General features: G+C 46.8%; 12 non-coding genes across 12 annotated transcripts; 5 read left to right on the plus strand and 7 right to left on the minus strand.

The window, feature by feature from the left end:
- Nucleotides 1–28,099: 28,099 nt before the first annotated feature.
- On the plus strand, nucleotides 28,100–28,263 carry LOC134899144 (U1 spliceosomal RNA). Its single transcript, XR_010172826.1, has one exon. It is a non-coding gene; the product is annotated as a U1 spliceosomal RNA (small nuclear RNA).
- Nucleotides 28,264–28,415: 152 nt separating this feature from the next.
- Nucleotides 28,416–28,578, plus strand: LOC134899484 (U1 spliceosomal RNA). The gene has a single exon (XR_010173156.1). It is a non-coding gene; the product is annotated as a U1 spliceosomal RNA (small nuclear RNA).
- A 671-nt stretch (nucleotides 28,579–29,249) lies between these two features.
- LOC134899032 (U1 spliceosomal RNA) lies at nucleotides 29,250–29,413 on the plus strand. The gene has a single exon (XR_010172718.1). It is a non-coding gene; the product is annotated as a U1 spliceosomal RNA (small nuclear RNA).
- A 152-nt stretch (nucleotides 29,414–29,565) lies between these two features.
- LOC134899612 (U1 spliceosomal RNA) lies at nucleotides 29,566–29,728 on the plus strand. Its single transcript, XR_010173265.1, has one exon. It is a non-coding gene; the product is annotated as a U1 spliceosomal RNA (small nuclear RNA).
- A 357-nt stretch (nucleotides 29,729–30,085) lies between these two features.
- On the minus strand, nucleotides 30,086–30,249 carry LOC134898943 (U1 spliceosomal RNA). Its single transcript, XR_010172631.1, has one exon. It is a non-coding gene; the product is annotated as a U1 spliceosomal RNA (small nuclear RNA).
- Nucleotides 30,250–30,924: 675 nt separating this feature from the next.
- LOC134899335 (U1 spliceosomal RNA) lies at nucleotides 30,925–31,087 on the minus strand. The gene has a single exon (XR_010173014.1). It is a non-coding gene; the product is annotated as a U1 spliceosomal RNA (small nuclear RNA).
- Nucleotides 31,088–31,239: 152 nt separating this feature from the next.
- LOC134899127 (U1 spliceosomal RNA) lies at nucleotides 31,240–31,403 on the minus strand. The gene has a single exon (XR_010172810.1). It is a non-coding gene; the product is annotated as a U1 spliceosomal RNA (small nuclear RNA).
- Nucleotides 31,404–32,078: 675 nt separating this feature from the next.
- Nucleotides 32,079–32,241, minus strand: LOC134899336 (U1 spliceosomal RNA). The gene has a single exon (XR_010173015.1). It is a non-coding gene; the product is annotated as a U1 spliceosomal RNA (small nuclear RNA).
- Nucleotides 32,242–32,393: 152 nt separating this feature from the next.
- Nucleotides 32,394–32,557, minus strand: LOC134899196 (U1 spliceosomal RNA). The gene has a single exon (XR_010172877.1). It is a non-coding gene; the product is annotated as a U1 spliceosomal RNA (small nuclear RNA).
- Nucleotides 32,558–33,231: 674 nt separating this feature from the next.
- Nucleotides 33,232–33,394, minus strand: LOC134899417 (U1 spliceosomal RNA). Its single transcript, XR_010173093.1, has one exon. It is a non-coding gene; the product is annotated as a U1 spliceosomal RNA (small nuclear RNA).
- A 152-nt stretch (nucleotides 33,395–33,546) lies between these two features.
- Nucleotides 33,547–33,710, minus strand: LOC134898853 (U1 spliceosomal RNA). Its single transcript, XR_010172541.1, has one exon. It is a non-coding gene; the product is annotated as a U1 spliceosomal RNA (small nuclear RNA).
- Nucleotides 33,711–71,733: 38,023 nt separating this feature from the next.
- Nucleotides 71,734–71,900, plus strand: LOC134898950 (U1 spliceosomal RNA). Its single transcript, XR_010172638.1, has one exon. It is a non-coding gene; the product is annotated as a U1 spliceosomal RNA (small nuclear RNA).
- The last annotated feature ends 40 nt before the right edge of the window (nucleotides 71,901–71,940 follow it).

Raw genomic sequence — 71,940 nt, forward strand, 5'->3', positions numbered from 1 at the left:
TGTTTGAGGTTTTAAAAAAAAATCACCCGAATCCAAAACCCGAAAGGGTGGTTTTGCCAAAACGCGTCCGTATCCAAAACACAACTGCGGATCCGAAACCAAAACCAAAACATGAAACACGAAAAATGCCCGCTGCACATCTCTAGTTAGGGGAGAAGCATGTAGCCTTGTAGACTATGCACAGCTATATCTAGAAAAATATACGATCTAATCTTTAACCAACCAATGCAAGAAAGTATTTAATGTGAAAATACGAAACACTAGACTAATTGGAGGTGCGCCCTAAAGCAAATTACAATGTTAGGATTAGGGGGTTCGGAAAGACCTCTAGTGTATACACTACTATATACATTTTAAGATAGGAAGGTACAAATTACATATTCACATTGCATCTATGGGCTGGATTCAAATGTCCCTTTCCTCCCTCAATCGTGCCCGTCAGCAGCTATTCTAATGTTGCTGCCAACGGGTGCGACATGTTTATTTCAGCTCGCTACCCCCAGGGGAAACAAGCTGAAATGTGTGCAAAGAGACCCATTTGGGCAACCAAACGGTGTCTTTTCACGATCGCGCCCATTACTTTATTCAGGTTTAGGTGCTTTGTGCACCTAAACCAGAGTGTAATGGGCGCAATAATTGAATGCATTTGAATTTCCCTTATATGTGTGTGTGTGATATACAAACAGACACACATACTGTATTTCTTTATATAATGGACACCTCAGTTTCTATTCATTCATGTCCTGCCCCCTACTCTGTCAGACCCCTTCCCCTCTACTTTTCTGACCCCAAACGCCACTCATTCTTGTTGAGTGCTGGTGGGCCCATTCAGAATTTTGCTATGGGGCCCACAAAGGTCTAGTTACGCCACTGGGCAGGGTTATAGAGGAGGCGGTGCAAGGCATCCTGGGAACAGTCAAAGCTTTAGCCTGTTGGTGCCTTGGATCAACATCCAACTCTACACCCCGATGTTAGTGTAGTGCCTTTTGGGGTTAAGGTTTTACAGAAAGCTACAGTTTTTTTTAATTTAGTAAAATATGCCCCATTTTAAAGATAGGGCATTTAAATTTGTTGCACCTGTGCAGTACATAGCAGCCTGCAGGGCATGTACAGTGGCTTCATTTGGGTGCACATACATTGCCGACTCCTGGTCGCAAACTGAAATTATTGTGTGTAAGTGGAATTAGCGGTGTTTATGTCATACAGGGGGGTGGGGGAGGTTTGTGGTTGGCGGGGGGCACGCTGTGCGATTATTATCCTGCATCTATACATACATGCGCTAACACCTGGACATACACTGATGTACCCACACCTAATATCCATACATACACGCCCTGACACCTGGACATACACCAACATTCCCACACCTGCATCTATACATACACATGCTGACACCTGGACATACACCAACATACAAGCACCTGCATCTATATATACACGCGCTGACAAATGGACATACACCGACGTACCCACACTTGCATCTATACATACATGCACTGACATCTGGACATACAAGCACCTGCATCTATACATACACGCGCTGACACGTGAACCTACACTGACGTTCCCACACCTGCATCTATACATACACATTCTGACACCTGGACATACACAGACGTACCCACACCTGCATCTATACATACACGCGTTGACACCTGGACGTACACTGACGTACACACACCTACATCTATATATGCATGGATGCAAATGTGGGTACGTCTGTATACGTCCAGTTGTTAGCATGTGTATGTATAGATGTTAGGTGTGGGTACATCAGTGTATGTCCAGGTGTCAGCACATGTATGTATAGATTCACATGTGGGTACGTTGGTGTACGTTTAGGGGTCAGCGTGTTTATGTATAGATGTTGGTGTGTGTATATCAGTGTACGTACAGATATAGGTGTGTGTATGTATGTATGTATGTATGTATATGTATAGAGGAAGGTGTGATACATACATATAACACATACATGATAGATACATACATATATCACACACACGATAGATAGATAGATAGATAGATAGATAGATAGATAGATAGAACACATACATACAAGATAGATAGATACATACATACATACATGATAGATACATATATACACACACATACGATAGATAGATAGATAGATAAATAGATAGATAGATAGATACATATATATATATATATATATAGAGTATGATTGCGGGCGGCACTCTCGGCGTGAATGAAGACAGACACGTAAGTCTTTAAGTCATCAACGTTTCAATGTCCAGAGTGACATTTTCGTCAGGATAAAGTTACAAACAAGCATTACTCACCATTTTATCTCCGTCTGGTGGTCCGAGGCGCCATCAGCCGTCGCGTCCCGTTCCGTGCAACAATGACGTCATCACGAGGTGCCGGCATCGGCGTCAAGGAACACCTGGACCGGAGCACATATAAAAACACCTGAAATAAGTGCAAAACGAAGCAAGTGAAAATAAATAACAAAACAATATAGAGACTATTAACAATGCAACATTAGGGTCTAATTTATAATAATGTATCACTCATGCAGTCATATTGTAACTTGTAACCGCTAGACAGAAGTTAATTATTGTGCCGTTAATGCACAAAATATTAAATATAGATTAGACCGTTAATGTGCTAGAAGAGTCAGTGTATTACTACACTATGTGAATGAACAACTATATTATGCATAGGAAGATGTAACAAGTCAGAATAACAAAATAATTCAAATAAAGGCTGACAAGCCAAGCTGTTCATTTAATCCACGTGGAGATAATGTGTCTAGTACAAAAATCCACTTGGCTTCTGCCTTTAATAGTAACTGAGATCGATCACCCCCCCGTATAAGTGGGGGAATGTGATCAATTATGCGATGTCTCATAGCAGCTACTGAGTGTTTGGCATGCAAGAAGTGTCTGGCAACTGGCTGATCACTTTTGCCAGTATTGATGGCTGCTCTGATCGATGCTCTGTGGCCAGCCATACGCTCCTTAAACATGCAATCTGTTTTCCCCACATAGTGGAGACCGCAGGGACAGCTTAACAAATAAACTACAAAGCGTGTAGTACAGGTTACTCGGTGACGGAGTTTGTATTTTTTGCCTGTGTAAGGATGACAAAAAGTGTCACCCGTTAACATATGGCTGCAAGTAGTGCAGCCAAGGCATTTATAACACCCTGGACAAGAGGATTTAAGGAATGTAGTGGTACTCTTTTTAGGTTTACTTTCAACGTTTGTTTTTACCAAAAAATCCCGTATGTTTTTGCCCCTCCGATATGCCGGCATAATACGGGTTGAGGATGATATTCCTATTTTTTTATCTGTTTGGATAATAGGCCAGAATTTTTTAGTGATTTTGTTAATGATGGGGCTTTGGGTGCAAAATTGATTAACCCATATTAATTTATCATGAGTGTCTGGTTTTTTATTAGACACTAACGTTTTACTTCTGGGAATTTTAAGTACTTTATTTTTGATAGCTGTGAGCTCAAGTTGGTTGTAGCCCCGTTGTGTGAACTTGGTAATCAAATTGTCACATGCACCTTCTAGCTTTGATTCATCACTAATGATGCGCTTAAGGCGCAGCATCTGGGAATATGGGAGACCTCTCCGTAGAGGTACAGGGTGATGGCTAGAAGCCTGTAAAAGGTTATTTCTGTCCGTGCTTTTTGTGAACAAAGATGTAACAATTTTACCTTCATTAACAGAAATCTGTACGTCAAGAAAGTTGATACTTTGTTCATGTATAAGAAAAGTGAATTTGACGGGGGACGTGGAAGAATTGTGTGTATTTAAGGTACACTCTAATAATTCACGTGACCCCGTCCACAAGAGAAACAGGTCGTCAATAAATCTCAAGTATAGCAAGATGTATGGTTTAGTGGCCTCATTGGAAAGGAACAGTTCATCCTCAACTCGCAGCATATAACTGTTTGCGAATGAGGGCGAGACGTTACTCCCCATTGAGCACCCCGCTAGCTGTAAATAATAATTTTTGTTAAATAAAAAATAATTTCTCTGCAGAGTTAATTGTAATAGCTGCAAAAACAATTCAATGGTAGGACCACTGTAAGAAGGATTATTACGTATCAATAATTCAACAGCATGCAATCCTTCTGCGTGCGGAATGCACGTGTATAAGTTCTTAACATCAATTGTTGCTAATAAGCAATTGTCTGGAATAGATGGAATAGCCGACAGTTTGTTCAACAAATCTGTGGTGTCCTTCAGGCAATGTCCAATGGATTGGATGCACGGCTGCAGATGATGATCTAAAAATATAGATAATTTTTGAAATAATGAATCTCTGGCCGAAATTATTGGACGGCCAGGGGGAGAACGACTATCCTTGTGAATCTTGGGTACTGAGTATAGAATTGGTACCACTGGAAATTTTGTCATAAGCGCCTCTGTTTGATTAGTTGTTAAATGTCCATCTTTGGCAGCTAGGGAAAGAACATTGTCCAATTCCTTTTTAAAGGTTACAGTGGGATCCGAGGGCAATTTGCGATATGTAGCGTTATCAGATAGCTGGCGGTCCAATTCGCTAATATAGTCGTGGACATTTTGCACTACAATGGCACCGCCCTTATCGGCCGGGCGGATAACCACGTCCTCATATTTACTGAGGTCATTAAGTGCCTGCCATTCTGCTTTAGATAAATTGGAATGTGTAAATTTATTTTGCTGTATGGCCTCATGGACTTGATGGTCAACAGTCCGCGTATAAGCTTTAATTGACTGGTTCTGGGATATAGGGTCAAATTTTGATTTGATCCTAAGGCCAGGTGGTAATGCCATATTGCTGGGTGGTATGGAAGAATGTTGGAAAAAATATTCTTTCAACCGTAGTTGACGTTCCAATTTGTACTGCTCAACCTTCCAATTAAATGGGTCCAGTTTGTTTGTAGGGACAAAATTGAGTCCCTTTGATAAGACTTGTAGTTCAGTTGGTGTAAATGAGCGATCCGATAAGTTAAATATCATCTCCGTTTGGAGTATGTTGTTCGCCTTCCTCTCCATCCTTTTGTGTTGCCCACCTCTCCTCGTGTATTCGCGCCTCGGTTTGCTAGTTGTGCTCGAGTGCGGACTCCTAAAGGGGGACGACCTTGGCTGGAATTCGGGGTGTCAATTTCACTAGCAGTGGCTGTTCCTTCAGTCGAAGAGTCCGAGTCAAGGTGATGCACATTAAATCTGTTAAAAGGACGTCTTCGCGTGGATCGTTTAGTAGAGGGGGTGCCAGATATCCAAGGATAGACCTGTCTTTTGATATAGTCGTTATTGACTATATCTAATTTGTTACGTTTATATGAAATGAGGTCTTTTTGATATTTGTCAAGTTGAAGAGTTAGTTTGTCGTACCAATTAGTGGTGGTGTCAGATAATAAAGTTGGTTTATGCGTGGTCTCAAAGGTCTCAATTTGTGCACGTGTGGCATCAAGTTCCCTTGTAACTTCTTCAATGACCAGAAGAATTAGGTCAAGGGAGCACTTGTTTAATATGGAGACCCATTTTTTGCAAAAAGCCACGTTGAATCTTCCAATTGTTGGGACATTTTTTATACGAAAGCCCCTTGGTATTTTACCTTGTCGATGGTAATCAGAGAGGGTGACTCCATGATAGTAGAAGTCTTTTTCTCTGCGCTTCAGCTTAAATAGTTCGCGAAACAAATGGATATTATCTGGTCTTCCGCCCGTAGCTGCTAAGTCTTCCTTGAAGCGTATATTAGTTGCGTCAATGTCGGAGTAACTAAATGTCTCTCCTGGTGTTAAGTCTACAGCAGACGGTAAATCTTCCAAATCTGTGTCAGTCTGTGTTGTCATAGTGAATAAACACTGTGGTCTTCTTGAGAATAGTCACAAAGAGAATAGTGAAGGTGTTAATGTCCAAAGGACATGTGCTGCAGTGCTCCACAACCAAAGAAGTCCAGACGTATAATGTACTGGGGGTGGGTGCCCTTCAATGGCCACTAACCTGCACGGTTATTGTGGTCCTAAATGTAGGTAAGCAGGGTCGACGGCACTCCCAAGTCCCCTACACGATGGTATCAATAGTTGTAATGCCGGTGCCCTCCCCGGGATATACAGTGTACCTGTATCCAATAGTATAGAGTATGATTGCGGGCGGCACTCTCGGCGTGAATGAAGACAGACACGTAAGTCTTTAAGTCATCAACGTTTCAATGTCCAGAGTGACATTTTCGTCAGGATAAAGTTACAAACAAGCATTACTCACCATTTTATCTCCGTCTGGTGGTCCGAGGCGCCATCAGCCGTCGCGTCCCGTTCCGTGCAACAATGACGTCATCACGAGGTGCCGGCATCGGCGTCAAGGAACACCTGGACCGGAGCACATATAAAAACACCTGAAATAAGTGCAAAACGAAGCAAGTGAAAATAAATAACAAAACAATGTAGAGACTATTAACAATGCAACATTAGGGTCTAATTTATAATAATGTATCACTCATGCAGTCATATTGTAACTTGTAACCGCTAGACAGAAGTTAATTATTGTGCCGTTAATGCACAAAATATTAAATATAGATTAGACCGTTAATGTGCTAGAAGAGTCAGTGTATTACTACACTATGTGAATGAACAACTATATTATGCATAGGAAGATGTAACAAGTCAGAATAACAAAATAATTCAAATAAAGGCTGACAAGCCAAGCTGTTCATTTAATCCACGTGGAGATAATGTGTCTAGTACAAAAATCCACTTGGCTTCTGCCTTTAATAGTAACTGAGATCGATCACCCCCCCGTATAAGTTTTGTTATTTATTTTCACTTGCTTCGTTTTGCACTTATTTCAGGTGTTTTTATATGTGCTCCGGTCCAGGTGTTCCTTGACGCCGATGCCGGCACCTCGTGATGACGTCATTGTTGCACGGAACGGGACGCGACGGCTGATGGCGCCTCGGACCACCAGACGGAGATAAAATGGTGAGTAATGCTTGTTTGTAACTTTATCCTGACGAAAATGTCACTCTGGACATTGAAACGTTGATGACTTAAAGACTTACGTGTCTGTCTTCATTCACGCCGAGAGTGCCGCCCGCAATCATACTCTATACTATTGGATACAGGTACACTGTATATCCCGGGGAGGGCACCGGCATTACAACTATTGATACCATCGTGTAGGGGACTTGGGAGTGCCGTCGACCCTGCTTACCTACATTTAGGACCACAATAACCGTGCAGGTTAGTGGCCATTGAAGGGCACCCACCCCCAGTACATTATACGTCTGGACTTCTTTGGTTGTGGAGCACTGCAGCACATGTCCTTTGGACATTAACACCTTCACTATTCTCTTTGTGACTATTCTCAAGAAGACCACAGTGTTTATTCACTATGACAACACAGACTGACACAGATTTGGAAGATTTACTGTCTGCTGTAGACTTAACACCAGGAGAGACATTTAGTTACTCCGACATTGACGCAACTAATATACGCTTCAAGGAAGACTTAGCAGCTACGGGCGGAAGACCAGATAATATCCATTTGTTTCGCGAACTATTTAAGCTGAAGCGCAGAGAAAAAGACTTCTACTATCATGGAGTCACCCTCTCTGATTACCATCGACAAGGTAAAATACCAAGGGGATTTCGTATAAAAAATGTCCCAACAATTGGAAGATTCAACGTGGCTTTTTGCAAAAAATGGGTCTCCATATTAAACAAGTGCTCCCTTGACCTAATTCTTCTGGTCATTGAAGAAGTTACAAGGGAACTTGATGCCACACGTGCACAAATTGAGACCTTTGAGACCACGCATAAACCAACTTTATTATCTGACACCACCACTAATTGGTACGACAAACTAACTCTTCAACTTGACAAATATCAAAAAGACCTCATTTCATATAAACGTAACAAATTAGATATAGTCAATAACGACTATATCAAAAGACAGGTCTATCCTTGGATATCTGGCACCCCCTCTACTAAACGATCCACGCGAAGACGTCCTTTTAACAGATTTAATGTGCATCACCTTGACTCGGACTCTTCGACTGAAGGAACAGCCACTGCTAGTGAAATTGACACCCCGAATTCCAGCCAAGGTCGTCCCCCTTTAGGAGTCCGCACTCGAGCACAACTAGCAAACCGAGGCGCGAATACACGAGGAGAGGTGGGCAACACAAAAGGATGGAGAGGAAGGCGAACAACATACTCCAAACGGAGATGATATTTAACTTATCGGATCGCTCATTTACACCAACTGAACTACAAGTCTTATCAAAGGGACTCAATTTTGTCCCTACAAACAAACTGGACCCATTTAATTGGAAGGTTGAGCAGTACAAATTGGAACGTCAACTACGGTTGAAAGAATATTTTTTCCAACATTCTTCCATACCACCCAGCAATATGGCATTACCACCTGGCCTTAGGATCAAATCAAAATTTGACCCTATATCCCAGAACCAGTCAATTAAAGCTTATACGCGGACTGTTGACCATCAAGTCCATGAGGCCATACAGCAAAATAAATTTACACATTCCAATTTATCTAAAGCAGAATGGCAGGCACTTAATGACCTCAGTAAATATGAGGACGTGGTTATCCGCCCGGCCGATAAGGGCGGTGCCATTGTAGTGCAAAATGTCCACGACTATATTAGCGAATTGGACCGCCAGCTATCTGATAACGCTACATATCGCAAATTGCCCTCGGATCCCACTGTAACCTTTAAAAAGGAATTGGACAATGTTCTTTCCCTAGCTGCCAAAGATGGACATTTAACAACTAATCAAACAGAGGCGCTTATGACAAAATTTCCAGTGGTACCAATTCTATACTCAGTACCCAAGATTCACAAGGATAGTCGTTCTCCCCCTGGCCGTCCAATAATTTCGGCCAGAGATTCATTATTTCAAAAATTATCTATATTTTTAGATCATCATCTGCAGCCGTGCATCCAATCCATTGGACATTGCCTGAAGGACACCACAGATTTGTTGAACAAACTGTCGGCTATTCCATCTATTCCAGACAATTGCTTATTAGCAACAATTGATGTTAAGAACTTATACACGTGCATTCCGCACGCAGAAGGATTGCATGCTGTTGAATTATTGATACGTAATAATCCTTCTTACAGTGGTCCTACCATTGAATTGTTTTTGCAGCTATTACAATTAACTCTGCAGAGAAATTATTTTTTATTTAACAAAAATTATTATTTACAGCTAGCGGGGTGCTCAATGGGGAGTAACGTCTCGCCCTCATTCGCAAACAGTTATATGCTGCGAGTTGAGGATGAACTGTTCCTTTCCAATGAGGCCACTAAACCATACATCTTGCTATAATTGAGATTTATTGACGACCTGTTTCTCTTGTGGACGGGGTCACGTGAATTATTAGAGTGTACCTTAAATACACACAATTCTTCCACGTCCCCCGTCAAATTCACTTTTCTTATACATGAACAAAGTATCAACTTTCTTGACGTACAGATTTCTGTTAATGAAGGTAAAATTGTTACATCTTTGTTCACAAAAAGCACGGACAGAAATAACCTTTTACAGGCTTCTAGCCATCACCCTGTACCTCTACGGAGAGGTCTCCCATATTCCCAGATGCTGCGCCTTAAGCGCATCATTAGTGATGAATCAAAGCTAGAAGGTGCATGTGACAATTTGATTACCAAGTTCACACAACGGGGCTACAACCAACTTGAGCTCACAGCTATCAAAAATAAAGTACTTAAAATTCCCAGAAGTAAAACGTTAGTGTCTAATAAAAAACCAGACACTCATGATAAATTAATATGGGTTAATCAATTTTGCACCCAAAGCCCCATCATTAACAAAATCACTAAAAAATTCTGGCCTATTATCCAAACAGATAAAAAAATAGGAATATCATCCTCAACCCGTATTATGCCGGCATATCGGAGGGGCAAAAACATACGGGATTTTTTGGTAAAAACAAACGTTGAAAGTAAACCTAAAAAGAGTACCACTACATTCCTTAAATCCTCTTGTCCAGGGTGTTATAAATGCCTTGGCTGCACTACTTGCAGCCATATGTTAACGGGTGACACTTTTTGTCATCCTTACACAGGCAAAAAATACAAACTCCGTCACCGAGTAACCTGTACTACACGCTTTGTAGTTTATTTGTTAAGCTGTCCCTGCGGTCTCCACTATGTGGGGAAAACAGATTGCATGTTTAAGGAGCGTATGGCTGGCCACAGAGCATCGATCAGAGCAGCCATCAATACTGGCAAAAGTGATCAGCCAGTTGCCAGACACTTCTTGCATGCCAAACACTCAGTAGCTGCTATGAGACATCGCATAATTGATCACATTCCCCCACTTATACGGGGGGGTGATCGATCTCAGTTACTATTAAAGGCAGAAGCCAAGTGGATTTTTGTACTAGACACATTATCTCCACGTGGATTAAATGAACAGCTTGGCTTGTCAGCCTTTATTTGAATTATTTTGTTATTCTGACTTGTTACATCTTCCTATGCATAATATAGTTGTTCATTCACATAGTGTAGTAATACACTGACTCTTCTAGCACATTAACGGTCTAATCTATATTTAATATTTTGTGCATTAACGGCACAATAATTAACTTCTGTCTAGCGGTTACAAGTTACAATATGACTGCATGAGTGATACATTATTATAAATTAGACCCTAATGTTGCATTGTTAATAGTCTCTATATTGTTTTGTTATTTATTTTCACTTGCTTCGTTTTGCACTTATTTCAGGTGTTTTTATATGTGCTCCGGTCCAGGTGTTCCTTGACGCCGATGCCGGCACCTCGTGATGACGTCATTGTTGCACGGAACGGGACGCGACGGCTGATGGCGCCTCGGACCACCAGACGGAGATAAAATGGTGAGTAATGCTTGTTTGTAACTTTATCCTGACGAAAATGTCACTCTGGACATTGAAACGTTGATGACTTAAAGACTTACGTGTCTGTCTTCATTCACGCCGAGAGTGCCGCCCGCAATCATACTCTATACTATTGGATACAGGTACACTGTATATCCCGGGGAGGGCACCGGCATTACAACTATTGATACCATCGTGTAGGGGACTTGGGAGTGCCGTCGACCCTGCTTACCTATATATATATATATATATATATCACAAACATATATGATTCATACATATATCACACACACATACATGATACATACATGAGAAAGACCTGGGATGGTGATGAGGCCCGGGCCCCCTGCTGATGTTGCGTTGAGGAAGGCAGTGTTCCAGGGCGGATGCCAGTCGGGGAGAGCGCTGCGCAGCCCGGGAAAAATACTGCTGAGGAGCTACATCTGGAAGAGCCCCAGGGAGGGAGAGTGTCACATGCCCCATCCTGCGCGGCACACTCTGCAGGCCTGCACATGGGAAGGGAGGTCTCTGGCCACACATACTCACCCTGCTGCTGAAGCCCGCTGCTGTCCCCATCAGCGCTCTCCAGCGGGGAGCGGGGCCAGGATGAACCTCAACCTGTGAGAACTATCTTCATGATCAAGAGATCTCATATGCAAGATAAGTATGTGTTGGGAAAGGGCTGGGGAGGGCGGCTGCTCGGGCACACCCTCGTCAAGTTAAGGAGATTTAACTGAGGAACACAAGGGAACTCTCGTCTGGGGACAACAACTGCAGGGAGACCACATCTTTTCAGATGAACATGGGAGGGCGTAAGGCTGCCTAATACTGAAGCACCCTCAGACATTAAACCATATGCAACAACTATTGCAAGCATTCCTGGGGGAAGGTCTGCAGCAGACGGATTTGCATTCAGTGATGTCATCCAAGCAGTGGGCCAAAGTTGGCTGGAACCCTCATCTGTATATGAAAAGAGAAAAGGGGCATGTGGGGCATGGCGGTCTTTTGCGGCGCTTGGATAACCCCAAGTTTGCATTAAACACCCCCACCCTCCTTCGGTGTGGGGCTCATGTTGGCCATGCCCAAGCCCCTGAAGCATTCAAGCTGATTTCTTGCAGCAGCTGGGCACTGTAACAGCTTCAGAGCTGATCTACAAGACAAGTAAAAGGGTGTGGGCCCTGCAGCACCACCGGTAGTTTGCATACACACATATATAGGACAGCATCTCTTATATGCCCCAGGGTCAATAAAATAGTATCCTTGTCTAGGCTATCCATCCCCTCAGATAAGGCATTTGTCCATGCCGCTACAGCACTACACACCCAGGTCGACGCAATTGCCGGTCTGAGTAAGGTACCTGAATGTGTATAAATGGACTTCAGGGTAATCTCCTGTTTGCGGTCAGCACACTCTTTGAGGGTAGCCGTATCCTGGGACGGGAGGGCTACCTTCTTGGATAAGCGTGTTAATGCTTTGTCCACCCTAGGGGAGGATTCCCATCGTAACCTATCCGTTGATGGGAAAGGATACGCCATAAGAATCCTTTTGGAAATCTGCAGTCTTTTATCTGGAGATTTCCAAGCTTTTTCACATAACTCGTTCAGCTCGTGTGAGGGGGGAAAGGTTACCTCAGGCTTCTTTCCCTTGTACATATGTACCCTCTTGTCAGCGACAGGGGGTTACTCTGTGATGTGCAAAACATTTTTTATTGCCATAATCATAAATCGAATGGATTTTGCCAATTTTGGCTGTAACTTTGCATCATCGTAATCGACACTGGAGTCAGAATCCGTGTCGGTATCTGTGTCAACAAACTGGGATAGTGGGCGCTTATGAGACCCTGACAGTCCCTGCAACATAGGATCAGGCATGGGTTGAGACCCTGACTGTCCCAAAGCTTCTGCCTTGTCTAATCTTTTGTGCAATGAGTTTACACTAGCATTTAAAACATTCCACATATCCATCCAATCAGCTGTCGGCGGAGACACCACATTCATTTGCTCCCGCTCCTCTCTAATATAGCCTTCTTCCTCAGACATGTCGACACACGTGTACCGACACACCACACACACAGGGAATGCTTTTTCTGAAGACAGTTTCCCCACAAGGCCCTTTGGAGAGACAGAGAGGGAGTATGCCAGCACACACCCCAGCGCTATATAACCCAGGAATAAAACAGTAACTTAATGTTTGCCCAGTAGTGCTGCTGTATGTAATTTGCGAATTATGTGCCCCCCCCCCTCTTTTCAACCCTCTTGTCTAACGTGGTATAAGCAGGGTAGAGTCCGGGGAGCTTCCTCTCAGCGGTGCTGTGGAGAAAAAATGGCGCTGGTGAGTGCTGAGGGAGAAGCCCCGCCCCCTCGGAGGCGGGCTTCTGTCCCGCTTAAACTGTAAAATTGGTGGGGGCTCATACATATATACAGTGCCCAGCTGTATATATGTTATATTTTTGCGAAAGAGGTTTATATTGCTGCCCAGGGCGCCCCCCCTGCGCCCTGCACCCTTACAGTGACCGGAGTATGTGAGGTGTATGGGAGCAAAGGCACACAGCTGCAGTGCTGTGCGTTACCTCAGTGAAGATCATGAAGTCTTCTGCCGCCTCTGAAGTCTTCTTTTCTTCTCATACTCACCCGGCTTCTATCTTCCGGCTCTGCGAGGGGGACGGAGGCGCGGCTCTGGGACGGACGGCGAGGGTGAGATCCTGCGTACCAATCCCTCTGGAGCTAATGGTGTCCAGTAGCCTAAGAAGCAGGACCTTGCAACTCAGAGAGTAGGGCTGCTTCTCTCCCCTCAGTCCCTCGATGAGGGAGTCTGTTGCCAGCAGTGCTCCCTGAAAATTAAAAACCTAACAAAATACTTTCTGTCAGAAAGCTCAGGAGAGCTCCTGAAAAGCACCCAGTCTCCACTGGGCACAGTATCAAACTGAGGTCTGGAGGAGGGGCATAGAGGGAGGAGCCAGTGCACACCCAGAACTAAAGTCTTTCTTAAAGTGCCCATGTCTCCTGCGGAGCCCGTCTATCCCCATGGTCCTTACGGAGTCCCCAGCATCCTCTAGGACTTTAGAGAAAATAGGATTTTAATACCTACTGGTAAATCCTTTTCTCTTAGTCCGTAGAGGATGCTGGGCACCCGTCCCAGTGCGTACTGTGTCTGCAGTTATTAAATGGCCCTTAACTCCAGAACATTTATGTGGAGACAACTTTCCTGACTTGACCATCTTCCTTGGATGTTTTCCCCCTGTGTGACCGCTCCCCAGCCTCGGAGGGTTGCATCCGTGGTCCCTAGGATCCCGTCCTGGATCCCAAACCATCGCCCCTCTAGGTGGTGAGAACTGTGCAGCCACCAATGGAGTGAGATTCTGGTCTTGGAAGACAGGATTATCCTCCGGTGCATGTGTAGGTGGGATCCGGACCACTTGTCCAACAGGTCCCACTGGAACACTCTGGCATGGAGCCTGCCAAACTGAATGGCCTCGTAGGCCGCAACCATCTTCCCCAGCAACCGAATGCATTGATGGATTAACACTCTTGCTGGTTTCAGAATTTGTTTGACCAGACTCTGGATCTCCAGAGCCATTCCACTAGAAGAAAACCTCTTCTGTGTCCAGTATCACTCCCAAAAACAACAACGGCGTCATTAGGACCAACTGCAATTTTGGCAAGTTTAGGAGCCAACCATGTTGTTAAAGAACTGTCAGGGAGAGTAGATGTTTTGCACCAACTGGTACCTGGATCTCGCCTTTATCAGGAGATCATCCAAGTACGGGATAATTGTGACTCCTTGCTTGCGAAGGAGAACCATCATTTCCGCCATCACCCTGGTGAAAATCCTCGGAGCCGTGGACAGACCAAACGGCAACGTCTGAAATTGATAATGACAATCCTGAATTGCAAACCTCAGGTAGCTTGATGCAGTGGCTAAATGGGAACATGTAAGTAGGCATCCTTTATGTCTACCAAAACCAGGAAATCTCCTTTATCCCCCGGACTGGAGATCACTACCCTGAGAGATTCCATCTTGAAATTGAATTTCTTTAGGTAGAAATTAAGGGATTTCAGATTTAAGATTGGTCTGACTGAGCCGTCCGGCTTCGGGACCACGAAGAGGCTTGAATAAAAACCTTCTCCCTGCTGACTAAGGCTGATTTGAACAATCGGTGAGGGGGAACTTCTTGAAACCCCAGTTTGTACCCTTGGGACACTATTTGTAAAACCCACGAGTCCAGGTCCGAATGAATCCAGAACTGACTGAAGAGTTTTAGACGTGCCCCCCAGTGGTGGAACTAGCGAGCAGTGGGCCCATGTGCGACAAAATGGCTTGGGCCCCCCCCCCATCCCTTCCCATCCAAGTCCACCCCCTCACCCCTGAAGAGGATCTGGTTAGGGGGGCCTGCTCAGGGAAGTGGATACTTAGCAACAGTGCCGTAACTAGACATTTTAGCAGTGTGTGCAAGAAACGGCATTGGAGCCCCACCCCTGCATGCAAAACAGGGGCAGTGCGCGCCGTAGGCGCGCGCAAAAAAACATAGTGGCGTGGCTTCGTGGTTAAGGGGTGTGGCCACAAAATAATACCAATTCATAAAACGGTGCACAGTAGTCTCCATTATTCAAATTACGCCGCACAGTAGCACCACTACACCAGGTAGAGACCCTTTTACACCTTACGGCGGACAGATTCCTCTTTTTACACATTACAGCAGACAGCGTCCTCTTTTTACACATTACAGCAGACAGCGTCCCCTTTTTACACATTACGGCAGACAGCATCCCCCTTTTTTACACAACGGCAGACAGCGTGCCCTTGTTACACATAGCGGCAGACAGCGTACATTTTTTTCACATAACGGCAGACAGCCTGCCCTTGTTAAACATAGCGGCAGACAGCGTACACTTTTTACACATAACGGCAGACAGCCTGCCCTTGTTAAACATAGCGGCAGACAGCGTACACTTTTTTCACATAACAGCAGTCAGCCTGCCCTTGTTACACATAATGGCAGACATCGTACACTTTTTACACATTACAGCAGACAGCTTGCCCTTGTTACACATTACAGCAGACAGCTTGCCCTTGTTACACATTATGGCAGACAGCGTGCCCTTGTTACACATTACGGCAGACAGCATCCCCCTTGTTACACATTACGGCAGGCAGATTCCCCCTTGTTACACATTGCGGCAAGCAGATTCCCCCTTTTTACACATTGCGGCAAGCAGCTTCCCCCTTTTTACACATTGCGGCAGGCAGATTCCCCCTTTTTACACATTGCGGCAGGCAGTCCCCCTTTTTACACATAGCTGCAGGCAGATTCCCCCTTTTTACACATAGCGGCAGGCAGATTCCCCCTTTTTACACATTGCGGCAGGTAGTCCCCCTTTTTACACATAGCTGCAGGCAGATTCCCCCTTTTAACACATAGCTGCAGGCAGATTCCCCCCTTTTACACATAGCTGCAGGCAGATTCCCCCTTTTTACACATAGCGGCAGGCAGATTCCCCCTTTTTACACATAGCGGCAGGCAGATTCCCCCTTTTTACACATAGCGGCAGGCAGATTCCCCCTTTTTACACATAGCGGCAGGCAGTCCCAACAAAGAAAGAAAGAGACGAAAGAAAGAAAGAAAGAAAGAAAGAAAGAAAGAAAGAAAGAAAGAAAGAAAGAAAGAAAGAAAGAAAGAAGAATTATACTTACCCTCTCCGCTGGCTCAGGCTTCTCGTGCAGCTTGACGATTCCCGGGCAGTAGAGAAGGAGGAGGAGGGAGGTGGAGGAGGGAGCCGCAGCAGCGCTGTCTTATTGGTGGAGGCGCTGCTGCTGCTGCCCCTCTGCTTCACTATAGGCTGTTCTCGGAAGACAGCCTATAGTGAAGCAGAGGGGCAGCAGCAGCAGCGCCTCCACCAGTAACAAAGCGCTGCTGCGGCTCCTTCCTTCACCTCCCTCCTCCTCCTCCTCCCGCCCGTGCCGCTGCTCCTCTCATCTCCAAGCGACCCTCCTCCCTCTTCGTGTGTTACAGAGGCGGCAGCGTGTCTGGTGCTGCGGCTGCTGCCCGTAGTGCCCTGGCCTGATCTGTTCGTTACGACGGGCGGGCGGCGGGAGTCGCAGGACGCAGACCTGACGGGAGCGCTGGTGTGCGGCTGCGGCATAATACAATGAGTCATTGTGACTCATTGTAATGCCGGCGGCTGTGGGCCCTTGAGTGCGGTGGGGCACCAGTGCAATGCACTGCCTGCCCTGCCAGTAGTTCCGCCCCTGGTGCCCCCCACTGGTGTGGGCTCCTGCAAGAGAGCCCCAGCGTCATGCAGTGGATTTGGCAGAAGCAGAGGACTCTGCTCCTGCGATCTTGAAGAGGCTTCTTGGAGTCAGCATCAGCATTCCCTTGGTGAATCCACAATGCCCTTCTATCCGAGACTGCCATGAAATTGGCCCGTGAGCACTTGTGCCCGGTGTAGGATTTTTAAATATGTGTAGTTTACTGTATGCAAGGGTTTAAAACCTTTTAGGAACTGAGATCTAAGGTGTATTACATGTAGTTTAAAAAAAACAAAAAAGGTTTATTTTATGGCAGTAGTTTCCAAACTGGGGTTCTTGCACTGGTAGCATAGTTTGGTGGTCCAGGACCAATTAAAATTATTTATACTTTATTAAATTGGCAAAACCATTCCCTCACAACATAACTGAACCTGAGGATGACATGCTATAGACACAATTTACTTAATTTTATATTTTTTTCTGAATTTCTCAATAAAAAAAACTTTGGCCTAGGGGTGCCGTGAAACAAATTTTGATACTATTTATTTATATAGTGCTCTTTCTCCAACAGGACTTGAGATATGGCTTCTGGAACTGAACACAGGATTCTAAATGTGGCTGTACCAAGGACCTATACAGTGGCATTACAGGTTGAGTATCCCTTATCCAAAATGCTTGGGACCAGAGGAATTTTGGATATCGGATTTTTCTGTATTTTGGAATAATTGCATACCATAACGAGATATTATGGTGATGGGACCTAAATCTAAGCACAGAATGCATTTATGTTTCATATATACCATATATACACAGCCTGAAGGTAATTTTAGCCAATATTTTTTATAACTTTGTGCATTAAACAAAGTGTGTGTACATTCACAGAATTCATTTATGTGTCATATACACCTTATACACACAGTCTGAAGTTCATTTAATACAATATTTTTAATAACTTTGAGTATTAAACAAAGTTTGTGTACACTGAGCCATCAAAAAACAAAGGTTTCACTATCTCAGTCTCACTCAAAAAAGTCCGTATTTCGGAATATTCCGTATTTCGGAATATTTGGATATGGGATACTCAACCTGTATTACTTTTTTCTGCTACTGGTTCTTTACCTAAGCATCTGACTTGCCTTTCCTATTGCTTTGTTACATTGCTCACCTGAAATAGTAATACTTAGATAGCTTTCCTCTTGCCATTATAATGCCCTTAATATTATAGTTAGCCTTTGTATTTTTGAGACGTGTATGATTTTGCATTTTTTGGCATTAAATGTTGCCATGTTCTTGACCATTCCTCTAGTCCAGGGGCGGAACTGCCAGAGACAACGGAGTCAGTTGCCGCCGGGCTCCAGCCCTAAAGGGGCTTCCTCCATTGCCCTCCGGCTGTTACGTGCCCTTCCTACTAAATAGACAAAGGCGCTACCAGCAGGGTCTCGCAGTTTGTACATTCCATGCCGTAACACCCTTCTTTCCACCTTTTTCAAGACCCAGCCCAGCAGCCTCGCCGCTGCCACCACCGCTAGCTGCAGCACTGCCAGCGGTGGGGTGCCCCTGCTTCTTCTCACACCACAGATAGCTGGGCAGCACTGCAACTGCCTGCCTGATTGCTCCGCCCCCTTCCGGCTCCCAAGCACCTCTGCTGCCCAGTGATCCAGGAGCCTGCTGCTAGGAAGAAGTGGCCGAGCTTCAGCAAGCGAGTCTGGACACTGGCGGAGGAAGCCATGATAACCAGATAATGGGGAGTGGAGAGCCAGTTCCAAGGTAATACTTTATACAGCTGGTTGAGATCCTGGTCGGTGGATATGGATTCCAAGAAAACCCTGGAGGTGCTTCCTTTCAAGGGAGACACTCTCTTTGGAGAAGACCTCAATAAGATTGTAGCTGATCTGGCTACTGCTAAAACAGCTTGCCTACCTAGTATGACTCCTACCACGCAGAAGGCTAAAAGTACTTTCCCTTGGCCCTTTCATCCTCAAGGTAAAGCGTACCCAAGGTCAGGCATACCCAAAGCAAGCTCATGCTTCCAGACCTGCCAAGCCCAGACTGAAGCAAGCCTGGGCTGCCCATCAGCCTGCTTCCAAAACGGACAAGCCTGCCGCATGACGGTGCAGGCCTCCCTCTGGGGGATCCCAGGGTGGGGGGCCCGACTTCTAGGTTTGGCATAATTCTAAGCTAGAGAATTCTGTTTGGAGCTTACCTTGTACTTTGTGAAGAAATAATCAGCATTGTGGCTGAGCAGATACATGTAGTGTGTGGCTGCAAACTGCATGGATCTGCTGCGTTGTAATGCTGATACTTTTTTTTTCAAAGTACCAATAGCTTCATATAATGTTCACAATTTTTATGCAGGATCAAATAGCTCAATAGGTAGGGTGTTTGATTAGAATTCAACAGGTTATAGGTTTGAATCCTGGGTATGGTAGTTTGAGATGTGTTATTTAATAAAGTATGTTGTTCTGACTGCCGGCATCCTATCACCTGGGATATCATACTAAATAAATGGAGTTGATCAATTTTTTTTTATTTTTTTTATAAACTAGGGACAATTTCCAGATACTTTTCTTTATAACTGAGATTGCCCCCTGGAACTTCACATCAGTTGACAACTATGCATGAGTGGGCAGTGCTTGCTCTGGATCTGCCCACCCATTTATGTGCCGTCATAAAAGAAAGCACAACTGACAGTTATCCTGGGCGTACACTACACAATTATCTGTCAGGCTATCTATCCAGTCTGGATGGATGGAATGAAAATCTGGTAATGTATAGGAGCAAATGTCAATTAACCATTTGCTCCCAAACACTAGAAAAGTGGTCAAAAATGGTCATTACACAAATTGGTTAAACCCAAAATTTAACCAATTTGTTTAGGGGACCATTTTTGTCCATTTTCTAGTGTTTGAGAGTAAATCGTTGATGGTCATTTGCTCACATAGATAACCGGATTTCTATTCCAACCAGCCAGTGTTGGAGATATGGTCTGCCAGATTACATAATGCATACCAGAGCCATAACTAGACTTTTTGGTGCCCTGTGACAGATAATTATATGCCCCCCCCCTCCCCATTTTTGTAATATGGACAAAAGGCGCATGCCTTGTGGGGAAGGGGCATAACAAGATTGGTCTCAGAGAAAGCACATGAGATATGAAGATATATCTAGTATACTTGACACTCAATGGTTTGTGGTATTGCCGGGGTGCCCTCCTTAAATGCATATACAGTCACACATGGCGTGTTTGTGCAAATGGCATATCAGCAGTCAGCACTAACTGGTGACATGCCATTTGTACAAGTAAGCCATGTGTGACTAATATATAAACATACTTTATTAAATAACACCTCAAACTATCATACCCAGGATTCAAACCTATAACCTGTTGAATTCTAATCAAATACCTTACCCATTGAGCTACTTGATCCTGCATCTATTCAAACCTCCAAAAACAGATTCAGTTGCATTTTCCAGCGTGTTTTGTTTGCGCCTTTGCAAATGTCTTACATCGACAAACTTATTTAGTACTATTTTGCAAATAGGGTTACATTGTCGCAACATTGTGTTCCCTAATTGCTTGATTTTTTTAAATGCAACAATTGATAAAGACACCTGATAATTGCTCTGTGGAGTCTTATTTTGTGTCTACTTCTTATCTACATTTAATTCCCTACCTCTAATCAAGGCATTTTTAAATGCTGGGGGCTGCCAGGACGTGAGGCCTACCTAGACTTTAGATCTGAATTTGAATGTACTTGTGAACTAACTTAATTTTCTACTTCTAAATTCATTCCTAAATTCACTACTTACATTAATCCTGTAGTTGGGCATTTTGAGCCTTCAATTGTGGGCATTGTTTTGTGTCCAGACCAGCAGCTGGTGGTGTGCATTTGCTGGAAAGGCATCGAAGACCTCCGATATGCTGCATCTCCTGATGTGTGTCTCCCTCAAGTGGCTGTCAGCAAATGCATGATAGACACCCCATTCCAAGCTGATTGTGACATCACGGAACATGCATCATAGAACAGGCATGCTAGAATATGGGTCTTCAACCTGCGACCCTCCAGCTGCTGTGGAACTACATATACCAGCATGCCCTGCCTCAGTTTTAGCATACCTTAATAGCAAAACTGTGGCAGGGCATGCTGGGATGTGTAGTTTCACAGCAGCTGGAGAGCCACAGGATGAAGACCCATGTGCTAGAGCCAAGCCGCAGGTACATTGAATGCTAGCAAGCTGAATGTTTAAATCATTTTTGTTCCGCAGCATTCCAATGCGGAAGATTCCATGGAACCAGAGATTATTCCATTGAGAAGGACATGCTGCCTTGATGACTGCACTGTGCAAATTAAATCACGGAGCCAGTTGGCTTGTGGGTGGCTCTGGTGACTGGGTGGTTGGGTGGGCTGTGTGTCGGAGGTGGAGCACATGCAAATGAATGTGTATCATCCAGCTAGTGAGAGTGAAAACTCATGCAGGAGTGTGCCTGCTTGTCAGTGGGTTATGCACCTTGCCAGGCGTCAAATCTACATGGAGCAGCTGGAGGGGACAAGAGCAGGTTTGCAAAATATAGATAGAAGAGCATATATGCTGGCGCATTCTCCATGATTGTGTCAGCTTATGTTTTGGTGCACTGCACTTTCCTTCACTAAGTTTTAGCCATTTTGGTTAAACGCAAGTGTAGTTGCTTCTCGCCCTTTTGGCTGTGATCTTGTATCGTGGTTGAAGAGTCTGCTGGAGGGATTGTTTTCTTCATTGGCGAGAGACTGAAGATATTCCAGGATGGAAGGCTTGGGAACACTATCCGTTTTTCAGTTGTGGAAGAGTTGAAAGACCGGATTGGACTACATTCTATAGTAAAGGATATCTTTGTATTTATTAATCCTCCATTTATATGTGTCTGTCTTTCAATAAAGCTTCGGGCTTGTGATTCCTTCACCCTCTTACACTCCACACCCATAGCCTTATTAACTGTTGTATTATTGTATTGTTTAAATGTATAGTGCAGTTCATGATTTATAGTGTAGGCTGGCCTGTGCTGTAGTTCTTGAACTGTACTATACCGACAGCATTTGTATTGTGTTTTGGCTGTGCTGCAACACGGTACTTATGTGTGTAATGTTTATGTATGTTTTTTTGCTTCTTTATGTCAATAAAGACTGCTTTTTCAATCCAATATCTGAAAACAATCAATGTTTATCTTTGATGGCAATAGAAGTGGTATGATATTTGCTGCTTTTTAAAGGCAATATCTGATATGTCCCCTATCTGGGAACCATATATTAAATGGCTTTTCAGAAAAGGGAGATGGGAGAAGAGCTTTCAGTACTTGTAGGACCGATGCTCATTTCCTATTCTAGCCTCCAAAAACAGATTCAGTTGCATTTTCCAGCGTGTTTTGGATGCGCCTTTGCAAATGTCTTACATCGACAAACTTATTTAGTACTATTTTGCAAATAGGGTTACATTGTTGCAACATTGTGTTCCCTAATTGCTTGATTTTTTAAATGCAACAATTGATAAAGACAGCTGATAACTGCTCTGTGGAGTCTTATTTTGTGTCTACTTCTTATCTACATTTAATTCTCTACCTCTAATCAAGGCATTTTTAAATGCTGGGGGCTGCCAGGACGTGAGGCCTACCTAGACTTTAGATCTGAATTTGAATGTACTTGTGAACTAACTTAATTTCCTACTTCTAAATTCATTCCTAAATCCACTACTTACATGAATCCTGTAGTTGGGCATTTTGGGACTTCGATTGTGGGCATTGTTTTGTGTCCAGACCAGCAGCAGGTGGTGTGCATTTGCTGGAAAGGCATCGAAGACCTCCGATATGCTGCATCTCCTGATGTGTGTCTCCCTCAAGTGTCTGTCAGCAAATGCCTGCTAGACACCCCATTCCAAGCTGATTGTGACATCACGGTACATGCATCATAGAACAGGCATGCTAGAACATGGGTCTTCAACCTGCGACCCTCCAGCTGCTGTGGAACTACACATCCCAGCATGCCCTGCCTCAGTTTTAGCATACCTTAATAGCAAAACTGTGGCAGGGCATGCTGGGATGTGTAGTTTCACAGCAGCTGGAGGGCCACAGGATGAAGACCCATGTGCTAGAGCCAAGCCGCAGGTACATTGAATGCTAGCAAGCTGAATATTTAAATCCTTTTTGTTCCGCAGCATTCCAATGTGGAAGATTCCATGGAACCAGAGATCCTTCCATTGAGAAGGACATGCTGCCTGGATGACTACACTGTGCAAATTAAATCACGGAGCCAGTTGGTTTGTGGGTGGCTCTGGTGACTGGGTGGTTGGGTGGGTGGTGTGTCGGAGGTGGAGCACATGCAAATGATTGTGTATCATCCAGCTAGTGAGAGAGAAAACTCATGCAGGAGTGTGCCTGCTTGTCAGTGGGTTATGCACCTTGCCAGACGTCAAATCTACATAGAGCAGCTGGAGGGGACAAGAGCAGGTTTGCAAAATATAGATAGAAGAGCATATCTGCTGGCACATTCTCCATGATTGTGTCAGCTTATGTTTTGGTGCACTGCACTTTCCTCCACTAAGTTTTAGCCATTTTTGTTAAGCTCAAGTGTAGTTGCTTCTCGGCCTTTTGGCTGTGATCTTGTATCGTGGTTGAAGGGTCTGCTGGAGGGAGGGATTGTTTTCTTCATTGGCGAAAGACCAAAGATATTCCAGGATGGAAGGCTTGGGAACACTATCCGTTTTTCAGTTGTGGAAGAGCACAGAGGTCGGATTGGACTACATTCTATAGTAAAGGATACCTTTCTATTTATTGCCCCTCCCCTTATATGTGTCTGTGTTACAATAAAGCTTCGGTCTTGTGATTCCCTCACCCTCTTACACTCCACACACATAGCCTTATTAACTGTTGTATTATTGTATAGTTTAAATGTATAGTGCAGTTCATGATTTATAGTGTAGGCTGGCCTGTGCTGTAGTTCTTGAACTGTACTATACCGACAGCATTTGTATTGTTTTGGCTGTGCTGCAACACAGTACTTATGTGTGTAATGTTTATGTATGTTTTTTTGCTTCTTTATGTCAATAAAGACTGCTTTTTCAATCCAATATCTGAAAACAATCAATGTTTATCTTTGATGGCAATAGAAGTGGTATGATATTTGCTGCTTTTGAAAGGCAATATCTGATATGTCCCCTATCTGGGAACCATATATTAAATGGCTTTTCAGAAAAAGAAGATGGTAGAAGAGCTTTCAGTACTTGTTGGACCGATGCACATTTCCTATTCTAGCCTCCAAAAACAGATTCAGTTGCATTTTCCAGTGTGTTTTAAATGCGCCTTTGCAAATGTCTTACATCGACAAACTTATTTAGTACTATTTTGCAAATAGGGTTACATTGTTGCAACATTGTGTTCCCTAATTGCTTGATTTTTTAAATGCAACAATTGATAAAGACACCTGATAACTGCTCTGTGGAGTCTTATTTTGCGTCTACTTCTTATCTACATTTAATTCCCTACCTCTAATCAAGGCATTTTTAAATGCTGGGGGCTGCCAGGACGTGAGGCCTACCTAGACTTTAGATCTGAATTTGAATGTACTTGTGAACTAACTTAATTTCCTACTTCTAAATTCATTCCTAAATTCACTACTTACATGAATCCTGTAGTTGGGCATTTTGGGACTTCGATTGTGGGCATTGTTTTGTGTCCAGACCAGCAGCAGGTGGTGTGCATTTGCTGGAAAGGCATCGAAGACCTCCGATATGCTGCATCTCCTGATGTGTGTCTACCTCAAGTGGCTGTCAGCAAATGCCTGCTAGATACCCCATTCCAAGCTGATTGTGACATCACGGAACATGCATCATAGAACAGGCATGCTAGAACATGGGTCTTCAACCTGCGACCCTCCAGCTGCTGTGGAACTACACATCCCAGCATGCCCTGCCTCAGTTTTAGCATACCTTAATAGCAAAACTGTGGCAGGGCATGCTGGGATGTGTAGTTTCACAGCAGCTGGAGGGCCACAGGATGAAGACCCATGTGCTAGAGCCAAGCCGCAGGTACATTGAATGCTAGCAAGCTGAATGTTTAAATCCTTTTTGTTCCGCAGCATTCCAATGCGGAAGATTCCATGGAACCAGAGATTATTCCATTGAGAAGGACATGCTGCCTGGATGACTGCACTGTGCAAATTAAGTCACGGAGCCAGTTGGCTTGTGGGTGGCTCTGGTGACTGGGTGGTTGGGTGGGCGGTGTGTCGGAGGTGGAGCACATGCAAATGAATGTGTATCATCCAGCTAGTGAGAGTGAAAACTCATGCAGGAGTGTGCCTGCTTGTCAGTGGGTTATGCACCTTGCCAGACGTCAAATCTACATGGAGCAGCTGGAGGGGACAAGAGCAGGTTTGCAAAATATAGATAGAAGAGCATATATGCTGGCGCATTCTCCATGATTGTGTCAGCTTATGTTTTGGTGCACTGCACTTTCCTCCACTAAGTTTTAGCTATTTTGGTTAAACAAAAGTGTAGTTGCTTCTCGCCCTTTTGGCTGTGATCTTGTATCGTGGTTGAAGAGTCTGCTGGAGGGATTGTTTTCTTCATTGGCGAGAGACTGAAGATATTCCAGGATGGAAGGCTTGGGAACACTATCCGTTTTTAAGTTGTGGAAGAGTTGAAAGACCGGATTGGACTACATTCTATAGTAAAGGATATCTTTGTATTTATTAATCCTCCCTTTATATGTGTCTGTCTTTCAATAAAGCTTCGGGCTTGTGATTCCCTCACCCTCTTACACTCCACACCCATAGCCTTATTAACTGTTGTATTATTGTATTGTTTAAATGTATAGTGCAGTTCATGATTTATAGTGTAGGCTGGCCTGTGCTGTAGTTCTTGAACTGTACTATACCGACAGCATTTGTATTGTGTTTTATCTGTGCTGCAACACAGTACTTATGTGTGTAATGTTTATGTATGTTTTTTTGCTTCTTTATGTCAATAAAGACTGCTTTTTCAATCCAATATCTGAAAACAATCAATGTTTATCTTTGATGGCAATAGAAGTGGTATGATATTTGCTGCTTTTGAAAGGCAATATCTGATATGTCCCCTATCTGGGAACCATATATTAAATGGCTTTTCAGAAAAGGGAGATGGTAGAAGAGCTTTCAGTACTTGTAGGACCGATGCACATTTCCTATTCTAGCCTCCAAAAACAGATTCAGTTGCATTTTCCAGCGTGTTTTGGATGCGCCTTTGCAAATGTCTTACATCGACAAACTTATTCAGTACTATTTTGCAAATAGGGTTACATTGTTGCAACATTGTGTTCCCTAATTGCTTGATTTTTTAAATGCAACAATTGATAAAGACACCTGATAACTGCTCTGTGGAGTCTTATTTTGTGTCTACTTTTTATCTACATTTAATTCTCTACCTCTAATCAAGGCATTTTTAAGTGCTGGGGGCTGCCAGGACGTGAGGCCTACCTAGACTTTAGATCTGAATTTGAATGTACTTGTGAACTAACTTAATTTCCTACTTCTAAATTCATTCCTAAATTCACTACTTACATGAATCCTGTAGTTGGGCATTTTGGGACTTCGATTGTGGGCATTGTTTTGTGTCCAGACCAGCAGCAGGTGGTGTGCATTTGCTGGAAAGGCATCGAAGACCTCCGATATGCTGCATCTCCTGATGTGTGTCTCCCTCAAGTGGCTGTCAGCAAATGCCTGCTAGACACCCCATTCCAAGCTGATTGTGACATCACGGTACATGCATCATAGAACAGGCATGCTAGAACATGGGTCTTCAACCTGCGACCCTCCAGCTGCTGTGGAACTACACATCCCAGCATGCCCTGCCTCAGTTTTAGCATACCTTAATAGCAAAACTGTGGCAGGGCATGCTGGGATGTGTAGTTTCACAGCAGCTGGAGGGCCACAGGATGAAGACCCATGTGCTAAAGCCAAGCCGCAGGTACATTGAATGCTAGCAAGCTGAATATTTAAATCCTTTTATTCCGCAGCATTCCAATGTGGAAGATTCCATGGAACCAGAGATCCTTCCATTGAGAAGGACATGCTGCCTGGATGACTACACTGTGCAAATTAAATCACGGAGCCAGTTGGCTTGTGGGTGGCTCTGGTCACTGGGTGGTTGGGTGGGTGGTGTGTCGGAGGTGGAGCACATGCAAATGATTGTGTATCATCCAGCTAGTGAGAGAGAAAACTCATGCAGGAGTGTGCCTGCTTGTCAGTGGGTTATGCACCTTTCCAGACGTCAAATCTACATGGAGCAGCTGGAGAGGACAAGAGCAGGTTTGCAAAATATAGACAGAAGAGCTCTCCAGCCTAGTTTGCTGTCTGTTTCCACTTCTCTTTTCTTGAGCCGCTCCCTTCTATGCCCTTGCGCACTATCCTGACTTCTCCCATCTGCTTACTTTGTGCCTTCCAACGCACAATGCGAACTACAGGTAGTGCTGCAGGGCCCACACCCTTTTACTTGCCATACAGAGCAGCTCTGGAGTTGTTACAGTGCCCAGCTTCTGCAAGAAATCAGCTTGAATGCTTCAGGGGCTGGGGCATAGCCAACATGAGCCCCGCACCGAAGGAGGGTGGAGGTGTTTAATGCGAACTATAGGTCATCCAAGCGCCGCAAAAGGCCGCCATGCCCTGCATGCCCCTTTTCTCTTTTCATATGCAGACGAGGGTTGAAGCCAACTTTGACCCACTGCTTGGATGACATCACCATATGCAAATCCATCTGCTGCAGGCCTTCCCCCAGGAATGCTTGCACTAGTTGTTGCATTTGGTTTGTTGTTTGGGGGTGCTTCAGTATTAGGCAGCCTTCTGCCCTCCCATGTTCATCTGAAAATATGTGTTCTCCCTGCAGTTGTTGTCCCCAGATGAGAGTTCCCTTGTGCTGCCTCAGTTGAATCTCCTTTACTTGACAGAGATGTGCCTGAGCAGCGGCCCTCCCCAGCTCTATCCCAAATCATACTTATTTTGCATAGGAGATACCATGGTCATGAAGATTGTTCTCCCAGATTGAGGTTCATTCTTTGCATTCTGGGTATGCTGACCCCTGTGATTTCCCCAAATGTGGGAAACTTGACTGCATTATTTGTGGTAGTGGGGGACTGTGTTTGTGCTTTCCTCTGGTCAGCTCTGGTAAAAGTCAGATTTCTTTGTCTCAGATCTTCCTCTAGCCTTGTTCTTCTTTCGAGAGTTCCCTTGTGCTGCCTCAGTTGGATCTCCTTCACTTGACAGGGGGGTGCCCGAGCAGCGACCCTCCCCAGCTCTAGCCCAACTCCTACTTACCTGCCAGGTGAGATACTATGATCATGTAGGTGCTTCTCCCAGGGCAAGGCTCACCCATCGCACTCTGGGTGTGCTGCCCCTGTGATTTCCCCAAATGTGGGAAACTTGACTGCATAATTTGTGTTTCCCCTGGTCGGCTCTCGTATAATTCAGATGTCTTTGTCTCAGGTCTCTCTCCAGCCTAGTTTGCTGTCTGTTTCCACTTCTCTTTTCTTGAGCCGCTCCCTTCTATGCCCTTGCGCACTATCCTGACTTCTCCCGTCTGCTTACTTTGTGCCTTCCAACGCACAATGCGAACTACAGGTAGTGCTGCATGGCCCACACCCTTTTACTTGCCTTACAGAGCAGCTCTGGAGCTGTTACAGTGCCCAGCTGCTGCAAGAAATCAGCTTGAATGCTTCAGGGGCTGGGGCATAGCCAACATGAGCCCCACACCGAAGGAGGGTGGAGGTGTTTAATGCGAACTAGGGGTCATCCAAGCGCCGCAAAAGGCCGCCATGCCCTGCACGCCCCTCTTCTCTATTCATATGCAGATGAGGGTTGAAGCCAACTTTGACCCACTGCTTGGATGACATCACCATATGCAAATCCATCTGCTGCAGGCCTTCCCCCAGGAATGCTTGCACTAGTTGTTGCATTTGGTTTGTTGTTTGGGGGTGCTTCAGTATTAGGCAGCCTTCTGCCCTCCCATGTTCATCTGAAAATATGTGTTCTCCCTGCAGTTGTTGTCCCCAGATGAGAGTTCCCTTGTGCTGCCTCAGTTGAATCTCCTTTACTTGACAGAGATGTGCCTGAGCAGCGGCCCTCCCCAGCTCTATCCCAAATCATACTTATTTTGCATAGGAGATACCATGGTCATGACGATTGTTTTCCCAGGGTGAGGTTCATTCATTGCATTCTGGGTATGCTGACCCCTGTGATTTCCCCAAATGTGGGAAACTGGACTGCATTATTTGTGGTAGTGAGGGACTGTGTTTGTGCTTTCCTCTGGTCAGCTCTGGTAAAAGTCAGATTTCTTTGTCTCAGATCTTCCTCTAGCCTTGTTCTTCTTTCGAGAGTTCCCTTGTGCTGCCTCAGTTGGATCTCCTTCACTTGACAGGGGGGTGCCCGAGCAGCGACCCTCCCCAGCTCTAGCCCAGCTCCTACTTACCTGCCAGGTGAGATACTATGATCATGAAGGTGCTTCTCCCAGGGCAAGGCTCACCCATTGCACTCTGGGTGTGCTGCTCCTGCGGTTTCCCCAAATGTTGGACACATGACTGCATAATTTGTGTTTCACCTGGTCGGCTCTCGTATAATTCAGATCTCTTTGTCTCAGGTCTCTCTCCAGCCTAATTTGCAGTCTGTTTCCACTTCTCTTTTCTTGAGTTGCTCCCTTCTATGCACTTGCGCACTATCCTGACTTCTCCTGTCTGCTTACTTTGTGCCTTCCAACGCACAATGCAAACTACAGGTAGTGCTGCAGGGCCCACACCCTTTTACTTGCCTTACAGAGCAGCTTTGGAGCTGTTACAGTGCCCAGCTGCTGCAAGAAATCAGCTTGAATGCTTCAGGGGCTGGGGCATAGCCATCATGAGCCCCACACCGAGGGAGCAACTCGAAAGAAGAACAAGGCTAGAGGAAGATCTGAGACAAAGAAATCTGACTTTTACCAGAGCTGACCAGAGGAAAGCACAAACACAGTCCCTCACTACCACAAATAATGCAGTCCAGTTTCCCACATTTGGGGAAATCACAGGGGTCAGCATACCCAGAATGCAATGAATGAACCTCACCCTGGGAGAACAATCTTCATGACCATGGTATCTCCTATGCAAAATAAGTATGATTTGGGGATAGAGCTGGGGAGGGCCGCTGCTCAGGCACATCTCTGTCAAGTAAAGGAGATTCAACTGAGGCAGCACAAGGGAACTCTCATCTGGGGACAACAACTGCAGGGAGAACACATATTTTCAGATGAACATGGGAGGGCAGAAGGCTGCCTAATACTGAAGCACCCCCAAACAACAAACCAAATGCAACAACTAGTGCAAGCATTCCTGGGGGAAGGCCTGCAGCAGATGGATTTGCATATGGTGATGTCATCCAAGCAGTGGGTCAAAGTTGGCTTCAACCCTCGTCTGCATATGAAAAGAAAAAAGGGATGTGCAGGGCATGGCGGCCTTTTGCGGCGCTTGGATGACCCCTAATTCACATTAAACACCTCCACCCTCCTTCGGTGTGGGGCTCATGTTGGCTATGCCCCAGCCCCTGAAGCATTCAAGCTGATTTCTTGCAGCAGCTGGGCACTGTAACAGCTCCAGAGCTGCTCTGTAAAGCATGTAAAAGGGTGTGGGCCCTGCAGCACTACCTGTAGTTTGCATTGTGCATTGGAAGGCACAAAGTAAGCAGACAGGAGGAGAAGTCAGGATAGTGCACAAGGGTATAGAAGGGAGGGGCTCAAAAAAAAAGAAGTGGAAACAGACTGCAAACTAGGCTGGAGAGAGACCTGAGACAAAGAGATCTGAATTATATGAAAGCCGACCAGTGGAAACACAAATTATGCAGTCAAGTTTCCCACATTTGGGGAAATCGCAAGAGCAGCACACCCAGAGTGCAATGGGTGAGCCTTGCCCTGGGAGAAGCACCTTCATGATCATAGTATCTCACCTGGCAGGTAAGTAGGAGTTGGGCTAGAGCTGGGTAGGGTCGCTGCTCGGGCACTTCCCTGTCAAGTGAAGGAGATCCAACTGAGTCAGCACAAGGGAACTCTCGAAAGAAGAACAAGGCTAGAGGAAGATCTGAGACAAAGAAATCTGACTTTTACCAGAGCTGACCAGAGGAAAGCACAAACACAGTCCCCCACTACCACAAATAATGCAGTCAAGTTTCCCACATTTGGGGAAATCACAGGGGTCAGCATACCCAGAATGCAATGAATGAACCTCACCCTGGGATAACAGTCTTCATTACCATGATATCTCCTATGCAAAATAAGTATGATTTGGGATAGGGCTGGGGAGGGCCGCTGCTCAGGCACATCTCTGTCAAGTAAAGGAGATTCAACTGAGGCAGCACAAGGGAACTCTCATCTGGGGACAACAACTGCAGGGAGAACACATATTTTCAGATGAACATGGGAGGGCAGAAGGCTGCCTAATACTGAAGCACCCCCAAACAACAAACCAAATGCAACAACTAGTACAAGCATTCCTGGGGGAAGGTCTGCAGAAGCCGGATTTGCATACAGTGATGTCATCCAAGCAGTGGGCCAAAGTTGGCTGGAACCCTCATCTGCATATGAAAAGAGCAAAAGGGGTATGCAGGGAATGGCGGCCTTTTGCGGCGCTTGGATGACCCTTAGTTCGCATTAAACACCCCCACCCTCCTTCGGTGTGGGGCTCATGTTGGCAATGCCCCAGCCCCTGAAGCATTCAAGCTGATTTCTTGCAGCAGCTTGGCACTGTAACAGCTCCAGAGCTGCTCTGTAATGCAAGTAAAAGTTTGTGGGCCCTGCAGCACTACCTGTAGTTTGCATTGTGCATTGGAAGGCACAAAGTAAGCAGACAGGAGGAGAAGTCAGGATAGTGCACAAGGGTATAGAAGGGAGGGGCTCAAAAAAAAAGAAGTGGAAACAGACTGCAAACTAGGCTGGAGAGAGACCTGAGACAAAGAGATCTGAATTATATGAAAGCCGACCAGTGGAAACACAAATTATGCAGTCAAGTTTCCCACATTTGGGGAAATCGCAAGAGCAGCACACCCAGAGTGCAATGGGTGAGCCTTGCCCTGGGAGAAGCACCTTCATGATCATAGTATCTCACCTGGCAGGTAAGTAGGAGTTGGGCTAGAGCTGGGTAGGGTCGCTGCTCGGGCACTTCCCTGTCAAGTGAAGGAGATCCAACTGAGTCAGCACAAGGGAACTCTCGAAAGAAGAACAAGGCTAGAGGAAGATCTGAGACAAAGAAATCTGACTTCTACCAGAGCTGACCAGAGGAAAGCACAAACACAGTCCCCCACTACCACAAATAATGCAGTCAAGTTTCCCACATTTGGGGAAATCACAGGGGTCAGCATACCCAGAATGCAATGAATGAACCTCACCATGGGATAACAGTCTTCATTACCATGATATCTCCTATGCAAAATAAGTATGATTTGGGATAGGGCTGGGGAGGGCCGCTGCTCAGGCACATCTCTGTCAAGTAAAGGAGATTCAACTGAGGCAGCACAAGGGAACTCTCATCTGGGAACAACAACTGCAGGGAGAACACATATTTTCAGATGAACATGGGAGGGCAGAAGGCTGCCTAATACTGAAGCACCCCCAAACAACAAACCAAATGCAACAACTAGTACAAGCATTCCTCGGGGAAGGTCTGCAGAAGCCGGATTTGCATACAGTGATGTCATCCAAGCAGTGGGCCAAAGTTGGCTGGAACCCTCATCTGCATATGAAAAGAGAAAAGGGGTATGCAGGGAATGGCGGCCTTTTGCGGCGCTTGGATGACCCTTAGTTCGCATTAAACACCCCCACCCTCCTTCGGTGTGGGGCTCATGTTGGCAATGCCCCAGCCCCTGAAGCATTCAAGCTGATTTCTTGCAGCAGCTTGGCACTGTAACAGCTCCAGAGCTGCTCTGTAATGCAAGTAAAAGTTTGTGGGCCCTGCAGCACTACCTGTAGTTTGCATTGTGCATTGGAAGGCACAAAGTAAGCAGACAGGAGGAGAAGTCAGGATAGTGCACAAGGGTATAGAAGGGAGGGGCTCAAAAAAGAAGAAGTGGAAACAGACTGCAAACTAGGCTGGAGAGAGACCTGAGACAAAGAGATCTGAATTATATGAAAGCCGACCAGTAGAAACACAAATTATGCAGTCAAGTTTCCCACATTTGGGGAAATCACAGGGGCAGCACACCCAGAGTGCAATGAGTGACCCTTGCCCTGGGAGAAGCACCTTCATGATCATAGTATCTCACCTGGCAGGTAAGTAGGAGTTGGGCTAGAGCTGGGGAGGGTCGCTGCTTGGGCACCCCCCTGTCAAGTAAAGGAGATCCAACTGAGGCAGCACAAGGGAACTCTCGAAAGAAGAACAAGGCTAGAGGAAGATCTGAGACAAAGAAATCTGACTTTTACCAGAGCTGACCAGAGGAAAGCACAAACACAGTCCCCCACTACCACAAATAATGCAGTCAAGTTTCCCAAATTTGGGGAAATCACAGGGGTCAGCATACCCAGAATGCAATGAATGAACCTCACCCTGGGAGAACAATCTTCATGACCATGGTATCTCCTATGCAAAATAAGTATGATTTGGGATAGGGCTGGGGAGGGCCGCTGCTCAGGCACATCTCTGTCAAGTAAAGAAGATTCAACTGAGGCAGCACAAGGGAACTCTCATCTGGGGACAACAACTGCAGGGAGAACACATATTTTCAGATGAACATGGGAGGGCAGAAGGCTGCCTAATACTGAAGCACCCCCAAACAACAAACCAAATGCAACAACTAGTGCAAGCATTCCTGCGGGAAGGCCTGCAGCAGATGGATTTGCATATGGTGATGTCATCCAAGCAGTGGGTCAAAGTTGGCTTCAACCCTCGTCTGCATATGAAAAGAGAAAAGGGGCGTGCAGGGCATGGCGGCCTTTTGCGGCGCTTGGATGACCTATAGTTTGCATTAAACACCTCCACCCTCCTTCGGTGTGGGGCTCATGTTGGCTATGCCCCAGCCCCTGAAGCATTCAAGCTGATTTCTTGCAGAAGCTGGGCACTGTAACAGCTCCAGAGATGCTCTGTATGGCAAGTAAAAGGGTGTGGGCCCTGCAGCACTACCTGTAGTTCGCATTGTGCGTTGGAAGGCACAAAGTAAGCAGATGGGAGAAGTCAGGATAGTGCGCAAGGGCATAGAAGGGAGCGGCTCAAGAAAAGAGAAGTGGAAACAGACAGCAAACTAGGCTGGAGAGCTCTTCTGTCTATATTTTGCAAACCTGCTCTTGTCCTCTCCAGCTGCTCCATGTAGATTTGACGTCTGGAAAGGTGCATAACCCACTGACAAGCAGGCACACTCCTGCATGAGTTTTCTCTCTCACTAGCTGGATGATACACAATCATTTGCATGTGCTCCACCTCCGACACACCACCCACCCAACCACCCAGTGACCAGAGCCACCCACAAGCCAACTGGCTCCGTGATTTAATTTGCACAGTGTAGTCATCCAGGCAGCATGTCCTTCTCAATGGAAGGATCTCTGGTTCCATGGAATCTTCCACATTGGAATGCTGCGGAATAAAAAGGATTTAAATATTCAGCTTGCTAGCATTCAATGTACCTGCGGCTTGGCTTTAGCACATGGGTCTTCATCCTGTGGCCCTCCAGCTGCTGTGAAACTACACATCCCAGCATGCCCTGCCACAGTTTTGCTATTAAGGTATGCTAAAACTGAGGCAGGGCATGCTGGGATGTGTAGTTCCACAGCAGCTGGAGGGTCGCAGGTTGAAGACCCATGTTCTAGCATGCCTGTTCTATGATGCATGTACCGTGATGTCACAATCAGCTTGGAATGGGGTGTCTAGCAGGCATTTGCTGACAGCCACTTGAGGGAGACACACATCAGGAGATGCAGCATATCGGAGGTCTTCGATGCCTTTCCAGCAAATGCACACCACCTGCTGCTGGTCTGGACACAAAACAATGCCCACAATCGAAGTCCCAAAATGCCCAACTACAGGATTCATGTAAGTAGTGAATTTAGGAATGAATTTAGAAGTAGGAAATTAAGTTAGTTCACAAGTACATTCAAATTCAGATCTAAAGTCTAGGTAGGCCTCACGTCCTGGCAGCCCCCAGCACTTAAAAATGCCTTGATTAGAGGTAGAGAATTAAATGTAGATAAAAAGTAGACACAAAATAAGACTCCACAGAGCAGTTATCAGGTGTCTTTATCAATTGTTGCATTTAAAAAATCAAGCAATTAGGGAACACAATGTTGCAACAATGTAACCCTATTTGCAAAATAGTACTAAATAAGTTTGTCGATGTAAGACATTTGCAAAGGCGCATCCAAAACACGCTGGAAAATGCAACTGAATCTGTTTTTGGAGGCTAGAATAGGAAATGTGCATCGGTCCTACAAGTACTGAAAGCTCTTCTACCATCTCCCTTTTCTGAAAAGCCATTTAATATATGGTTCCCAGATAGGGGACATATCAGATATTGCCTTTCAAAAGCAGCAAATATCATACCACTTCTATTGCCATCAAAGATAAACATTGATTGTTTTCAGATATTGGATTGAAAAAGCAGTCTTTATTGACATAAAGAAGCAAAAAAACATACATAAACATTACACACATAAGTACTGTGTTGCAGCACAGCCAAAACACAATACAAATGCTGTCGGTATAGTACAGTTCAAGAACTACAGCACAGGCCAGCCTACACTATAAATCATGAACTGCACTATACATTTAAACTATACAATAATACAACAGTTAATAAGGCTATGTGTGTGGAGTGTAAGAGGGTGAGGGAATCACAAGACCGAAGCTTTATTGTAACACAGACACATATAAGGGGAGGGGCAATAAATAGAAAGGTATCCTTTACTATAGAATGTAGTCTAATCTGACCTCTGTGCTCTTCCACAACTGAAAAACGGATAGTGTTCCCAAGCCTTCCATCCTGGAATATCTGTGGTCTTTCGCCAATGAAGAAAACAATCCCTCCCTCCAGCAGACCCTTCAACCACGATACAAGATCACAGCCAAAAGGCCGAGATGCAACTACACTTGAGCTTAACAAAAATGGCTAAAACTTAGTGGAGGAAAGTGCAGTGCACCAAAACATAAGCTGACACAATCATGGAGAATGTGCCAGCATATATGCTCTTCTATCTATATTTTGCAAACCTGCTCTTGTCCCCTCCAGCTGCTCTATGTAGATTTGACGTCTGGCAAGGTGCATAACCCACTGACAAGCAGGCACACTCCTGCATGTGTTTTCGCTCTCACTAGCTGGATGATACACAATCATTTGCATGTGCTCCACCTCCGACACACCACCCACCCAACCACCCAGTCACCAGAGCCACCCACAAACCAACTGGCTCCGTGATTTAATTTGCACAGTGTAGTCATCCAGGCAGCATGTCCTTCTCAATGGAAGGATCTCTGGTTCCATGGAATCTTCCACATTGGAATGCTGCGGAACAAAAAGGATTTAAATATTCAGCTTGCTAGCATTCAATGTACCTGCGGCTTGGCTCTAGCACATGGGTCTTCATCCTGTGGCCCTCCAGCTGCTGTGAAACTACACATCCCAGCATGCCCTGCCACAGTTTTGCTATTAAGGTATGCTAAAACTGAGGCAGGGCATGCTGGGATGTGTAGTTCCACAGCAGCTGGAGGGTCGCAGGTTGAAGACCCATGTTCTAGCATGCCTGTTCTATGATGCATGTACCGTGATGTCACAATCAGCTTGAAATGGGGTGTCTAGCAGGCATTTGCTGACAGACACTTGAGGGAGACACACATCAGGAGATGCAGCATATCGGAGGTCTTCGATGCCTTTCCAGCAAATGCACACCACCTGCTGCTGGTCTGGACACAAAACATTGCCCACAATCGAAGTCCCAAAATGCCCAACTACAGGATTCATGTAAGTAGTGAATTTAGGAATGAATTTAGAAGTAGGAAATTAAGTTAGTTCACAAGTACATTCAAATTCAGATCTAAAGTCTAGGTAGGCCTCACGTCCAGGCAGCCCCCGGCATTTAAAAATGCCTTGATTAGAGGTAGAGAATTAAATGTAGATAAGAAGTAGACACAAAATAAGACTCCACAGAGCAGTTATCAGGTGTCTTTATCAATTGTTGCATTTAAAAAATCAAGCAATTAGGGAACACAATGTTGCAACAATGTAACCCTATTTGCAAAATAGTACTAAATAAGTTTGTCGATGTAAGACATTTGCAAAGGCGCATCCAAAACACGCTGGAAAATGCAACTGAATCTGTTTTTGGAGGCTAGAATAGGAAATGAGCATCGGTCCTACAAGTACTGAAAGCTCTTCTCCCATCTCCCTTTTCTGAAAAGCCATTTAATATATGGTTCCCAGATAGGGGACATATCAGATATTGCCATTCAAAAGCATCAAATATCATACCACTTCTATTGCCATCAAAGATAAACATTGATTGTTTTCAGATATTGGATTGAAAAAGCAGTCTTTATTGACATAAAGAAGCAAAAAAACATACATAAACATTACACACATAAGTACTGTGTTGCAGCACAGCCAAAACACAATACAAATGCTGTCGGTATAGTACAGTTCAAGAACTACAGCACAGGCCAGCCTACACTATAAATCATGAACTGCACTATACATTTAAACAATACAATAATACAACAGTTAATAAGGCTATGGGTGTGGAGTGTAAGAGGGTGAAGGAATCACAAGCCCGAAGCTTTATTGAAAGACAGACACATATAAAGAGAGGATTAATAAATACAAAGATATCCTTTACTATAGAATGTAGTCCAATCCGGTCTTTCAACTCTTCCACAACTGAAAAACGGATAGTGTTCCCAAGCCTTCCATCCTGGAATATCTTCAGTCTCTCGCCAATGAAGAAAACAATCCCTCCAGCAGACTCTTCAACCACGATACAAGATCACAGCCAAAAGGGCGAGAAGCAACTACACTTGCGTTTAACCAAAATGGCTAAAACTTAGTGAAGGAAAGTGCAGTGCACCAAAACATAAGCTGACACAATCATGGAGAATGCGCCAGCATATATGCTCTTCTGCGGCCCACTAGTAGATGAGCACTCTGCAGCCACCACAGAAGAGACACCCTTGTCCTCGGAGACATGGTTATCCGCTGATGCATCTGAAGATGCGATCCGGACCATTTGTCCAGCAGATCCCACTGAAAAGTTCTTGCGTGAAATCTGCTGAATGGAATCGCTTCGTAAGAAGCCACCATTTTTCCCAGGACCCTTGTGCAATGATGCACTGACACTTTTCCTGGTTTTAGGAGGTTCCTGACTAGCTCGGATAACTCCCTGGCTTTCTCCTCCGGGAGAAACACCTTTTTCTGGACTGTGTCCAGAATCATCCCTAGGAACAGCAGACGTGTCGTCGGGATCAGCTGCGATTTTGGAATATTTAGAATCCACCCGTGCTGTTGTAGCAGTACCCGAGATAGTGCTACTCTGACCTCCAACTGTTCCCTGGACTTTGCCCTTATCAGGAGATCGTCCAAGTAAGGGATAATTAAGACGCCTTTTCTTCGAAGAAGAATCATCATTTCGGCCATTACCTTGGTAAAGACCCGGGGGGCCGTGGACAATCCAAACGGCAGCGTCTGAAACTGATAATGACAGTTCTGTACTACGAACCTGAGGTACCCTTGGTGAGAAGGGCAATTTGGGACATGAAGGTAAGCATCCTTGATGTCCAGGGACACCATATAGTCCCCTTCTTCCAGGTTCGCTATCACTGCTCTGAGTGACTCCATCTTGAATTTGAACCTTTGTATGTAAGTGTTCAAAGATTTCAGATTTAGAATAGGTCTCACCGAGCCGTCTGGCTTCGGTACCACAAATAGTGTGGAATAATACCCCTTTCCCTGTTGTAGGAGGGGTACTTTGATTATCACCTGCTGGGAATACAGCTTGTGAATTGCTTCCAATACTGCCTCCCTGTCGGAGGGAGACGTTGGTAAAGCAGACTTCAGGAACCTGCGAGGGGGAGACGTCTCGAATTCCAATCTGTACCCCTGGGATACTACCTGTAGGATCCAGGGGTCCACTTGCGAGTGAGCCCACTGCGCGCTGAAACTCTTGAGACGACCCCCCACCGCACCTGAGTCCGCTTGTAAGGCCCCAGCGTCATGCTGAGGACTTGGCAGAAGCGGTGGAGGGCTTCTGTTCCTGGGAAGAGGCTGTCTGCTGCAGTCTTTTTCCCTTTCCTCTACCCCGGGGCAGATATGACTGGCCTTTTGCCCGCTTGCCCTTATGGGGACGAAAGGACTGAGGCTGAAAAGACGGTGTCTTTTTCTGCTGAGAGGTGAGTTGGGGTAAAAAGGTGGATTTTCCAGCTGTTGCCGTGGCCACCAGGTCCGAAAGACCGACCCCAAATAACTCCTCCCCTTTATACGGCAATACTTCCATATGCCGTTTGGAATCCGCATCACCTGACCACTGTCGTGTCCATAAACATCTTCTGGTAGAAATGGACATCGCACTTACTCTTGATGCCAGGGTGCAAATATCCCTCTGTGCATCACGCATATATAGAAACGCATCTTTTAAACGCTCTATAGTCAATAAAATACTGTCCCTGTCCAGGGTATCAATATTTTCAGTCAGGGACTCCGACCACGCCACCCCAGCGCTGCACATCCAGGCTGAGGCAATCGCTGGTCGCAGTATAACACCAGTATGTGTGTATATACTTTTTAGGACATTTTCCAGCTTCCTATCAACTGGCTCCTTGAGGGCGGCCGTATCAGGAGACGGTAACGCCACTTGTTTTGATAAGCGTGTGAGTGCCTTATCCACCCTAGGGGGTGTTTCCCAACGCGCCCTAACTTCTGGCGGGAAAGGGTATAATGCCAATAATTTCTTAGATATCAGCAATTTTTTATCGGGGGAGACCCACGCATCATCACACACTTCATTTAATTCTTCTGATTCAGGAAAAACTACGGGTAGTTTTTTCACACCCCACATAATACCCTTTTTTGTGGTACTTGTAGTATCAGAAATATGCAAAGCCTCCTTCATTGCCGTGATCATGTAACGTGTGGCCCTACTGGAAAATACGTTTGTTTCTTCACCGTCGACACTGGAGTCAGTGTCCGTGTCTGTGTCGACCGACTGAGGTAATGGGCGCTTTAGAGCCCCTGACGGTGTTTGAGACGCCTGGACAGGCACTAACTGACTTGCCGGCTGTCTCATGTCGTCAACAGTTTTTTGTAAAGTGCTGACACTATCACATAATTCCTTAAATAAGACCATCCAGTCAGGTGTCGACTCCTTATCGGGTAATATCACTACTACAGGCAATTGCTCCGCCTCCACACCATTTTCCTCCTCATACATGTCGACACACGCGTACCGACACACAGGACACACACAGGGAATGCTCTGATAGAGGACAGGACCCCACTAGCCCTTTGGGGAGACAGAGGGAGAGTTTGCCAGCACACACCAGAGCGCTATATATGTATAGGGACAACCTTATAAATAAGTGTTTCTCCCTTATAGCTGCTATATATGTTTTTATATGCCAAATTAGTGCCCCCCCCTCTCTTTTTTACCCTGTTTCTGTAGTGCAGGACTGCAGGGGAGAGTCAGGGAGACGTCCTTCCAGCGGAGCTGTGAGGGAAAATGGCGCTTGTGTGCTGAGGAGATAGGCTCCGCCCCCTTCACGGCGGCCTTTCTCCCGCTTTTTATGAGGTAAAATGGCAGGGGTTAAATACATCCATATAGCCCAGGAGCTATATGTGATGTATTTTTTACCATAAATAGTGTTTTCATTGCGTCTCAGGGCGCCCCCCCCAGCGCCCTGCACCCTCAGTGACCGGAGTGTGAAGTGTGCTGAGAGCAATGGCGCACAGCTGCAGTGCTGTGCGCTACCTTTCTTGAAGACAAGATGCCTTCTGCCGCCGATTTCTGGACCTCTTCACTCTTCTGGCTCTGTAAGGGGGCCGGCGGCGCGGCTCCGGGACCCATCCATGGCTGGGCCTGTGATCGTCCCTCTGGAGCTAATGTCCAGTAGCCAAGAAGCCCAATCCACTCTGCACGCAGGTGAGTTCGCTTCTTCTCCCCTTAGTCCCTCGATGCAGTGAGCCTGTTGCCAGCAGGACTCACTGAAAATAAAAAAACCTAAGTCTATACTTTTATTCTAAGCAGCTCAGGAGAGCTACCTAGATTGCACCCTTCTCAGCCGGGCACAAAAACCTAACTGAGGCTTGGAGGAGGGTCATAGGGGGAGGAGCCAGTGCACACCACCTAGTCCTAAAGCTTTTACTTTTGTGCCCTGTCTCCTGCGGAGCCGCTAATCCCCCATGGTCCTGACGGAGTCCCCAGCATCCACTTAGGACGTCAGAGAAAATGATGCTTATCTTTTTGAAGATGGAGAGTCAGTGGAGGTACACCCAACGCGTTTCGTCCTTAGACTTCATCACCCCTTGATGAAGTCTAAGGACGAAACGCGTTGGGTGTACCTCCACTGACTCTCCATCTTCAAAAAGATAAGCATCATTTTTATCATCCTGAAATATTTTTTATCAGTATGAAATTGTTTTTACTGATTTTACATGATTTTGGATTCTAGCTAAATTATATACTCTATTTTTACCTGTTTATGTTTTTAAAATCTTTTTTTTTTACTGCATATCAAAAAAAATTTTTTTACCTACTTTTTTATCCCATCATTATATTATAAATTGCATAAATAAATATATTGTTACCCTTTTTCTAAAACCGTATCCTGCTATATTCTTCATAGTTACTTTAATTTGATAGACACTGTAAGTCGCTGGTACCCCTATTCCCCTTTTTTTCATATATATATATATATATATATATATGCACACACACTCATGTATATACATGCATATACATGTATACACAAATACACGTATGTACATGTTTATGTATGTATAATACACTGATAGAGTACATTATATTTATGAATTAATTGCTTCCCGATTCTGCAGCATCATCATCAGCACCACCAGTGTTACTCACAGTCACTTCACACTGACTGCTGCACAACACATCACTTAATTTCCGGGCCGCCCGCCACCTGGTGAAGAGACATGGGAGATGAAGGACCAGCAGTGCCACGTTGAGCGGAAGTATTGTGAATTAGTTACCCACACACTCCTTGTGACACCTGCTCCCCGTCTGCCCTCCCACCCGCCGCCTGCCGTCCGGAACCCACACTGACAAGTAAGTCTCAGCAGAATGTGTCTGCCAGCAGCTCCCAGTCCCTCCTAGAGGAACACTGCCAGTGGTGTGGCGGCCGCGGCACACTAGGACTGAGAGACCGCAGCAGGAGGAAAGCACAGGTGGGCGGGAGGAGAGCATGGGCGGACATCACCACGTCACATTGCAAGGTGACGCCAGTCACCCCAGTGAGGCTGCCGACGAATGCACTCAGCATAGTATTAGCAGCAGGCAGAGGGGGGGCGGATGCAGCGGTGGTGGGAGGTACGGAAATGAGCTGCAGGCTAGGCTCCACCGATCACACACTCAGCGATCACTGTGCTACAGCAAGCGTGGCGTGCAGCGGTGCTGGACATTAGGGAGTGCCTGTGCGCACCAGGCACCCCCTGTACGCACGCCTATGCGCTACCACCCCCCATATGCCACACTACATCACTATGCTACAGCCCTCCCATATGCTGCACTTCATAATTACACTATACCCCCCATACAACATACTACATCACCACACTACACTACTCACAATAAAATTAAAACATCCCAGTTCCTAATTCTTAATGAGCTCACGTGAGTTCTCTCCCTAACGGAGCTCCAGACCAAGTAACAATGAAGACACCAGCAGCGTGTAGGGGGCAGGCCTGGTCCACTTGTCAGGAGAGAGCAGTCACAGGAGGGTAAGAAGGGGGCGGGGCCTAGTCCTACAGACGGGAGAGAGCACAGACAGGAGAGAGCAAGGTACAGGGGTAGAAGGGGACGGCTGATGTGAAGAAGGGGGCGGGGCCTATTCTTACAGGCTTTCAAAATTCGACTTTAAAATTCGACATTTGACAAATTCGACTTTTCTGCAATGGTACAAATGCGGCAATTCGACAAAAGTATATTCAATTGAAGTTTGTAAATTCGACAACAGTGCTTTTAAACAGTAAATTCGTCATTCTCAATCTGCAACACTTTGCTGGCGGAATCTAATTTAAAAAATTTAAAAACATGTTTTTTTTTGCTGTTTTTTTTTTTTCTGGTAATAGCATATCTATTTATATTAGAAGGGATTAGGTACTTGGTTTGTCTTTTTTGGAGGCACAAGTATTATTTATATATTTTTTAAAATATTATTTATTTTTTAAATGGAATGTGAAAAACCCAGAAAAAAAATTGTGTGGGTCCCCCCTCCAAAGCATAACCAGCCTCGGGCTCTTCGAGCCGGTCCTGGTTCTAAAAATCCGGGGGAAAAACGGACAGGGGATCCCCCGTATTTTTAAAACCAGCACCGGGCTCTGCGCCTGGTGCTGGTGCAAAAAATACGGGGGACAAAAAGAGTAGGGATCCCCCGTATTTTTTACACCAGCATCGGGCTCCACTAGCTGGACAGATAATGCCACAGCCGGGGGTCACTTTTATACAGTGCCCTGCGGCCGTGGCATTTAATATCCAACTAGTCACCCCTGGCCGGGGTACCCTGGGGGAGTGGGGACCCCTTCAATCAAGGGGTCCCCCCCCCAGCCACCCAAGGGCCAGGGGTGAAGCCCGAGGCTGTCCCCCCCATCCAAGGGCTGCGGATGGGAGGCTGATAGCCTTGAGAAAATTTAAAGAATATTGTTTTTTCTAGTAGTACTACAAGTCCCAGCAAGCCTCCCCCGCAAGCTGGTACTTGGAGAACCACAAGTACCAGCATGCAGGAGAAAAACGGGCCCGCTGGTACCTGTAGTTCTACTGGGAAAAAAATACCCAAATAAAAACAGGACACAGGCACCGTGAAAGTATAACTTTATTTCACACCTGCCGACACACACATACTTACCTATGTTGACATGAAGCAGTCGGTCCTCTTCTCCAAGTAGAATCCACGGGTACCTGAAAATAAGATAATTATACTCACCTGATCCAGGTTCCAGATTAAATCCACGTACTTGGCAAAACAACAAACCGAACACCCGGACCAGACGGACTGAAAGGGGTCCCATGTTTACACATGGGACCCCTTTCCACGAATGCAGACATCCGAATCTCGCGAGAATCCGACAGCGGGATGATGACGTTCGTGCGCGCTCGGGCTAGCCGAGCAAGGCGGGAAGGTTCGAACCTGCCTCGGACCCGTGTAAAATGGGTGAAGTTCGGGGGGTTCGGATTCCGACGAACCGAACCCACTCATCACTAGTATGTACGTGTGTGTCAGGAGCCGTGCGCGTACGTACGTGTCAGTGCCTTGCGTGTACGTACGTGTGTGTCAGGTGTCGTGCGTGTATGTGTGTGTGTGTGTCAGGTGGCGCGTACCTACATGTGTGTATGTCAGGTGCTGTGCATGTGTGTACGTACACGCGTGTGTCAGGTGCCGCGCGTGTACGTGTGTGTGTGTGTGTGTGTGTGTGCCAGGAGCCGCGCGTGTACATGTGTGTGGGTGTCAGGAGCCGTGCGTATACGTACATACGTGTAGGTGTCAGGTGCCGAGCATATACGTACATACGTGTGTGTGTGTCAGGAGCAGCGCGTGTTCGTACATGTGTGTGTGTCAGGAGCCACGCGTGCTTGTGTGTGTGTGTGTCAGGAGCCATGCGTGTGCATACGTGTGTGTGTCAGGTGCCACACGTGTACGTACGTGTGTGTCAGGTGCCGCACGTGTATGTGTGTGTGTGTTAAATGCCGCGTGTGTATGTACGTATGTGTGTGCCTGGAGCCGCGCGTGTACATACATGTGTGTGTGTCAGGTGCTGTACGTGTATGTGTGTGTCTCAGGTGCTGCACGTGTATATGTGTGTATCTCAGGTGCTGCATTTGTATGCGTCAGCTGCCACGTGGGTGTCAGGTGTTGAGCGTGTATGTGTTTGTGTCGCATCTGTATGTGTGTGACTGTCAGGTGCTGCGCGTGTATGTGTGTGTCAGGTGCTGCATGTGTATATATGTGTGAGTGGCAGGTGCTGCGTGTGTATACGAGTGTTTGTGAGGTGCTGCGAGTGTATGTGTGTGTTAGGTGCTCTGAGTGTATATGATTGTGTGTCAGGTGCTGTGCGTGTGTGCGTTAAATGCCACATGTATGTATGTGTGTCAGGTGCTGTGTGTGTGTGTGGGTGTGTCAGGTGCTGCATGTCTGTGTGTGTGGGTGTCTCAGGTGCTGCGTGTGTGTGTGTGTCTGTCAGGTGCTGCATGTGTGTGTCAGGTGCTGCATGTCTGCGTGTGTGTGTCAGGCGCTGCATGTCTGTGTGTCAGGTGCTGCGTGTGTGTGTGTGTGTGTGTGTCAGGTGCTGTGTGTGTGTGTGTGTGTGTCAGGTGCTGCGTATGTGTGTGTGTGTCAGGTGCTGCGTGTGTGTGTCAGGTGCTGCGTGTCTGCGTGTGTGTGTCAGGTGCTGCGTGTCTGCGTGTGTGTGTCAGGTGCTGCGTGTGTGTGTCAGGTGCTGCGTGTCTGCGTGTGTGTGTCAGGTGCTGCGTGTGTGTGTGTCAGGCACTGCATGTCTGTCAGGTGCTGCGTGTGTGTGTGTGTGTGTGTCAGGTGCTGTGTGTGTGTGTGTGTGTTTCAGGTGCTGCGTGTGTGTGTGTGTGTCGGGTGCTGCGTGTGTGTGTGTCAGGTGCTGCGTGTCTGCGTGTGTGTGTCAGGAGCTGCGTGTGTGTGTGTGTCAGGTGCTGCCTGTCTGCGTGTGTGTCAGGTGCTGCGTGTGTGTGTGTGTGTGTGTGTGTGTGTGTGTGTCAGGTGCTGCATGTCTGTGTGTCAGGTGCTGTGTGTGTGTGTGTGTCAGGTGCTGTGTGTGTGTGTGTGTGTGTGTCAGGTGCTGTGTGTGTGTGTGTGTGTGTGTGTGTGTGTGTGTCAGGTGCTGCGTGTGTGTCAGGTGCTGCGTGTCTGCGTGTGTCAGGTGCTGCGTGTCTGCGTGTGTGTGTGTGTGTCAGGTGCTGCGTGTCTTCGTGTGTGTGTCAGGTGCTGCATGTCTGCGTGTTTGTGTGTCAGGTGCTGTGTGTGTGTCAGGTGCTGCGTGTCTGCGTGTATGTCAGATGCTGCGTGTGAGTGCGTGTGTCAGGTGCATGAGTATGAGTGTCAGGTGCGTGTGAGTGTGTGTGTCAGGTGCTGCGTGTGCGTGTGTGTCAGGTGCTGCGTGTGCGTGAGGTGCTGCGTGTGTGTCAGATGCTGCGTGTGCGTGTGTGTCAGGTGCGTAAGTGTGCGTGTGTGTCAGGTGCGTAAGTGTGCGTGTGTGTCAGGTGCGTGAGTGTGCGTGTGCGTCAGGTGCGTGAGTGTGTGTGTGTGTCAGGTGCGTGAGTGTGTGTGTGTCAGGTGCGTGAGTGTGTGTGTGTCAGGTGCGTGAGTGTGTGTGTGTCAGGCGCTGCGTGTCTGTGTGTGTCAGGCGCTGCGTGTCTGTGTGTGTCAGGCGCTGCGTGTCTGTGTGTGTCAGGCGCTGCGTGTCTGTGTGTGTCAGGCGCTGCGTGTCTGTGTGTGTGTCAGGTGCTGTGTGTGAGTGTGTGCGTGTGTGTCAGGTCCGTTTGAGTGTCAGGTGCTGCGTCTGTGTGTGTGGGTCAGGTGCTGCGTGTGTGTCAGGTGCTGCGTGTGTGCGTGTGTGTCAGGCGCTGCATATGCGTGTGTCAGGCGCTGCATGTGCGTGTGTCAGGCGCTGCATGTCTGTGTGTGTCAGGCGCTGCGTGTCTGGGGAAGGTGGCCGGACACACAGCAGGGAGGGGGGTGGCCGGACACACAGCAGGGAGGGGGGGTGGCCGGACACACAGCGGGGGGGGGGGTGGCCGGACACACAGCAGGGGGGAAGGGGGGGGGCGGACACACAGCAGGGAGGAGGAGGAGGAGGGGGGGTGGATGGACACACAGCAGGGAGGGGAGGGTGACCGGACACACGGCAGGGAGGGATGGGGGTAGGGGGTGGCCGGACACAGCAAGAGGTGGGGGGGTGGCCGGACACACAGCAGGGGAGGGGAGGGTGGCCGGACACACAGCAAGGAGGGGGGGTGGCTGGACACACAGCAGGGAGGGGGGGGTGACGGGACACACGGCAGGGAGGGGAGGGGGTGGCCGGACACAGCAGGGAGGAGGGGGGGGTGGCCGGACACGCAGCAGGGGAGGGGAGGGTGGCTGGACACACGGCGGGGGGGGGGCTGGACACACGGCAAGGGGGGGGGGGGAAAACACGGCGGGGGGGTGGTGGCTGGACACACGGCGGGGGGGGGGGGGCTGGACACACAGCAGGGAGGGGAGGGTGACCGGACACACGGAAGGGAGGAGGAGGGTGACCGGACACACGGAAGGGAGGAGGAGGTGTGGCCGGACACACAGCAGGGGGGGGGGCGGACACAAAGCAGGGAGGGGAGGGGGTGGCCGGACACAGCGGGAGGAGGGGGGTTGGCCGAACACACAGCACGGGAGGGGAGGGTGGCTGGACACACAGCAGGGAGGGCGGGGGGACGGACACACAGCAGGGAGGGCGGCGGGGGGGGACACACAGCAGGGAGGGCGGGGGGTATGGAAGGACAAACAGCAGGGCGGACAGACACATAGCAGGGAGGGCAGGGGGGGCGGACGGACACACAGCAGGGAGGGGGGGACTAACGGACACACTGCAGGGGGGGGGGACACACCTGACACACTGCAGGGAGGGACGACACACTGCAGGGCGGGGGGGGGGACACTGCAGGGAGGGCGAGGGGGGGGAGACGGACACACAGCAGGGAGGGCGAGGGGGTGGGGGACGACGGACACACAGCAGGGAGGGAGGGGAGGACTGGTGACCATAGAGACCTTGATAAATATCGCATACTGCAGGGAGGGAGGGCCGGACACAGCAGGAGGAGAAGGAGGGAGGAGTGGCCGGACACAGCTGCCCGAGACGGCTCCTACTGCCAGCCGCACCACAGACGCGGGGAGGAGACGCAGGCAGCAACCAGGGAAGGTCCGGCGGGCGGCCGGGCACACAGCGGGAGGGAGGGCGGACAAGCGGGGGAGAAGTGGAAGCTGGGTACACAGCGGTGGGCTGCCTGACAGAACTCACCCAGTGCTACGCAGCTCCGGCGAGCTCCTCCCGCTTCATGGACCTCAGTGAACTCACGCGCCGGGAACCGCTGGCTGTCCTCCTGCAGCTCCACGTGACTCCTTCCCACTCTGTCTCCTCGTGCCCAACTGCCAGAGCTACTCTCTGTACACCCCCTGCTGGCGGCCACTGCGCAGCCGCAACAAATTGAAAAGCCCTATCTTTATAATGGGGCATATTTTACTTAATTAAAAAAAAACTGTAACTTCCTGAAAAACCTTAACCCCAAAAGGCACTACACTGGGACATACTCTATCTAGTAAAACAAACCCCAAGTCTTAATTCGTCCTCTATCCTGAGTTATGCCTTCCCAAAAAAATCCTCATTCACTCTATGGGAATACGGTGTCAAAAAGCCACAGAGGGAGTGGCAGAAAAAAACTGACAGTTGGAACTTTAGGTTACTCCCAATTCCTCATTTTTTATTATTTTGCCCTGAAATTTGGCATGCAGCACCGTGTGACGATTCTACGCTCCCATGGCAAATTTCAGCTCAGTACGTCCAATCAGTTTTGAGGTGTAGCCCCTCAAACACCATGCCCCCATCTCAGAAGTTCCCTATGGGAGAATTCCGTTTGTTCGATTCAGCCTTAATATAAGGGCACGACCGTGACCTTATAATATATATATATATATATATATAAAATATATATAATATATATATATATATATATATATATAGATAGATAGATATAGATATAAATATATATATATATAGATATATAATATATGTATGTGGCTGTGTACATATATACACGCGTGTGTGTGTGTGTGTGTGTGTGTGTGTGTGTGTGTGTGTGTGTGTGTGTGTATATATATATATATATCTATCATGTGTGTATTACTGGTGTCTGCTGGTCTGAGGGATATCTGTGTTGAATTTGTTTGTTTCTTATTTTTTTTATTTTTCTATTTTATTATATATATATATATATATATATATATATATATATATTTATTTATTTATTTTTTTGGGGGGGGGCGCAAAATTTCTGTCTTGCCCCGGGTGCCGGTAGTCCTAGTTTCGGCCCTGAGGAGGGGCATAGAGGGAGGAGACAGTTCACACCCTTTGAAAGTCTTAAAGTGCCCATGTCTCCTGCGGATCCCGTCTATACCCCATGGTTCTTAATGTGATCCCAGCATCCTCTAGGACGTATGAGAAAACAAATAACGCACACACGAGGAGGAGAGAACAAAGGAAGCTATAAGGAGGGGAGGGGAGGGGGGGGGGAAGGTAAGGTAGTAAAGGGATATTGGATAAACTACAACCTTATACATATTCATTAATGTACCAGTAGTTAGAAGTAGAAGAGCTCTAACAGAAACCACAAAGCTTATCTAAAGCCACACCACACTGGATATGCCCAATCTCATTTGATCTTTGAAGCAAAGCAGTATTGGACTTTGTTAATACCAAGCAGTCTCCCATCCATGTATTATCAGATTATTTAGGTGTTTTTAAACTACCAACACCCTTTTCTTGGTACTGTACATTTAATTTTTACACATATTCTTTTATGTACCAGAAGTTAGAAGTAGAAGAGCTCTAACAGAAACCACAAGCTCATCTACAGCCACAGCACACTGGATTTGCCCAATCTCTCCTGATCATGGAAGCTGAGCAGTGTTGGTCCTGGTTTTAGTACTTGGATGGGAGACCACCAGGAAATACCAGGAGCTGTGTGTATTTTTACAATACCAACACCGTTCTCTTGATGCATTCCATTTTGAAACATTGGGGCAGATCTATTAAGCCTGGTGAACTGATAAAGTAAAAAAATACAAAAGAATATAACCAGGCGCTAATACATCATCACCATATTCTGGTGATCAAATTACTGGTATTAAAAATTATGTACAAATAATACTGCAATTAATGTATACTTAAGCTGCAGGAGAGAGCTTGACTTGGTTTAAATCAAGTAAAAAAAGAACCGGCACTTTAAAGTCTCCGGTAACACTGGAACACTGAACTAATCTCCTCTTGCGCTATAAATAGTATGATATGGCTCAAAGTTCAATAAAAACAAATAAATAATTTCATATATTCTATATTTTTTATTACATATAAATATATATATATATATATATATATATATATATATATATATATACTTTACAATAAACTATTAGACCGGTCAAATAAAATCACTAACAATATATTTGCATAGCTATAGGAGGTGGATCTTAGATCTCTGTGCACAGAGAAATTTTCAAAAATAAAAATCAGTCCATATATTGGATTAAAAAATCAATTTACCAGCTGTAATTCGCACCCATGTAGTAGATAACATATTTATAAGTTGTTATATATTGGAATTCCTCAATATGCTGCCACTTGGCAAAGGAGATGATATTGTGCAAAATAACCGCTTCACACTGGAGCCTTACGTGTAGCTTGCACCAGTTGTTATAACACGGGAGAGTCCAATGACAGAAGAGACGGTCTCGGGCTGCGGGAACGGCGCTTCACTGGCGCCTGCTGTGCTGAATAATTACCCGACTTCCAAGCTTTATGAGTCCACGCCTCCAAGTGCCGTATGCAGACACCACAATCACGGTTGTGTTCTCCCGATCTCCGTTTAGTCCACGGATATTACCGCTAGATGATGGTATATTTTGGGGGTGCAAATAAGGCTGGTATAAGGGTCCAATGACTCTCCCGTGTTATAACAACTGGTGCAAGCTACACGTAAGGCTCCAGTGTGGAGCGGTTATTTTGCACAATATCATCTCCTTTGCCAAGTGGCAGCATATTGAGGAATTCCAATATATAACAACTTATAAATATGTTATCTACTACATGGGTGCGAATTACAGCTGGTAAATTGATTTTTTAATCCAATATATGGACTGATTTTTATTTTTGAAAATTTCTCTGTGCACAGAGTTTATCTAAGATCCACCTCCTATAGCTATGCAAATATATTGTTAGTGATTTTATTTGACCGGTCTAATAGTTTATTGTAAAGTGTATATATATATATATATATATATATATATATATATATATATATATATATATTTATATGTAATAAAAAATATAGAATATATGAAATTATTTATTTGTTTTTATTGAACTTTGAGCCATATCATACTATTTATAGCGCAAGAGGAGATTAGTTCAGTGAACTGATAAAGTGCAAGGTGATAAAGTACAAGCCAGTCTGCTCCTAACTGTCATTTTTCAAACCCAGCCTGTGACATGGCAATTAGGAGCTGATTGGCTGGTACTTTATCACCATGCAAATTATCATTTCACCAGGTTTAATAAATCGTCCGCTTATTCATTTATGTACGAGTAGTTAGAAGTAGAAGAACTCTAACAGAAACCACTAAGCTCATCTACAGCCACACCACACTGTATATGCCCAATATCACCTGATTTTAGGCCTGGTTTGTTCTTGGATGTGAGACCACCTGGGAATACCAGGTGCTGTAGGTAGTTTTATACTACCAACACCGTTCTCTTGATGCATTCTATTTTGAAACTTATTCATTGATGTTGAAGTTAGAAACAGCAAAAATCATCTACAGCCGCATCACACTGGATATGTCCAATCTCATCTGATGATGGAAGCTAAGCAGTGTTGTGCCTGGTTTGTTTTTGGATTTCAAGTCCTGCCTTCTAGTTTGGCCACGGCACCTCGGATATTTACCAAGGTCATGGCCGTGATGACGACCCTTCACCATCAGAGAATCAGGATCCTGCCAAATCTGGACGACTTGCTGATCCTGGTGAACTCCCAAGAGGTTCTCCACAGTTATCTGGAACTGGCGGTCCAATTCCTACAAGTCCACGGGTGGCTCATCAACTGAAAAAAGTCCTTGCTGGTCCCTGCTCGGAACATGGTGCACCTAGGGGCACTGCTGGACACACACAGCCAACAATTGTTTCTGTCTCCAGAGAAAGTCCTGAAAATTCAGGACAGTATCTTTCTCTCTCGCCCAAGAGTGTTGATACACATGGCGATGCAAGTACTAGACCTCATGGTGTCGGCTTTCGATATGGTAGAGTACGCTCAATTTCATTACCGCCCTCTGCAGAGGTTAATCCTCTCCAAGTGGGACGGCCTGCCTCATTGGATAATGTCTCAAATGATCTCCTTGACTCCGGAGGTTCGTCTGACACTGAGCTGGTGGCTACAGGACCAACAGTTGAGCAGGAGCCATCCCTTCTGGATCTCCAGCTGTGTCCTCCTGACAATGGATGCCAGTCTTTTGGGCTGGGCCACGGTGTTGGAGCAACACTTTCTCCAGGGTCGGTGAACCAGGGAGGAATCTCTCCTCCTGATATACATTCTGGAATTGCAGGCAGTGTTCAATTAATTGACACTGGCCCTGCCTCTAGTACAGAACAGGCCTGTTCAAGTACAATCTGACAACGCCACCACGGTAGTGTACACAAATCATCAAGGCGGCACTCGAAACTTGGCGGCACTCGAAACTGCATGGCAAAGCTGGAAGTATCAAAAATCCTCCATTGGGTAGAATGTCATCTGACAGCAATATCGGCAGTGTTCATTCCCGGAGTCCTCAACTGGGAAGCGGATTTCCTCAGTCGTCAGGACGTTCACGCTGGAGAGTGGAGAGGCCGCAGCAGAAATGTCTGCACTGGTGTCATTAGGTGACTGAGGCAGGGATGACTGGGAGATAGTGGGTGACTGAAGCATGTATGAGTGGGAGATAGTGGGTGACTGAGGCCGGGGTGACTGGGAGATAGTGGGTTACTGAGGGAGGGGTGATAGGAAGGGGTTGGGTAAGTATGGGAAGAAAGTGGGTGACAGGGATAATAAATGACTAAGGCAGGGGTGATAGGGAGATAGTGGATGATTGTGGCAGGGGTGACAGGGACAGTAAGAGACTGAGGCAGGGGTGACAGGGATAGTGGCTGACTGAGGCAGGGGTGACTGGGAGATAGTGGGTGACTGAGGCAGGGTTGATAGGGATAGTGGGTGACTGAAGCAGGGGTGACAGTGGGTGACTAAAGCAGGGGTGACTGGTATAGTGGGTGACTGAGGCAGGGATCGCAGGTATTGTGGTTGACTGAGGCAGCGGTGACTGGGAGATAGTGGGTAACTGAGGCAGGGGTGACAGGGAAAGTGTGTGACTCAGGCAGGGGTGACAGGGAGATAGTGGGCAGCATATCTCTGCCTCACTGCAGCAGCACATTCCTGCTTCAATGACAGCAGCACATCCCTGCCTCGCTGACAGCAGCACATCCCTGCCTCGCTGACAGCAGCACATCCCTGCCTCGCTGACAGCAGCACATCCCTGCCTCGCTGACAGCAGCACATCCCTGCCTCGATGACAGCAGCACATTTCTGCCTCGCTGACAGCAGCACAGCACTGCTTCGCTGACAGCAGCACATCACTGCTTCACTACCAGCAGCACATCCCTGCTTCACTGGCAGCAGCACATCCCTGCCTTACTGACAGCTGTATATAGGGCCTAATTCAGACCTGATCCCTGCTGTGCATATTCACACAACAGGAGATCAGGTCTGAAGTGCGTGTGTGCTGGTGCCGCAGTGCACCGGCACATGCCAGAGATGCGATCAGCATCTCTGCCCAGTGAGCGCCTCTGCCTGATTGACAGGCATAGGCGGTCACTGGGCAGGAGGAGTCGGGCCAGCGGCGTTGTGCCGCCATTTTGGGGGCACAGTCCGGACAACGCAGACATGGCCGGACCGTATGGGGGCGGGCCGTGACGGCTGCGTGACCCGGACAGCAACGGGCCTTATTTACTAAAATCTCAGATAAATGTTATGGCATTTATGTGCAGTCTAGTTTGCACAGTTGATAGAGTGTTGATCTTGCACTATCAATGTAAGCCTCACATAGGTTTGATACACATGTAAGTTTGTTTTTATTTTACTACATTGTGGTTTGTGGCTCTATACCATGTAATGCATGTCTTTTAACAGTAGTCAAGTCTTCCAATGTGCTTGTTAGTGAAACCCAATAGATAGCTTTATTTTATTTTGTTTCTTCAAATATTGAATGCATATGTCTTATAACTTTTTTTTTTTTAATATATATATATACATTTTTATTATAAGATTTTCAATGACACAAAACCATCCAAGTTGCAGATTATGGATTGTGAAGGACAAATCAACCATATAAACAATTTAAGCAATTTAAATTGCATGCAGGTAGTAGAATATCAAACTCCTTGGATGAGAGTTGGTCGTAATAAACTAGGATAGAAAAGAATACAGTAGAAAATAAGATTTTAAACCTACCGGTAAATCTTTTTCTCGTAGTCCGTAGAGGATGCTGGGGACTCCGTAAGGACCATGGGGATAGACGGGCTCCACAGGAGACATGGGCACTTTAAGGAAGACTTTAGTTCTGGGTGTGCACTGGCTCCTCCCTCTATGCCACAGTTAGAGAAACTGTGCCCAGAGGAGACGGACAGTATGAGGAAAGGATTTTGTTAATCCAGGGCAAGATTCATACCAGCCACACCAATCACACCGTATAACTTGTGATAAACTACCCAGTTATCAGTATGAAAAAACAACATAGCATCAGTGCAGGACCGATGCAACTATAACATAGCCCTTATTGAAGCAATAACTATATACAAGTATTGCAGAAGTAGTCCGCACTTGGGACGGGCGCCCAGCATCCTCTACGGACTACGAGAAAAAGATTTACCGGTAGGTTTAAAATCTTATTTTCTCTAACGTCCTAGAGGATGCTGGGGACTCCGTAAGGACCATGGGGATTATACCAATGCTCCAAAACGGGCGGGAGAGTGCGGATGACTCTGCAGCACCGATTGAGCAAACATGAGTTCCTCCTCAGCCAGGGTATCAAACTTATAGTATTTTGCAAAGGTGTTTGAACCCGACCAAGTAGCAGCTTGACACAGCTGTAGTGCCGAGACCCCTCGGGCAGCCGCCCAAGAAGAGCCCACTTTCCTCGTGGAATGGGCCTTGACCGATTTCAGTAACTGCAATCCAGCCATAGAATGCGCTTGCTGAATCGTGTTACAAATCCGGCGAGCAATAGCCTGCTTTGAAGCAGGGGCACCATTCTTGTTGGTTGCATACAGGACAAACAGCGCTTCAGTTTTCCTGACTCTAGCCGTCCTGGCCACGTAAATTTTCAAAGCCCTGACCACATCAAGTAACTCGGAATCCTCCAAGTCACGCGTAGCCACAGGCACCACAATAGGTTGGTTCATATGAAAAGATTAAACCACTTTTGGTAGGAATTGAGGACGGGTCCGCAATTCCGCTCTATCCACATGGAATACCAAATATGGGCTTTTATGTGACAAAGCCGCTAATTCCGACACTTGCCTAGCCGAAGCCAAGGTTAATAACATGACCACCTTCCACGTGAGATAATTTAACTCCACTGTTTTAAGTGGTTCAAACCAGTGTGATTTTAGAAAACTTAACACCACGTTAAGGTCCCAAGGTGCCACCGGAGGCACAAAAGGAGGCTGAATATGCAGCACTCCTTTTACAAAAGTCTGAACTTCTGGAGGAGAAGCCAATTCTTTTTGAAAGAAAATGGATAAGGCCGAAATCTGGACCTTAATAGAGCCTAATTGTAGGCCCAAATTCACTCCAGTTTGTAGGAAGTGAAGGAAACGGCCCAGATGGAATTCTTCCGTAGGAGCATTCCTGGCCTCACACCAAGAAACATAATTTCGCCATATACGGTGTAATGTTTTAACGTTACATCCTTCCTAGCCTTTATCAGCGTAGGGATGACCTCAACCGGAATGCTAGGATCCGGCATTCAACCGCCATGCCGTCAAACGCAGCCGCGGTAAGTCTTGGAACAGACAGGGCCCCTGATGCAATAGGTCCTGTCTTAGAGGGAGAGGCCACAGATCTTCTGTGAGCATTTCCTGCAGATCCGGATACCAGGTCCTCCGTGGACAATGAGGATTGTTCTCACTTTTCTTTGTCTTATTATCCTCAACACCTTTGGTATGAGAGGAAGAGGAGGAAATACATAGACCGACCGGAACACCCACGGTGTCACTAGGGCGTCTACAGCTACTGCCTGGGGGTCTCTTGACCTTGCGCAATACCTCTGTAGCTTTTTGTTGAGCCGGGACGGCATCATGTCTATCTGTGGCAGTTCCCACCGACTTGTAATCTGTGCAAAGACTTCCTGATGAAGTCCCCACTCTCCCGGATGTAGGTCGTGTCTGCTGAGGAAGTCTGCTTCCTAGTTGTCCACTCCCGGAATGAACACTGCTGACAGTGCGCTTGCGTGATTCTCCACCCAGCGAAGAATTCTGGTGGCTTGTGCCATCGCCACTCTGCTCCTTGTGCCGCCTTGGCGGTTTACATGAGCCACTGCGGTGACGTTGTCTGACTGGATCAGAACCGATTGGTCGCAAAGTAAGGTCTCCGCTTGACGTAGGGCATTGTATATGTTGATGTGAAGACAAGTCTCTTGACTTGACCAAAGACCTTGGAAATTTCTTCCCTGTGTGACTGCTCCCCAACCTTGGAGGCTTGCGTCTGTGGTCACCAGGATCCAGCCCTGAATGCTGAATCTGCGTCCCTCGAGAAGGTGAGCACTCTGCAGCCACCACAGGAGTGATACCCTGACCCTGGGGGACAGGGTGATCAACCAATGCATCTGTAAATGTGACCCGGACCACTTGTCCAGTAGGTCCCATTGGAAAGTCCTCGCATGGAACCTGCCGAATGGAATGGCCTCGTATGATGCCACCATCTTTCCCAGGACTCGAGTGCAGTGATGCACTGACACAAGTTTTGGTTTCAATAGGTTCCTGACAAGAGTCATGAGTTCCTGGGCCTTTTCTATCAGGAGATAAACCCTCTTCTGGTCCGTGTCCAGAATCATGCCCAAGAAAGACAGACGAGTAGTAGGAATCAACTGCGACTTCGGGATATTGAGAATCCAGTCGTGTTGCTGTAACACTTTCAGTGAAAGTGATACGCTGTTCAGCAACTGCTCTCTTGATCTCGCTTTTATGAGATCGCCCAAGTACGGGATAATTGTGACACCTTGCTTGCACAGGAGCACCATCATTTCTGCCATTACCTTGGTGAAAATTCTCAGGGCCATGGAGAGACCAAACAGCAACGTCTGAAATTGGCAATGACAGTCCTGTACCGCAAATCTGAGGTACGCCTGATGAGGTGGATAAATGGGGACATGAAGGTATGCATCCTGTACACAAATGCGGACAACAGGTGTCAAGCCGTGTGTTGCCTTTGTCAAGCTGTAATAAGTAGGGATAAGGACGTTAACCACCTCGGAACATCCTCCCTTATACGACACCTGCAGCGCATTCATCATAAGTCAGTGACAAGTTCAAAAACTTTGGATGACAGCGGAAGCAGTCCACTGACAACTAAATCCCTTCCTCTTGTAACCAAGCTCCTGCAAACCACACCACCAACTCCCTCAGTGTCAATTTCCTCCTTAGACAGGAGAGCCAATAGTCCTGCAGGCCATGTCACTGGCAAGTCTGACGAGTCCTCTCCTGCCTGGGATTCCTCCAATGCATCCTTGAGTGTAACGCCTACTGCTGCTGGCGCTGCTGTTGTTGCTGCTGGGAGTCGATCGTCATCCCAGAGGGGAAGTCGGAAGACCACTTGTACTACTTCCAGTAAGCAATTGACTGTCCAACAGTCCTTTGCGAGGAAGATGAAATATCACAGCAGTCATCCTGCTGCAAAGCGGATAACTCAGGTCTTGTCAGCCTGGGTGGTGAGAAACGTGGTTCCGGTATCCATCGTTAATTTACAGGCAACTAGAGACTTGATTGAGGTACTGTGTCCCCGGTACCAAATACCCTCTAGGTTCCATTTCTCTAGGCAGGCGATACCGAAAATGTACACAGACCTCAGAAAAAGAGTCACCAGTGTCCTAAAAAATGCAGTTGTACCCAATGTCCACTTGTCTGTGGTTAAGTGGAGCAGGGCAGACTCAGGACTATATGACTGTGACAGCCCACTGGGTAGATGTATTGCCCCCCGCAGCAAGAACAGCAGCGGCGGCACCAGTAGCAGCATCTCGCAATTGCCAACTCGTTCCTAGGCAGGCTACGCTTTGTATCACCGCTTTCCATAAGAGGCACACAGCTGACAACCTCTTACGGAAACTGAGGAACATCATCGCAGAATGGCTTACCCCAATTGGACTCTCCTGGGGATTTGTGACATCGGACAACGCCACCAATATTGTGCGTGCATTACATCTGGGCAAATTCCAGCACGTCCCATGTTTTGCACATACATTTAATTTGGTGGTGCAGAATTATTTAAAAAACGACAGGGGCGTGCAAGAGATGCTGTCGGTGGCCCGAAGAATTGCGGGCCACTTTCTGCCTTCAGCCACCGCATGTCGAAGACTGGAGCACCACCAAACATTCCTGAACCTGTCCTGCCATCATCTGAAGCAAGAGGTGGTAACGAGGTGGAATTCAACCCTCTATATGCTTCAGAGGATGGAGGAGCAGCAAAAGGCCATTCAAGCCTATACATCTGCCCACGAAATAGGCAAAGGAGGGGGAATGCACCTGACTCAAGCGCAGTGGAGAATGATTTCAACGTTGTGCAAGGTTCTGCAACCCTTTGAACTTGCCACACGTGAAGTCAGTTCAGACACTGCCAGCCTGAGTCAGTTCATTCCCCTCATCAGGCTTTTGCAGAAGAAGCTGGAGACATTGAAGGAGGAGCTAAAACAGAGCGATTCCACTAGGCATGTGGGACTTGTGGATGGAGCCCTTAATTCGCTTAACCAGGATTCAATCTGTTGAAATCAGAGCACTACATTTTGGCCACCGTGCTCGATCCTAGATTTAAAACCTACATTGTATCTCTTTCCGGCAGACACAAGTCTGCAGAGGTTCAAAGACCTGCTGGTGAGAAAATTGTAAAGTCAAGCGGAACGTGACCCGTCAACAGCTCCTCCTTCACATTCTCCCGCAACTGGGGGTGCGAGGAAAAGGCTAAGAATTCCGAGCCCACCCGCTGGCGGTGATGCAGGGCAGTCTGGAGTGAGTGCTGACATCTGGTCCGGACTGAAGGACCTGGCAACGATTACTGACATGTCGTCTACTGTCACTGCATATGATTCTGTCACCTTTGAAAGAATGGTGGAGAATTATATGAGCGACTGCATCCAGGTAGGCACGTCAGTATGTATACTGGCAGGAAAAAGAGGCAATTTGGAGGCCCTTGCACAAACTGGCTTTATTCTACCTAAGTTGCCCTCCCTCCAGTGTGTACTCCAAAAGAGTGTTTAGTGCAGCCGCTCACCTTGTCAGCAATCGGCGTACGAGGTTACTTCCAGAAAATGTGGAGAAGATGATGATCATCAAAATGAATTATAATCAATTCCTCCGTGGAGACATTCACCAGCAATTGCCTCCAGAAAGTACACAGGGATCTGAGATGGTGGATTCCAGTGGGGACGAATTAATAATCTGTGAGGAGGGGGATGTACACAGTGAAAGGGGTGAGGAATCGGAGGATGATGAGGTGGACATCTTGCCTCTGTAGAGCCAGTTTGTGCAAGGAGAGATTGATTGATTGATTCTTTTTTGGTGGGGGCACAAACCAACCAGTCATTTCAGTCAGTCGTGTGGCAGACCCTGTCGCTGAAATGATGGGTTCATCAATGTTTTTCTTTTCAATCTAAGCCCCTGCAGTTTTCTGTAAGCATCTGCTTCGCTATGATGATCAACAAGTCACATGGGCAAACACTCAGGGCTGGAGGCGTAGATCTTAGGACCAGCTGCTACAAGCATGGCAGAGGTGTCACTATCACTGGTGACACCCAGAGAGGTGGCGAAGGAGATTGTAATGCAGTGCGCGCAGATAAGCAGCGCAATGGTAAAAAGGAGGCATGGTCTCATAGGTAGGGGCGTGGCCTGAATCACCATTTTGTTGCTCCGGGTATCCCGGGGGTTGGGGGCTGCACCCGGGGACTAGTGTGTGAGTGGTGCTGGCTCCTGCACAGTGACAGAAACTGGGTGTTGCACGTAATGTCACAGTGAAACACCCATATTCTGTCACTGAAGAAGAGCCGGCACTTTGGTGTCACCCCCCTTGGCGGGTGACACTCGGGTGTGTGCCGCAACCCTGTTGTGATGCCACTGACCCATGGGAAGCTTTACGTGGCTTACCCATGTGTTAGTAGCCCCAAGCATCTTTTGTGTTAGTCCCTGAAGAAAAACTTCAAATATTGTTTACAATTTTGTAATCAATGGGCCTAATTCAGTAAGGATTGCAAATTCTGCTAAGTAACAGAATTTGCAATCCTTTGGTTCGCATGCTGGGGCCACCCATCACAGGGCATGGCCACCCAGCATGCCGCCTCCCTTCTTGACCACGCTGAAATTGCAGTCTCAGTGCAGTTCAGCGTGATCATAAAAAATGGGTTAGCCTCCTGTTGGTGCAGACTGTACGTGTGCGCAGGAAACCGCCACCATTTTTGTGATCGCAGCGGCTGCATGTGATGTCATGCAGCCGCTCTGACCATGCCTCATGTTTCTCCGTTGCCGACCCCATTTTGTAGCCCTGCACCGCTCCATCTCCGACTTTGAAATGGATTGTTGCTGACCCCCCCCCCCCCCCGCACCGATTGACAGTCAGAGGTGATCGCATTATCTGCGGGGTGCCACAGAAAATGCAGGCGCATGCGTATGCTCTTAGCAATTTTTGCAGTTGGATTGCTTATTGCGATTACAATCCAACCTGAATCAGGCTCTATTACCTATCACAATGCACTGCAGGTAGTACAAAATGGGGTTAATATAGGAGAAAAACCCCCAGAGCTGTGCTCCTTAACTGTCCCTGGTGGCTAGTGGAGCGGCTGCCCAGTAATCAGTGTCCACGCCAGTGCGCACACGGCCCGCCCCCTACAGCCACGCTGGATCTCGGTATAGTGTGGGCACAGAAGCCCCTTACCTCCCTTTCATCAGCGGCCTCGTGATCCCGGAGGGCGGTGTGTGTGTGACTGACCTTAGGAAGAAACCGGAGCCTCCGCTGCAGTGACCCAGCAACCAGGGCACGGGAGTATACTGCGCCGCTGGGAGTGATGGAGCTGCAGTAAAGATGTCTATTAGACCTAGCCTGCTGCAGCCCTTGTAGATTCTTATAAAAAAAAGTTCTTCTTTTCTTGTCAAAATTAATAGCTAAGAATAGGCTGCCTGAGGCAGCCCCCTGTTAAGTGGCCTGCTACTGAAGGCACCAACTACAAACTGAGCTCCCTGTTCATGGAAGCGAGGTTATAGAGCAGGGGGCGCTGAGCATCTTGGGAACAGTCAAAAGCTTTGAGCCTGTTGGTGCCTCAGATCAAGATCCTACTCTACACCCCAATGTGAATCCTTGTGGAGTCCAGTGTACCCCACAGAAGAAATGAATGTGTCACACCCATTGGCAGCAACATTAGAATAGCTGCTGATGGGCACAATTGAGAAAGGAAGGGGGGAAAACATTTGAATCCAGCACATATATGTAATTTGAATATGTAATTTGTACCTTCCTACTTTAAAATGTAATGGATGAACCTCACCCTGTGAGAACTATCTTTATGATCAAGAGATCTCATATGCAAGATAAGTATGTGTTGGCAGAGGCGCTCACTGGGCAGAGATGCTGATCGCATCTCTGGCATGTGCCGGTGCACTGCGGCACCAGCACACACACACACTTCAGACCTGATCTCCTGTTGTGTGAATATGCACAGCAGAGATCAGGTCTGAATTAGACCCTATATACAGCTGTCAGTAAGGCAGGGATCTGCTGCTGCCAGTGAGGCAGGGATCTGCTGCTGCCAGTGAGGCAGGGATCTGCTGCTGCCAGTGAGGCAGGGATCTGCTGCTGCCAGTGAGGCAGGGATGTGCTGCTGTCAGTGAAGCAGTGATCTGCTGCTGTCAGTGAGGCAGTGATCTGCTGCTGTCAGTAAGGCAGGGATGTGCTGCTATAAGTGAGGCAGGTATGTGCTGCTGTCAATGAGGCAGGGATGTGCTGCTGTCAGTGAAGCAGGGATGTGCTGCTGTCAGCAAGGCAGTGATCTGCTGCCCACTATCTCCCTATCACCCCTGCCTGAGTCACACACTTTCCCTGTCACCCCTGCCCCAGTTACCCACTATCTCCCAGTCACCGCTGCCTCAGTTAACCACTATACCTGCGACCCCTGCCTCAGTCACCCACTATACCAGTCACCCCTGCTTTAGTCACCCACTATCTGTCACCCCTGCCTCAGTCAACCACTATCTCCATATCACCCCTGCCTCAGTCACCCACTATCCCTGTCACCCCTGCCTCAGTCTCCTACTGTCCCTGTCACCCCTGCCACAGTCATCCACTATATCCCTATCACCCCTGCCTTAGTCACTGACTATCTCCCAGTCACCCCGGCCTCAGTCACCCACTATCTCCCACTCATACATGCTTCAGTCACCCACTATCTCCCAGTCATCCCTGCCTCAGTCACCTACTGACACCAGTGCAGACATTTCTGCTGCGGCCTCTCCACTCTCCAGCGTGAACGTCCTGACGACTGAGGAAATCCGCTTCCCAGTTGAGGACTCCGGGAATGAACACTGCCGATATTGCTGGCAGATGACGTTCTACCCAACTGAGGATTTTTGATACTTCCAGCTTTGCTATGCAATTTCGAGTGCCGCCTTGATGATTTGTGTACACTACCGTGGTGGCGTTGTCCGATTGTACTTGAACAGGCCTGTTCTGTACTAGAGGCAGGGCCAGTGTCAATGAATTGAACACTGCCTGCAATTCCAGAATGTTTATCGGGAGGAGAGATTCCTCCCTGGTCCACCGATGGTGAAGGGTCGTCATCACGGCCATGACCTTGGTGAATTTCCGAGGTGCCGTGGCCAAACCAGAAGGCAGGACCTGAAATCGAAAAACTAACCAGGCACAACACTGCTTAGCTTCCAACATCAGATGAGATTGGACATATCCAGTGTGATGCGGCTGTAGATGATTTTTGCTGTTTCTAACTTCTACTTCTAACTACTGGTACATCAATTAATAAGTTTCAAAATAGAATGCATCAAGAGAACGGTGTTGGTAGTATAAAACTACCTACAGCACCTGGTATTCCCAGGTGGTCTCACATCCAAGAACAAACCAGGCCTAAAATCAGGTGATATTGGGCATATACAGTGTGGTGTGGCTGTAGATGAGCTTAGTGGTTTCTGTTAGAGTTCTTCTACTTCTAACTACTCGTACATAAATGAGTAAGCGGACGATTTATTAAACCTGGTGAAATGATAATTTGCATGGTGATAAAGTACCAGCCAATCAGCTCCTAATTGCCATGTCACAGGCTGGGTTTGAAAAATGACAGTTAGGAGCTGACTGGCTGGTACTTTATCACCTTGCACTTTATCAGTTCACCAGGCTTAATAGATCTGCCCCAATGTTTCAAAATGGAATGCATCAAGAGAACGGTGTTAGTATTGTAAAAATACACACAGCTCCTGGTATTTCCTGGTGGTCTCCCATCCAAGTACTAAAACCAGGACCAACACTGCTCAGCTTCCATGATCAGGAGAGATTGGGCAAATCCAGTGTGCTGTGGCTGTAGATGAGCTGGTGGTTTTTATTACAGCTCTTCTACTTCTAACTTCTGGTACATAAAAGAATACATGTAAAAATTAAATCTACCAAGAAAATGGTGTTGGTAGTTTAAAAACACCTAAAGAATCTGATACTACCAAGCAGTCTCCCATCCATGTATTAACAAAGTCCAATACTGCTTTGCTTCAAAAATCAAATGAGATTGGGCATATCCAGTGTGGTGTGGCTTTAGATAAGCTTTGTGGTTTCTGTTAGAGCTCTTCTACTTCTAACTACTGGTACATTAATGAATATGTATAAGGTTGTAGTTTATCCAATATGCCTTTACTACCTTACCTTTCAACCCCCCCTCCCTCCCCTCTTCTCCTTATAGCTTCCTTAGTTCTCTCCTCCTCATGTGTGCGTTATTTGTTTTCTCATACGTCCTAGATGATGCTGGGGTCACATTAAGAACCATGGGGTATAGACGGGATCCGCAGGAGACATGGGCACTTTAAGACTTTCAAAGGGTGTGAACTGTCTCCTCCCTCTATGCCCCTCCTCCAGACTCCAGTTTTAGTATTGTGCACAGTGATACTGGATGCACTACAGGGGAGCTCTACTGAGTTTCTCTGAAAAGACTTGTTAGTTTTTTTTATTTTCAGGGAGGCTGCTGGCAACAGTCTCCCTGCTTCGTGGGACTTAGGGGAGAGAAGTATGACCAACTTCTAGTGAGTTCAATGGCTCTGCTTCAGGCTGACAGGACACCATTAGCTCCTGAGGGTGCTGATCGCTGGGTACGCCTAGATGCACACTCCCGCAGCCTGCCGTCACCCCCTTACAGAGCCAGAAAACAGGTGAGTAGCAGAAGAACAGAAGACTTCTTCTCCAGTGATGGCATTCTGAGGTACCGAGCAGCGAGCGGAACGCTGCGCGCCATGCTCCCACACAAACGCAGGCACTGCAGGGTGCAGGGCACGGGGGGGGGGGCACCCTGGGCAGCATAAATTCCTCACAAAAGGCTGGAAAAAGTGGACATTAGTGCCTGGGCACTGTCCTTACCCCGCTAGCGTAATTAATTATTTCTGAGCGGGACAGATACGCGCCATTACAGTAGCGGGGCTTCTTCCTCACCTCACCAGAACATCTTTAGAGCATTACAAGTCTATCACTATAGAGTTTATTATTTCCCAGACTGTGTACTTTTGGCGCTGGATTGTGAGCTGAAAAATCCTCTGTGTCCCTCTGACAGATTTACTGACGGTCTGTCCCCCATAAGCCGATGTGTCTGTGGGTACTTGGTACATGTGTGTCAACATGTCGGTGGCTGAATGTTTTTTCCAAGAGGAAACTATATTAGGAATGCAGACATATGATGGTGGCCCTGTTGGCACCACCAATAACTGACTGGATAAAAGTTTCAGTAATATCAGAGTAAGGTTGGATAAATCTGTGTCCCAGACACAGACGTAGAGAATAGATGTGATGTTCATGGCTATGTTTCTTTTCCCTCAGGCCCCGCGGGGTCGCAAAAATGTTATTTTGCCCAGTTACTACACACTGATACTGACACGGATACTGATTCCTATGTCGACCATAATGTTTCCTGATTAGATCCAATATTGGCAAGGAGCATTCAGTACATGATTGTGGATATTAAGGACATATTAAAATCACTGAAGGCCCTGCTGTTCCTGACAAAGGGGTCTATATGTATGTATATATAGATATATAATGAAAGCTGATGTAACGTTCCTCCATCTCTGTTTGAGAAAGTCTGGGCCAGCTCGACAAGATGGTTTCAAATCCCCAAAAGGATTCTGGTTGTTTATTCATTTCCCGCCGCGGACAGAATAAAGTGGGAGTCACCCCCTGTTCTGCACGGGGCCCTGTCACAAATCCAGCGGATCGTATGCAGGAAGCTACATTATTTCTAGTTATGTAACCAAGGGTACATTACTTAGACCTGCCATTACATGTGCATGGGTGAGTAGTAGTATTCAAGAATTGGTCGAATACCTTGTCATCCGATATAGATACCTTGGAGAGATGGGATACTCCTTACGTTGTATCATATCAAGGACACTGCAGCATACTTACGTGAGACTGCAAGGGATATAGGACTCTTGAGTTCACGGGCCAATTTCATGGCAGTCTCGGATAGGAGGGCATTGTGGATTCACCAAGAGAATGCTGATGCTGACTCCAAGAAGAAAGGGAGTCTCTTCCCTATGAAGGTGAAGCGTTGTTTGGTGACTGCCTAGTTAATTTGATCTCGGCAGCTCCCGCAGGTAAGTCAACCTTCTTGCCCTATGTTCCCTCCCAACGGATGAAGACGCATCATTATCTGATGCAGTCATTTCGGCCCAATAGATATGCAAGAAGTTAAGATTCCCCTTTCTTTGCAGGTAGAGGAAGGAGAAGAGGGAAGAGGTCTGCATCCTCTTCAAGATCGCAGGAGCAGAGATCATCCTCTGCTTCTGCCAAATCCACCGCATGACGCTGGGGCTCTCTTGCAGGAGCCCGCACCAGTGGGGGCACGTCTAAAACTCTTCAGTCAGTTCTGGATTCATTCGGACATGGACTCGTGTGTTTTACAAATAGTGTCCCAAGGGTACAAACTGGGGTTTCAAGACGTTCCCCCTCACCGATTGTTCAAATCGGCTTTAGTCGGCAGGGAGAAGGTTTTTATTCAAGCCTCTTCGAGGTCCCTAAGCCGGACAGCTCGGTCAGACCAATCTGAAATCTGAAATCCCTCAATTTCTACCTAAGGAAATTAAATTTCAAGATGGAATCTCTCAGTGCAGTGATCTCCAGTCCGGAGGAAGGAGATTTCATGGTTTTGGTAGACATAAAGGATGCCTACTTACATGTTCCCATTTAGCCTCTGCATCAAGCTACCTGAGGTTTGCAATTCAGTATTGTCATTACCAATTTCAGACATTGCCGTTTGGTCTGTCCACGGCTCTGAGGATTTTCACCAGGGTGATCGCAAGCAAGGAGTAACAATTATCCCGTACTTGGATGATCTTTTGATAAAGGCGAAATCCAGGGACCAGTTAGTGCAAAACATTGCACTCTCCCTGACAGTTCTTCAACAACATAGTTGGCTCCTAAACTTGCCAAAATCGCAGTTGGTCCCAATGACGCGGTTGTTGTTTTTGGGAGTGATACTGGACACAGAAGAGGTTTTCTTCCAGTGGAAAGGCTCTGGAGATCCAGAGTCTGGTCAAACAAATTCTGAAACCAGCAAGAGTGTTAATCCATCAATGCATTTGGTTGCTGGGTAAGATGGTTGCGGCCTACGAGCCCATTCAGTTTGGCTGGTTCCATGCCAGAGTGTTCCAGTGGGACCTGTTGGACAAGTGGTCCGGATACCACCTACACACGCACCGGAGGATAATCCTGTCTTCCAAGACCAGAATCTCACTCCATTGGTGGCTGCACAGTTCTCACCTCCTAGAGGGGCGAAGGTTCGGGATCCAGGACTGGATCCTAGGGACCATGGATGCAACCCTCCGAGGCTGGGGAGCAGTCACACAGGGGGAAAATGTCCAAGGAAGATGGTCAAGTCGGGAAAGTTGTCTCCACATAAATGTTCTGGAGTTAAGGGCCATTTAATAACTGCAGACACAGTACGCACTGGGACGGGTGCCCAGCATCCTCTACGGACTAAGAGAAAAGGATTTACCGGTAGGTATTAAAATCCTATTTTCTCTAACGTCCTAGAGGATGCTGGGGACTCCGTAAGGACCATGGGGATAGACGGCTCCGCAGGAGACATGGGCACTTTAAGAAAGACTTTAGTTCTGGGTGTGCACTGGCTCCTCCCTCTATGCCCCTCCTCCATACCTCAGTTTGATACTGTGCCCAGTGGAGACTGGGTGCTTTTCAGGAGCTCTCCTGAGCTTTCTGACAGAAAGTATTTTGTTAGGTTTTTAATTTTCAGGGAGCACTGCTGGCAACAGACTCCCTGCATCGAGGGGAGAGAAGCAGCCCTACTCTCCAAGTTGCAAGGTCCTGCTTCTTAAGCTACTGGACACCATTAGCTCCAAAGGGATTAGCTCCAAAGGGATTGGTACGCAGGATCTCACCCTCGCCGTCCGTCCCAGAGCCGCGCCGCTGTCCCCCTCGCAGAGCCGGAAGATAGAAGCCGGGTGAGTATGAGAAGAAAAGAAGACTTCAGAGGCGGCAGAGGACTTCATGATCTTCATTGAGGTAACGCACAGCACTGCAGCTGTGCGCCATTGCTCCCATACACCTCACATACTCCGGTCACTGTAAGGGTGCAGGGCGCAGGGGGGGCGCCCTGGGCTGCAATATAAACCTCTTTTTGGCAGAAATATAACATATATATACAGCTGGGCACTGTATATATGTATGAGCCCCCGCCAATTGTACAGTTTAAGCGGGACAGAAGCCCGCCGCCGAGGGGGCGGGGCTTCTCCCTCAGCACTCACCAGCGCCATTTTTTCTCCACAGCACCGCTGAGAGGAAGCTCCCCGGACTCTCCCCTGCTTATACCACGGTAGACAAGAGGGTTGAAAAGAGAGGGGGGGGGGCACATAATTTGGCGCAAATTACATACAGCAGCGCTACTGTGCAAACATTAAGTTACTGTGCTATTCCTGGGTTATATAGCGCTGGGGTATGTGCTGGCATACTCTCTCTCTGTCTCTCCAAAGGGCAGAGCCGGCCATAGGCATAGGCAAACTAGACAATTGCCTAGGGCATTTGATATGCCTAGGGGCATCAGCAACTTCTGCTGATTAAAATGATATGCGGCATGCCTATATTCTGTGTGTAGCATTTCATATGCAGATACAGCCACAGTCTCACACAGTATATAGGCGTGCTGCATATCATTTTAATCGGCAGAAGCTGCGTGTGCATCCTAACAACATAGCAATGCAAATAAGATGCATTTTAATAAAAAAAAGGTGCCCCAACGTTAGCATTGAGGCAAGATTTATGAGGACACATCTGTATCCAAGCAGAGGCAGAGGTCACAGTGTTAGTGGCAGTGTGAGTGCTGTGTGCATGTGAGTGGGTTGATTGTGCAGTAGTGTTCGGAATATGAGTAAGGAGCATTATGTGTGTCATGTAAAAATGCATTAATAATGTGCAACATATGTGTAAGGGGCACTATGTGTGTCATTATGTGTATAAGGGCATTAATAATGTGCGGCATATGTGTAAGGGACATTGGTGGTCATTCCGAGTTGTTCGCTCGGTAATTTTCTTCGCATCGCAGCGATTTTCCGCTAATTGCGCATGCGCAATGTTCGCTCTGCGACTGCGCAAAGTAAATTTGCTATGCAGTTAGGTATTTTACTCACGGCATTACGAGGTTTTTTCTTTGTTCTGCTGATCGTAGTGTGATTGACAGGAAGTGGGTGTTTCTGGGCGGAAACTGGCCGTTTTATGGGTGTGTGTGAAAAAACGCTGCCGTTTCTGGGTAAAACGCGGGAGTGTCTGAAGAAACGGGGGAGTGTCTGGGCGAACGCTGGGTGTGTTTGTGACGTCAAACCAGGAACGAAACTGACTGAACTGATCACAGTTGTCGAGTAAGTCTGGAGCTACTCAGAAACTGCTAAGAAGTGTCTATTCGCAATTCTGCTAATCTTTCGTTCGCAATTTTGATAAGCTAAGATTCACTCCCAGTAGGCGGCGGCTTAGCGTGTGCAATGCTGCTAAAAGCAGCTTGCGAGCTAACAACTCGGAATGAGGGCCATTATGTGTAAAAGGGCATTAATAAAGGTTGTCATAATGTGTAAGACGCATTATGTTTATAAGGACATTAATGATGTGTCTCATATGTGTAAGGGGCATTACTGTGTGGAATTATGTGTATAAATGCATTACTAATGTGTGGCATTATGTGTATAAGGTGCTCTAATATGTAGCGTTGTGTATAGAAAGGGCATTTACTGTGTCGTCTAATGTGAATAAAGAGCAATAGGGTGTGGTGTAATGTAAATAAGGAGCAATTCAGTGTGATGTAATGTGAATAAGGAGCACTACTGTGAGAAGTAACGTTTATAAGGTAAAGTGATACTACTGTGGGATGTAATGTGAATTATGGACACTATCGCGTGATCAAATGTGAATAAAATTGCAGTACTGTGTGGCAGAATTTTAATTGGGGGTACTATTGTGTGGACATGCCCATTGCCAGCAAAAACACACCCCTTTTTGGACTGTGCGCCAAATGTGCGAACTGTTCCTGTTTAAAATATAGGGGGTACAAACACCAAAATAAGTACTGTTATGGGGGTGAGGGTTGATGGTGCTGGGAAAGAGGTGCAAGGTCAGAGGCGGAACCAGCGGTGGTGCTAGGGGGCACCAGGCAAAATTTTGCCTAGGGCATCATATTGATTAGGGCCAGTTCTGCCAAAGGGCCTTGTGGGGGAAATGTCTTCAGTAAAAGCATTCCCTGTGTGTGTGGTGTGTCGGTACGCGTGTGTCGACATGTCTGAGGAAGAAGGCTATATTAGAGAGGAGCGGGAGCAAATGAATGTGGTGTCTCCGCCGACACCTGATTGGATGGATATGTGGAATGTTTTAAATGCTAGTGTAAACTCATTGCACAAAAGATTAGACAAGGCTGAAGCTTTGGGACAGTCAGGGTCTCAACCCATGCCTGATCCTATGTCGCAGGGACTGTCAGGGTCTCATAAGTGCCCACTATCCAGATTGTTGACACAGATACCGACACGGATTCTGACTCCAGTGTCGATTACGATGATGCAAAGTTACAGCCAAAATTGGCAAAATACATTTGATATATGATTATGGCAATAAAAGATGTTTTGCACATCACAGAGGAGCCCCCTATCCCTGACAAGAGGGTACATATGTACAAGGGAAAGAAGCCTGAGGTAACCTTTTCCCCTCACACGAGCTGAACGAGTTATGTGAAAAAGCTTGGGAATCTCCTGCAGATTTCCAAAAGGATTCTTATGGCGTATCCTTTCCCATCAACGGATAGGTTACGATGGGAATCCTCCCCTTGGGTGGACAAAGCATTAACACGCTTATCCAAGAAGTTAGCCCTCCCGTCCCAGGATACGGCTACCCTCAAAGAGTCTGCTGACCGCAAACAGGAGATTACCCTGAAGTCCATTTATACACATTCAGGTACCTTACTCAGACCGGCAATTGCGTCGGCCTGGGTGTGTATGTGTAGTGCTGTAGCGGCATGGACGGATACCCTAGATAAGGATACTATTTTATTGCCCCTGGGGCATATAAGAGATGCTGTCCTATATATGTGTGTATGCAAACTACAGGTGGTGCTGCATGGCTCACACCCTTTTACTTGTCTTGTAGAGCAACTCTGGAGCTGTTACTGGGTCCAGCTGCTGCAAGAAATCAGCTTGAATGCTTCAGGGGCTGGGGCATGGCCAACATGAGCCCCACACTGATGGGGGTGTATAAAGCGATCTAGGGGTCATCCAAGCGCAACCCCACAAAGGCCGCCATGCCCTGCGCGACCATTTTCTCTTTTCATATGCAGACGAGGGTTGCAGCCAACTATACCCATTGCTTGGATGACATCACCATATGCGAATCCATCTGCTGCAGGCCTTCCCCCAGGAATGCTTGCACTAGTTGTTGCATTTGGTTTGTTGTTTGGGGGGTGCTTCAGTATTAGGCAGCCTTCTGCCCTCACACATTCGTCTGAAAATGTGTTCTCCCTGCAGTTGTTGTCCCCAGATGAGAGTTCCCTTGTGCTGCCTCAGTTGAATCTCCTTTACTTGACGGAGGTGTGCCTGAGCAGCGGCCCTCCCCAGCCCTTTCTCAAATCATACTTATTTTGCTTAGGTGATACCATGGTCATGAAGATTGTTTTCCCAGGGTGAGGTTCATTCATTGCATTCTGGGTATGCTGACCTCTGTGATTTCCCCAAATGTGGGAATCTCGACTGCATAATTTGTGGTAGGGGGGGGGGACTGCATTTGTGCTTTCCCCTGGTTGGCTCTGGTATAATTTAGATCTCATTGTCTCAGGTCT

The sequence above is a fragment of the Pseudophryne corroboree genome, chromosome 3 (genome assembly GCF_028390025.1).
Source record: "Pseudophryne corroboree isolate aPseCor3 chromosome 3, aPseCor3.hap2, whole genome shotgun sequence".
NCBI lineage: Eukaryota > Metazoa > Chordata > Amphibia > Anura > Myobatrachidae > Pseudophryne > Pseudophryne corroboree.